The sequence below is a fragment of the Oncorhynchus nerka genome, linkage group LG17, assembly GCF_034236695.1.
Source record: "Oncorhynchus nerka isolate Pitt River linkage group LG17, Oner_Uvic_2.0, whole genome shotgun sequence".
Lineage (NCBI taxonomy): Eukaryota > Metazoa > Chordata > Actinopteri > Salmoniformes > Salmonidae > Oncorhynchus > Oncorhynchus nerka.
Window position 1 is genome coordinate 13,918,376 of NC_088412.1, and position 72,089 is coordinate 13,990,464.

Consider the following 72,089-nt stretch of genomic DNA (forward strand, 5'->3'; position numbering starts at 1 on the left):
TCCACCAGACTATAGACACTATCCTAACATTACCACTCCACCAGACTATTGACACTATCCTAACATTACCACTCCACCAGACTATAGACACTATCCTGACATTACCACTCCACCAGACTATAGACACTATCCTGACATTACCACTCCACCAGACTATAGACACTATCCTGACACTACCACTCCACCAGACTATAGACACTATCCTAACATTACCACTCCACCAGACTATAGACACTATCCTAACATTACCACTCCACCAGACTATAGACACTATCCTGACACTACCACTCCACCAGACTATCAACACTATCCTGACATTACCACTCCACCAGACTATCAACATTATCCTGACATTACCACTCCACCAGACTATCCACACTATCCTAACATTACCACTCCACCAGACTATTGACACTATCCTGACATTACCACTCCACCAGACTATAGACACTATCCTGACATTACCACTCCACCAGACTATCCACACTATCCTAACATTACCACTCCACCAGACCAGCAACACTATCCTGACATTACCACTCCACCAGACTATTGACACTATCCTAACATTACCACTCCACCAGACTATAGACACTATCCTGACATTACCACTCCACCAGACTATTGACACTATCCTGACATTACCACTCCACCAGACTATTGACACTATCCTGACATTACCACTCCACCAGACTATAGACACTATCCTGACATTACCACTCCACCAGACTATCAACATTATCCTGACACTACCACTCCACCAAGACTATAAACACTATCCTAACATTACCACTCCACCAGACTATAGACACTATCCTAACATTACCACTCCACCAGACTATAGACACTATCCTAACATTACCACTCCACCAGACTATAGACACTATCCTGACATTACCACTCCACCAGACTATAGACACTATCCTAACATTACCACTCCACCAGACTATAGACACTATCCTAACATTACCACTCCACCAGACTATAGACACTATCCTGACACTACCACTCCACCAGACTATAGACACTATCCTAACATTACCACTCCACCAGACTATTGACACTATCCTGACATTACCACTCCACCAGACTATAGACACTATCCTGACACTACCACTCCACCAGACTATCAGACACTATCCTGACATTACCACTCCACCAGACTATCAACATTATCCTAACATTACCACTCCACCAGACCAGCAACACTATCCTAACATTACCACTCCACCAGACTATTGACACTATCCTAACATTACCACTCCACCAGACTATAGACACTATCCTGACATTACCACTCCACCAGACTATTGACACTATCCTGACATTACCACTCCACCAGACTATTGACACTATCCTGACATTACCACTCCACCAGACTATAGACACTATCCTGACATTACCACTCCACCAGACTATCAACATTATCCTGACACTACCACTCCACCAGACTATAAACACTATCCTAACATTACCACTCCACCAGACTATAGACACTATCCTAACATTACCACTGCACCAGACTATTGACACTATCCTAACATTACCACTCCACCAGACTATAGACACTATCCTGACATTACCACTCCACCAGACTATAGACACTATCCTGACATTACCACTCCACCAGACTATAGACACTATCCTGACACTACCACTCCACCAGACTATAGACACTATCCTGACACTACCACTCCACCAGACTATAGACACTATCCTAACATTACCACTCCACCAGACTATAGACACTATCCTAACATTACCACTCCACCAGACTATTGACACTATCCTAACATTACCACTCCACCAGACTATAGACACTATCCTGACATTACCACTCCACCAGACTATAGACACTATCCTGACATTACCACTCCACCAGACTATAGACACTATCCTAACATTACCACTCCACCAGACTATTGACACTATCCTAACATTACCACTCCACCAGACTATAGACACTATCCTGACATTACCACTCCACCAGACTATAGACACTATCCTGACATTACCACTCCACCAGACTATAGACACTATCCTGACACTACCACTCCACCAGACTATAGACACTATCCTAACATTACCACTCCACCAGACTATAGACACTATCCTGACACTACCACTCCACCAGACTATAGACACTATCCTGACACTACCACTCCACCAGACTATAGACACTATCCTAACATTACCACTCCACCAGACTATAGACACTATCCTGACACTACCACTCCACCAGACTATAGACACTATCCTAACATTACCACTCCACCAGACTATTGACACTATCCTAACATTACCACTCCACCAGACTATAAACACTATCCTAACATTACCACTCCACCAGACTATAGACACTATCCTGACACTACCACTCCACCAGACTATCAACACTATCCGGACATTACCACTCCACCAGACTATCAACATTATCCTGACATTACCACTCCACCAGACTATCCACACTATCCTAACATTACCACTCCACCAGACTATTGACACTATCCTGACATTACCACTCCACCAGACTATTGCCACTATTTTGACATTACCACTCCACCAGACTATCAACATTATCCTGACATTACCACTCCACCAGACTATCCACACTATCCTAACATTACCACTCCACCAGACTATCAACACTATCCTGACATTACCACTCCACCAGACTATTGACACTATCCTGACACTACCACTCCACCAGACTATCAACACTATCCTGACATTACGACTCCACCAGACTATCAACACTATCCTAACATTACCACTCCACCAGACTATCCACACTATCCTAACATTACCACTCCACCAGACCAGCAACACTATCCTAACATTACCACTCCACCAGACCAGCAACACTATCCTGACATTACCACTCCACCAGACCAGCAACACTATCCTGACATTACCACTCCACCAGACTATTGACACTATCCTGACACTACCACTCCACCAGACTATCAACACTATCCTGACATTACCACTCCACCAGACCAACCACACTATCCTAACATTACCACTCCACCAGACTATAGACACTATCCTGACATTACCACTCCACCAGACTATCCACACTATCCTAACATTACCACTCCACCAGACTATAGACACTATCCTGACATTACCACTCCACCAGACTATCAACATTATCCTGACACTACCACTCCACCAGACTATTGACACTATCCTAACATTACCACTCCACCAGACTATAGACACTATCCTAACATTACCACTCCACCAGACTATAGACACTATCCTAACATTACCACTCCACCAGACTATTGACACTATCCTAACATTACCACTCCACCAGACTATAGACACTATCCTGACATTACCACTCCACCAGACTATAGACACTATCCTGACATTACCACTCCACCAGACTATAGACACTATCCTGACACTACCACTCCACCAGACTATAGACACTATCCTGACACTACCACTCCACCAGACTATAGACACTATCCTAACATTACCACTCCACCAGACTATAGACACTATCCTAACATTACCACTCCACCAGACTATTGACACTATCCTAACATTACCACTCCACCAGACTATAGACACTATCCTGACATTACCACTCCACCAGACTATAGACACTATCCTGACATTACCACTCCACCAGACTATAGACACTATCCTGACACTACCACTCCACCAGACTATAGACACTATCCTAACATTACCACTCCACCAGACTATAGACACTATCCTAACATTACCACTCCACCAGACTATAGACACTATCCTGACACTACCACTCCACCAGACTATCAACACTATCCTGACATTACCACTCCACCAGACTATCAACATTATCCTGACATTACCACTCCACCAGACTATCCACACTATCCTAACATTACCACTCCACCAGACTATTGACACTATCCTGACATTACCACTCCACCAGACTATAGACACTATCCTGACATTACCACTCCACCAGACTATCCACACTATCCTAACATTACCACTCCACCAGACCAGCAACACTATCCTGACATTACCACTCCACCAGACTATTGACACTATCCTAACATTACCACTCCACCAGACTATAGACACTATCCTGACATTACCACTCCACCAGACTATTGACACTATCCTGACATTACCACTCCACCAGACTATTGACACTATCCTGACATTACCACTCCACCAGACTATAGACACTATCCTGACATTACCACTCCACCAGACTATCAACATTATCCTGACACTACCACTCCACAAGACTATAAACACTATCCTAACATTACCACTCCACCAGACTATAGACACTATCCTAACATTACCACTCCACCAGACTATAGACACTATCCTAACATTACCACTCCACCAGACTATAGACACTATCCTGACATTACCACTCCACCAGACTATAGACACTATCCTAACATTACCACTCCACCAGACTATAGACACTATCCTAACATTACCACTCCACCAGACTATAGACACTATCCTGACACTACCACTCCACCAGACTATAGACACTATCCTAACATTACCACTCCACCAGACTATAGACACTATCCTGACATTACCACTCCACCAGACTATAGACACTATCCTGACACTACCACTCCACCAGACTATCAACACTATCCTGACATTACCACTCCACCAGACTATCAACATTATCCTGACATTACCACTCCACCAGACCAGCAACACTATCCTGACATTACCACTCCACCAGACTATTGACACTATCCTAACATTACCACTCCACCAGACTATAGACACTATCCTGACATTACCACTCCACCAGACTATTGACACTATCCTGACATTACCACTCCACCAGACTATTGACACTATCCTGACATTACCACTCCACCAGACTATAGACACTATCCTGACATTACCACTCCACCAGACTATCAACATTATCCTGACACTACCACTCCACAAGACTATAAACACTATCCTAACATTACCACTCCACCAGACTATAGACACTATCCTAACATTACCACTGCACCAGACTATAGACACTATCCTAACATTACCACTCCACCAGACTATAGACACTATCCTGACATTACCACTCCACCAGACTATAGACACTATCCTAACATTACCACTCCACCAGACTATAGACACTATCCTGGCATTACCACTCCACCAGACTATCAACATTATCCTGACATTACCACTCCACCAGACTATCCACACTATCCTAACATTACCACTCCACCAGACTATTGACACTATCCTGACATTACCACTCCACCAGACTATTGCCACTATTTTGACATTACCACTCCACCAGACTATCAACATTATCCTGACATTACCACTCCACCAGACTATCCACACTATCCTAACATTACCACTCCACCAGACTATCAACACTATCCTGACATTACCACTCCACCAGACTATTGACACTATCCTGACACTACCACTCCACCAGACTATCAACACTATCCTAACATTACCACTCCACCAGACTATCCACACTATCCTAACATTACCACTCCACCAGACCAGCAACACTATCCTGACATTACCACTCCACCAGACTATAGACACTATCCTGACATTACCACTCCACCAGACTATAGACACTATCCTAACATTACCACTCCACCAGACTATAGACACTATCCTGACATTACCACTCCACCAGACTATCAACATTATCCTGACATTACCACTCCACCAGACTATTGACACTATCCTGACATTACCACTCCACCAGACTATAGACACTATCCTAACATTACCACTCCACCAGACTATAGACACTATCCTAACATTACCACTCCACCAGACTATAGACACTATCCTAACATTACCACTCCACCAGACTATAGACACTATCCTGACATTACCACTCTACCAGACTATCAACATTATCCTGACACTACCACTCCACAAGACTATAAACACTATCCTAACATTACCACTCCACCAGACTATAGACACTATCCTGACACTACCACTCCACCAGACTATAGACACTATCCTAACATTACCACTCCACCAGACTATAGACACTATCCTGACATTACCACTCCACCAGACTATAGACACTATCCTGACATTACCACTCCACCAGACTATCAACATTATCCTGACATTACCACTCCACCAGACTATCAACATTATCCTGACATTACCACTCCACCAGACTATCAACATTATCCTGTCATTACCACTCCACCAGACTATAGACACTATCCTAACATTACCACTCCACCAGACTATAGACACTATCCTGACATTACCACTCCACCAGACTATTGCCACTATTTTGACATTACCACTCCACCAGACTATCAACATTATCCTGACATTACCACTCCACCAGACTATCCACACTATCCTAACATTACCACTCCACCAGACTATCAACACTATCCTGACATTACCACTCCACCAGACTATTGACACTATCCTGACACTACCACTCCACCAGACTATCAACACTATCCTAACATTACCACTCCACCAGACTATCCACACTATCCTAACATTACCACTCCACCAGACCAGCAACACTATCCTGACATTACCACTCCACCAGACTATAGACACTATCCTGACATTACCACTCCACCAGACTATAGACACTATCCTAACATTACCACTCCACCAGACTATAAACACTATCCTAACATTACCACTCCACCAGACTATAGACACTATCCTGACACTACCACTCCACCAGACTATCAACACTATCCTAACATTACCACTCCAACAGACTATCAACATTATCCTGACACTACCACTCCACCAGACTATCCACACTATCCTAACATTACCAGTCAACCAGACTATCCACACTATCCTGACATTACCACTCCACCAGACTATTGACACTATCCTAACACTACCACTCCACCAGACTATCCACACTATCCTGACACTACCACTCCACCAGACTATCCACACTATCCTAACATTACCAGTCCACCATTACCATGTCTTCACTACTTTTCTACAATGTAGAAAATAGTAAAAATAAAGAAAACCCTTGAATGAGTAGGTGTGTCCATATTTTGACTGGTACTGTATATTTACACACATACATACTGTACATTTACTGTACAGATCTGCAAACATGACACACAATTCACAAAAAACTACAATTGACCCATATTAGGTTTTTCCCAATGACAATTTGAACAGTGTCAATCCACTGGGTCTCACATTGGATCTGAAAGTTAATTAGAACAGTGGAGCATGGAAATGTAGGGATGAGGGAATGGGGGGATGAAGGAATGGAGGGATTGTGTGTGTGTGTGTGTGTGTGTGTGTGTGTGTGTGTGTGTGTGTGTGTGTGTGTGTGTGTGTGTGTGTGTGTGTGTGTGTGTGTGTGTGTGTGTGTGCGTGCGTGCGTGCAAAGTAAAGTTGGGGCGCTAATTCAGATTTGGGTCTGGAGGATGGTTTCTCAGTGGGTACCAGAGTAAAGGGTATGTTTGTTTTTCAAGACACAGTGATATATGGCCATTATGTCTTTAACAATTTGATGGCTCCTCCAGTTATGCTAGTGGACAGAACCCAGACAACAGATTTGGCTCCTCCAGCTATGAACCCACACTGTTAGCCGTTTTTGTAATTTTATCAGTAACTTACCCTTTTAATTAACAGTACCATACTTTATAAACTGAATACATTAGATAACTGTAGAATGCACAGTAAAATATCGTACATTTGTTTTACAGTACACTATAAGACCCTTCTGAAATTGCAACAGTAAAACACTGTAGAATGTACAGTAAAATACCATAAACGTGTTTTACAGTATTAATTACGGTGCATCGTGAAAAAATGTTGTTGGCGGGGAAAGAGTCTCTGGCTCATTAACATAATTTAGGGCATGACATGCAAAAGGCTATATTTGTTGTACCCCAACAGAATATGGTAATATACTATGTTTTAGGAATTCTACAAACTTTGTTCTGAAACTCTACAGTAAATTACTGGTAAATTGCTGCTAGTAATTTACTGTAATTCAGAATACAGTACCATACCACATTTTTTTGTTTGGAGTGTCCAAAACATTTTGAACACTAGTGGGTGCATGGTTTTGTTGTTTTTCACTCAATTACATATTTCGAGGTACGTCTTGTAAGGGCTATATTTGTTGCAGCCGTTAGTGAAATTCCTGAACCAATTGAAGTAATATGTGGTAGTGGTCCCATGATAATTTCATTTCTAAACTTGACGGAGCAGAACGGCAGCATGTTGCCAACCTTTGATGGTTGAGTGGCCATGTCCTGTAGTCACTGTCAGTTTAGATATAAAGTGCCAAAAATCAGTTGGCATGCTGTAAGATACATTTAAATATTCACTTTTAGAAATTGCTGATTTCATTTTCAATACAATTCAACAATAAAGTACTGTATTACTGTTTTGGTATATTTTTACTGCAGCATATTGTAAATTACGTTAAATTGTAGGGAAATATCTTGTGAGGAGGAAGAATTGCTGGTTCATTGGGGAGGCAGGTAGCCCAGTGGTTAGAGCATTGGGCCAGTAACCAAAAGGTTGCTGGATTGAATCCCCAAGGTCAAATCTGTTGTTCTACTCCTGAACAAGGCAGTTAACCCACTGTTCCCCAGTAGTCTGTCATTGGAAATAATCATTTGTTCTTAACTGACTTGCCTAGTTAAATAAAGGTTCAATTAACATATTTTAAGCTGTGCTTTGTAAGGGTCTATATTTGTTGCACCCGTTAGTGAGATTCCTGAACCAATTGAACTAATATGTGGTAGTGGCTTTCTAACAGTTAAACGTATATAAGCACAAGGTCTGAGTTGTAGCGGGTCTTAAACTTTTAATGGTTGAATATTTGCCCATGTTTAATTTATACGTTTTTCCGTGTAATCACAGCCAGTTTGGGGGGCGTTTGTTTAGGCCTCTAGAAGTGCAAGTGATATAAAACACCTAGCATTCATTAATGTGCTCTACTATGCAAATGAATGCAGCTAACCTGCTGTAGAATACTAAAGAAATAATTGTCTTACAGTTTAATAGTCACTTTTACTGTATTGTACTGAGCTTCATTGCTCTGGCATCATGTTACCATGAATTTCTCAGTATTGTATTGGCACTATCCAGGGATATATCATAAGATATCTTGTTTTAATTACAATCATTTTGAAGACCTTAACTACATCAATATTTTCAGTAATGGTTACAGAAATGTTTTACTTGCCATGACTGTGATGTGTTTTTAAAATTCAATCTTGTTTGAATGCCCTTGACTGTAAGATGTGAAGATACTAAGGGCTCCTGAGTGGCGCAGTAGTCTAAGGCACTGCATCTCGCACAATTGGCCCAGCGTCGTTAGGGTTTGGTCAGGATAGGCTGTCGTTGTAAATAAGACTGACTTACCTAGTTACATTTAATTCATTTTTTTAAGGAGCTCTTCTTTTTAAGGAGAAGAACTGAATGGCCAAAAGGTAAATGTAAAACTTTTAAACTTGCAAAGAACACTGGGTAAAATGTCGCTGCATGAGTAATTCCAGTAATATACTGTAAATTAGATTACAGTAAAATGTTCCCCGTTAAATTGTTTAAAGTAGTTGCACTGTAAAAAAATTACCTTAATTTACTCGCCAATTTCTGCCAGTAAGTTCATGTAGTTTATACAGGAAATGTTTTACAGTACAAACAGCGGGTTTGACTCCTCCAGCAATGCTAGTGGATAGTATCCAGACAACAGGGGGCAAACCTCAGGGCCAGTCTCCATCTATCAGCCTGCTCAGTTTGATAGCCTGTAGCAAAAGCCCACCGGCTCCATGACACCACAAACACTCTGCAAACCATGCACTCTAGCAATCAATAGGGTCCTAAATGAAACAACATCTGGTTTGAATGGATTGCTTAATGGAAAAATAGCAGCTATCTATTTCTGGTCCAGAGTTTTTTTGTGTGCAATATCTTGGCTCTGTCTCATCTGTAGTTTATGGTATAAATTATCCTAGTTCTTTTCCCCTGCAGATTGATTGCGACAGAAATTGGAAAAATCCTCTCGATCGAGTTCGAATCTGACAACCACGCAGAGAATATTCTGTGGAAGAAGATGACACAATTTCTCTAACTTGTCCAGCACGCTCAGAGCAGAACACCAGCATCACAGCGGTGAGTTAACACTACTTAGACATTTTCTATTTTGCAAAATATTTTTTTGTAAAGCAAAGATTTGCACTTTCCTCTTCTTCTATGAGACGTGTTGACGGTGAAGTCTGATTAGTTTAGCCAGTCTTTTCTGTTGCTATCAGTCAACTTTCTTGCCATGTGGCACCAAGCAGTGGTTGGCCCATTGAGGAGGTGGGGGAACAAAGAAAATAGGACATTAGCTCGACTTCCTTGGACTGTCTCTCCATTATCAATCAAATGTTCTGTGGTGTTTACGATTGCTGTGAGGGTTGAGGGGTCGGAAGTCCATGCAAACTAGAGTCAAGCTAGAGTCCTAAAGTACTGTGTCTGCTTTCGCTCTTTAGATTGAAATAATCTCACCAGACTGTTCCAGTATGTTCTTTGTGTTCTGTGGAGAGAGGTCAAGAGGTTAAGGCAATTAGCTATGGATTGGGTCATCCATTTAATAGACAACTGCTATGGGGAGATTGGGACCTTTATGATAAGAGAGAAGCAGCTTCCTGCATACATCTGAGATGGAGCCAGCATGTCTCTAGTAGTCTTTTTTTTAAACATTGCTATGACAGGACACAGGCAACTAACTTTCTGTGAGCAACAGCCCATATAGCTCTATTCTGAAGTGTTGTCATGATGTGACATTACACAGGGGGAGACTATTATTATTATATGATAATGGGAGTATAAGCAAACAATTTTCTTGAATCTTTGAAGTAACTAAGGGCTCCATTCAATCGGTATCGCTGAACCGTTACAGTTATTGCGCGATAGACATTTAAAGAAAATATCCGATTGAACTGACATAGGCAGCGTTTACAGTGAATGCAGTCTCCGCCTACGTGGAAATGTTACCTTTATATTTCAATCACAATGTAGTACTGAACTTCCGTGACACTGATTGCATAGAGCCCTAAGATTATGTTAACAGCCAAGTATGTATACGAAATGGATAACTTGTAGGCAATTTCATTATATAAAGGACATTTCATTTTACAGTGCACACCAGCCTGTATCTCAGTTGCACCGCATTCAGAAGTCCAATAGATGGAGCTATATTGTGATATATTTTTTAAGCTGGATCACTCGATCCACATTTAAAAGTCTCAAAATGAAATTCATATGACAAGAAAGCATCAAAGAGAGAACAAATAATATATATCATACTCAATATAAGGTCATTTCTGTAAAAAAAAGAATATATATATTTTTACATCTCTCATTGTAAGGTGTTCCACTTATACAATAAATTATTGAAATGTATTGGCTTTTACAGGTCAATAACCCATAAAACATACATTTGATTGCTTTGAATGTGTGTATGCATTTTGTTTCGTACACAGCTAATTCTACAGTGTTAACTCAACAATGACCATGTTAAATGTAACACTGTTCCAGTGTCTATACGGGTCCACACTTTTTAGTGTTACAATTACACAATGCTTAGTGTAAAGTGTTATTTGTGTATTTCCCAGAATGCCTTGCTTTTCGAGTGAATTGTAGCGTTACCACCCATGATTGTATTTGTTATACTCTTTCAAAAGCAATAATTGATAACCTTTCAGACAATTTGTTTAACATTTAAGTGTGGCTTCTGTCCCTTTAGAGACAGAAGAATTCTGTAAAGAATATTGGGTATTGTTTCCCTGTGTTGTTTTTTAATGGTAGGCTAGATGTTTTCTCTCTACTAAATGTATTGGTAAGTCATTGTATTTAACAGACTTCAAATTACTTTTCTTCGAGGCGAGTGGTCTGCATGCAGGAGGCTGCACACAGGTATCTTGAGATCATTTCATTGACAGTTCAACCAGAAGTTGCCGCCACTACAGACAAGTTAAATGCCTGTTCAGTGGCGCTTCAAAACTATATCCAGAGAAGGCTTCATGGCGGCTTTTTAAAAGCTGTACCCTTTCAGACAAACAAACATGCTGTAGCCGAGGTGCTTCAATGTGCCACATTCCATATGTCTGAAAGGGGAGTTAGTGACAGAGACATGGTTGTTGCATTCATCCGTTTTCAAGCCTCTGGCCATCACCAAGTGAGATCCTAAGCAAATATGTTATCATAAAATTTTAATTATTCCACACAATACTACCAGTATTCCATAAGCCCTTATTTTAAGGCCCCAGTTTTACCCTAATATAGTGGCATGAAACTCATGGTTTACAGGCCACATCAGGCCTGTAAGTCACATTATGCTGGCTTGAAAAGTGATGTGTGATTCTTATTGGAATCCAGCCAGAGTGGGGATATCAAACATTTATAATTTTTATTCACCCACAACCTGCATTCAGAATGAATGCTAGGTTTTGAAGAGTAAGACAGGAGAATATCTAAACCATTTAAACTGGAACAACAACCAACCAATTTCGGTACCCGGGTGCAATAAGTCCAATTAAAAGATTTGATTAGGTTAGACACATTTATGTTATTTATAGTTGAGGAGCATACGATTAATGAATCAATCATGCAAAAACAGAGATTCTAAACATCCTAAAAATCAACAAGCAATAGAGCATGCTGGGAAACACTGGTTAGTACCACTGGTTAGTAGCACCAAGACTGGGGTTATTTTACACCACTGTGTTAATTTAATATTACTATTAAATATATATTAAATATGAATACATTTTCACTTACAGAGTTCATTTAACACCTGAGTCAACCTAAGAAATGTTACACTGAAAAATCCTACACTGTCCAATTTGCTGTGTATCTAAAGAGAGCAACAGAAGGACAGGGTGAGAACCAGTCAAAACACAAAAGCATCAGAGAGACTTTTATACTTGGGCAATGTATGAGTGCTTGTGAGAGAGTGTCTTCCGAGGAAACGTGCGGAGAGGGGGAGCAGGAGAGTGGGTGCACCTGCTGAAGAGCTCCTCTGTCTGAATCAGATAGTCACCCACTGGGGTGGGAGGCAGAGAAGAGGAAGGAGAGGAGATACATCTGTGGTGTTGAGGAGAGGGGGGGAAGAGTACCGAACAGGAGAGAAGGGGAGAGGGGCTAACAGGAGAGGAGGGGAGAGGACCTAACAGGACAGAGCCGGACAGGAGAGAACATGAGAGGGGAGGAACGCAGGAAAAGAGAGACACAGTACAGCTGCACTTTCCGAGGAAAGCGTAGAAACCGGGAGAGCAGCCTCCTGCTCTGCTCAAAGCCCTCCCGCTAATTCTCCCATTTAACACTCAACACAAACCACACAATACTGCCATAATCACTGCTGCTTCACTGGAGCTGGTAATCAGATGTAAATAAGGCACATTGATAATGAGCCGCCAGAGGAGGAAATTCCTCTAATTGCTGTAGTAGCTAGCTCTCTAGAAACAGACTTCACTGAGAGACATGAGAGGAGTGGGAGCCGGGAGGCGAGCATCGTCCTCCACGACCGCCTGCATCTGAAAGGCACTGGGCAAGAGAAGGGGGAGAAAGTCCAGATAGCAGAGTGGTGGTACGATGTGAAATGTTTGGGAGCTTGTTTATACATATATAGAATAGTTGATAGGAATGAATCATGTAAGTTTCACCGAGGATTGAGCCTTTGAACAAACATTCGTTTTCATATGAACAGTTATTCTGCAAACAGAATTAAAAATGAGTATGCATTTTAAAGAGATGGAATTTGTAAACCACATTTAATATTACATATTTTCATGAATATTGATGATATAAATAAATATCCTATCAAGAGCTAATATATGAAAGAAATACTAATATAATACAACTATTTATTCTGTACTATGCCATTTTTCTAAGCAAAACTTGAGTTTCTGGGGAAAGTAAAAAACAAACAAAAAACAAGGTTATTCTGAAAAGACAAGAATGCATGCTACAACAAAACTATGTCACAATATATCCCAGAAATCCAGATACCAGTTTTCAGTGAATAGGGCCAAATGCCTTTATGAGTGATGAGCAAAGTGTCCATTTTGCAACCACAACTAAAAAAACGATGGAACAGAGCAGAATGAGATACTCTTCCATCCAAATAAGCGTGTGCGGCTGAGGAAGTAGTGAAGGAGGCTGTAGGAGGGGAGAAGAGACCTCTATCATGACTGTAAACAACGGCCTAGGTTACTGCATTTATTGTACGTTCCTAACAGACCTCACTAAATTATGTCGACAACTGTGTATAATAACACCACAACTGTATGTCTCCTTGCATAAATAGGTATAACAGTGTTTAAATTAAATATTTTTTGGGGCCAATTGAAAGGAGACATAAAAATTCATCAGAACGGTACAATGCTTACACAGCATTTCGCAGGTGCATTTTTTTTTCAAGTACCGTCTGTGAAAATAAGACCTTTGTTGATTGATAGAGCTGTCGCAAGAAGGAAAAACAAGCGATTGTAAATAGCATGTAACCTCTCCAGATGATATGGTGTGCTGTCTGGTGTCATAAACAACTTGTGTTGCTGTAAACGCATGCAGGCCTGGAGAATGCATCTACAGGTTGGTGAACTACTGCATTAACAAGTACTTCTCCCCCTGATAGAATAAAATACCGGGCCAGACGTTTTCCTCTTCTAGTCTTGGACTTTATTTAAGTCATTTTCACTGTGAGACTACTGGTTGATTAATGGCCCACATGGCCTGGGTGTTATACAAGTAACTTGAAACATGGAAATATTTCCAATATACCTGTATAATTTGTTTTTTGAAAATGTCAGAATCCAGTCAGAGGTGGAAATTCTTGAAGGCACAATAAAGTAAGTAAGTAAGTAAGTAAGCTTACTATATACAGTAAATATTATTAAAAAATGTTCCAATACCATAGTTACATGTGCAGGAATACTGGAGTGATGGAGGTAGTATAGGGGTATATGTATAGGGGTAAGGTGACAGGGATACTGGAGTGATGGAGGTAGTATAGGGGTATATGTATAGGGGTAAGGTGACAGGGATTCTGGAGTGATGGAGGTAGTATAGGGGTATATGTATAGGGGTAAGGTGACAGGGATACTGGAGTGATGGAGGTAGTATAGGGGTATATGTATAGGGGTAAGGTGACAGGGATACTGGAGTGATGGAGGTAGTATAGGGGTATATGTATAGGGGTAAGGTGACAGGGATACTGGAGTGATGGAGGTAGTATAGGGTTATATGTATAGGGGTAAGGTGACAGGGATTCTGGAGTGATGGAGGTAGTATAGGGGTATATGTATAGGGGTAAGGTGACAGGGATACTGGAGTGATGGAGGTAGTATAGGGGTATATGTATAGGGGTAAGGTGACAGGGATACTGGAGTGATGGAGGTAGTATAGGGGTATATGTATAGGGGTAAGGTGACAGGGATACTGGAGTGATGGAGGTAGTATAGGGGTATATGTATAGGGGTAAGGTGACAGGGATTCTGGAGTGATGGAGGTAGTATAGGGGTATATGTATAGGGGTAAGGTGACAGGGATTCTGGAGTGATGGAGGTAGTATAGGGGTATATGTATAGGGGTAAGGTGACAGGGATACTGGAGTGATGGAGGTAGTATAGGGGTATATGTATAGGGGTAAGGTGACAGGGATACTGGAGTGATGGAGGTAGTATAGGGGTATATGTATAGGGGTAAGGTGACAGGGATTCTGGAGTGATGGAGGTAGTATAGGGGTATATGTATAGGGGTAAGGTGACAGGGATACTGGAGTGATGGAGGTAGTATAGGGGTATATGTATAGGGGTAAGGTGACAGGGATACTGGAGTGATGGAGGTAGTATAGGGGTATATGTATAGGGGTAAGGTGACTAGTGTGTGTGTGTGTGTGTGTGTGTGTGTGTGTGTGTGTGTGTGTGTGTGTGTGTGTGTGTGTGTGTGTGTGTGTGTGTGTGTGTGTGTGTGTGTGTGTGTGTGTGTGTGTGTGTGTGTGTGTGTGTGTGTGTGTGTGTGTGTGTGTGCATAGGGACAGTGCAAAGATTGAAATAAAAGGTCAATAAAGTAACAAGATGGATTCAGATAGCTAACAAAAGAGCTACACGGACTATTTATCAGTTGTATTGCTTTGGGATAGAAGCTGTTCAAGAGCCTGTTGATGTAAGACTTGATGCATCGGTATGTCTTGCCATGTGGCAGCAGAGAAAATAGTCAATGGCTTGGGTGGTTGGAGTCTGAAGATTTTCGAGGCCTTCTTTTCACATCACCTGATATAGAGGTCCTGAATAGGGAGCTCAGCCCCAGTGATGTACTGGGCTGTCCGCACAGCCCTCTGTAGGATCCAGTTGCATAGGGAGGTGGTGTTCAGACCCATAGTCCTAAGTTTGGTGACGAGCTTGGAGGGGACAACGGTGTTGAGCGCTGAGCTGTTGTCAATGAACAGCATTCTCACATCTCTTATCTAGGTGGGTGAGGGCAGTGTAGAGAGCAATTGAGATTGCGACGTCTATGGATCTGTTGGGGTAGTATGCAAACTGGAGTGGGTCTAGGTTGGCTGGGATGGAGGAGTTAATGTGTGCCATAACCAGGCTCTCAATGCATTTCATGATTACAGAAGTGAGTGCTACGGTGTGGTAGTCATTGTGGCATGAAGCCTTAGAGTTATTAGGAGCAGGAATGATTGTGGTTATCTTAAAACATGTAGGGATTACAGACTGGGACAAGGAGAGGTAGACAATTACTGTGAATCTTTTTTTATTTGACCTTTATTTAACAAGGCAATGCAGTTAAGAACAAATTCTTATTTACCTATTTACCTGCCAGCTGTTCTGCGCAAGCTCTGAGAACGCACCCTAGAACACTGCAGCCTTGTGGGTATTGACCTAGTTAAAGACCCTTCTCACATCTGCCTCGGAGAGCGAGATCAACCAGTCCTCTAGGCAGGTGACGGCCCTCACACCCTGCTCAATGTTGTTGTTTTCAAAGCGTGCATAAAATGCATTGAGTTAGTCTGGTAGAGAGGCCTCGCTGGGCAGATCACGGCTGGGTGTTCCATTATAATCCGTAATGGACTGTAGCCCCTATCACATGCAGCAGGCGTCGGTGCCTGAGTAATAAGATTCCACCCTATTCCTTATAAACGTGTATATTTACTGCAGACCATCTGTAGTACTTTATAACATACAGTATATTATACCTCCCTTCATCTAGGGGTTCTCTGCATTTTCTCCAATGGAGACATAGTCTATTTTGTTTTTGAAAGTGTATTTGGAAGTTATTCAATTATGAAAAAGACGATAAATACCTACTAAACAGCTAATTAAACACAGCATGCATTATAGCACGAGATCAATTTGAATGTGCTGATACTATTTGAATGTGATACTGATACTTTCAGTGCCTGCAATACGCAACAGTTATTTTGTCATTTTTTTGTCCACATAGTTCCAAGCTGCTGAAAGAGTTCCCTAGCATCGAAACCCTGGCAGATGAAATGGAAACGTAGAAAAGACACCTCTCTCTGATCGGCTCGACGGCCGTGCTTTGTCACAACGACCTCCTGACTGAAAACATCATCTATGACTACAAAGAGGGTGGATGATGGGTCTTAGTGTCTGGAATTTGAGCTGCAAGGCTGACATAAAAAGGGTTCCAAGCGAGTTCATGTGATCATTTAAAAAAGCGTCGCAGTATGAAGAATAAGTGGATTCATTACTACTGAACCGATTGGTTATAGCGTTTGTTCTGCCATTCTGATGCAATATACCATCAGTGTCAGTAAGAATACAAGATTGCCATGTTTTAGTCTCAATAACTTGGATGTCCCTTTGATTGAACTTATTTCAATGAAATGGTCCAATTGTAAGACATGTTCCATTTGAACACTTTGACGAAATGTGGTTCACAAAACGGTCACATCTTTCCTTTCTTTTGCTATGGATAATACATCTATACCCTATTATCTTAATCCTCTTGTCATTTCATTATGTCATTATGTCATTATGTAATTTCATTATGCCCTTATGTGCAGACGTACGGCCTTGGTCATTGTTCTGATTCATGTATGGAACACCATTATAATGAATACATTATTAATGTTTCTCTCAAGCTTTTCAGGGACTTTGAATATGATATCTGAACAAATCATACATATCAGAACATAATATAGTGGAAAATTGTTTCATTGTATCTTTATTTAAAAACATTTTTTTATTGTATCCTATTGAGGAATTGTAGCGTTGACTATTAAAGCTTTCAGAGCACACTATCAATTATAGCGGCATACAGATAACTGCCAAAATAAAGGAAACACCAACATAAAGTGTCTTAATAGGCAGTTGAGCCCTTATTCCACTCCAGTCATTACCATGTGCCCAATTAACGTGCCACCAAACTCCTGTGACACACACACTCACACACACACAATTCTCCTTTTGAAACTCCTCTTTCGAAGTCACTGAGATTATTATAATTATTTAACCTTTATTTAAGTAGGCAAATCAGTTAAGAACAAATTCACATTTACGGCCTGCACTGGCCAAATCCGGACGACGCTAGACTAATTATGCGCTGCCCTACAGGACTCTCAATCACGGCCGGTTGTGATACAGCCTGGAACAGAACCAGGGTGTCTGGCACTGAGACGCAGTGTCTTAGACCGCTGCACCACTCGGGAGCTTCAAGATCTCTTCTTCTAGCCATGGTAGCCAAAATATTGGGCAACTGGGCATTTTTGTACATGCATGATGGGCATGATGGGGATGTTAATTGCTTAATTAACTCAGGCACTTGCTTTCAATATACTTTGTATCCCTCATTTACTCAAGTGTTTCCTTTATTTTGGCAGTTACCTCTACATAGGGTACAGTACTGGGTTTCAAATGTTTGAAAAAATCATTAAAATACTTTGAGGCTTTGCTTGTTTGCCTAGTGGGTGGTGTTTGCAGTTTTGGGACTTTTCTATTTGTTTATTAAGCCAGGCATGCTCAAACAGGCCAAATATTTAACTATATTTGTCAAGTAATTGCAACCTAGGTCTGATAGAGTGATAATTATATTGCTGAGGTGCTACAGAACAGTTTACTAATGTGTACGTGTCATTGCAATTAGCTGTATGAACCGTACGTTGCTCTCTTCTCCTTTAGGCACGGTGAGATTCATTGACTATGAGTATGCTGATGATAACTAACAGGCCTTCGACATAGGCCACCACTTCAATGAGTTTGCAGGTGCGTTCCTTCAGTTTACAGTTAATTTCTGAGGTGAATCTCACAAAAGGGGAATCAGAGCGAATATGTTTTTTTCAAATATTTCATTTTGCCTTCAACGTTGAACTAAGCAAGCACATTAAAGGGACATTACACCTTCGAATAAACATCTGTCAGATGTGAAGTTGTCTAAGTAGTCTACCTGTAAAGTAGTCAATGTCAAGATGAAACCATTTCCCACATTGGTCGTGTAGATCCAGCTATTTGCCTCCACTCCAAATGAATGTAAAAGATACGCTGACAAACTTTCCTTTAAAGTTTCCCTTTACACAGTTTACGCAAAGATTTACAATGTGATCTTTTAAACAGTTAGGCCCACTAGTCCTCCCTCCCCTTCTCCATCTCTCTCTTTTTATCTCAAATGCACACACACTCTCTCTCACACACATACTCTAAACACATACTCACATACTCTAAAACACACACACACATTAAGTCTGGGAATTGCCAGGGACCTCATGATACGTTACAGATCTCCAGACTGGTACAAGGGTTTCTGACCCATGTTGTTGCTGTATCATCCAGCCTGATTGGTTTGACAGGTTCTCATTAAATGTGTCTGTGTGTTTCATACGTCCCCAAGGTGTGAAAGGCATTGACTACAGCCTATATCCCAGCCCTGAACTGCAGAGGGACTGGTTGACTGCTTACCTGGAGAGCTACAAGCACAGTGTGGGGCTAGGAGCCACAGTTACAGGATGAGAGGTTCAGGAGCTGCAAGTTCTCACTGGTGAGAGACACTGGCGCAGCACCCATTAACCTGGCCTACGCCATTGGTATTTCACCACAGCACCCATTAACCTGGCCTACGACATTGATATTTCCCCACAGCACCCATTAACCTGGCCTACGACATTGATATTTCCCCACAGCACCCATTAACCTGGCCTACGACATTGATATTTAACCACAGCACCCATTAACCTGGCCTACGACATTGATATTTCACCACAGCACCCATTAACCTGGCCTACGACATTGATATTTCACCACAGCACCCATTAACCTGGCCTACGACATTGATATTTCACCACAGCACCCATTAACCTGGCCTACGACATTGATATTTCACCACAGCACCCATTAACCTGGCCTACGACATTGATATTTCACCACAGCACCCATTAACCTGGCCTACGACATTGATATTTCACCACAGCACCCATTAACCTGGTCTACGACATTGATATTTCACCACAGCACCCATTAACCTGGCCTACGACATTGATATTTCACCACAGCACCCATTAACCTGGCCTACGACATTGATATTTCACCACAGCACCCATTAACCTGGCCTACGACATTGATATTTCACCACAGCACCCATTAACCTGGCCTACGACATTGAAATTTCACCACAGCACCCATTAACCTGGCCTACGGCATAAATATTTCACCACAGTCTAAGTAAATACTGTATGTAAGTTAATACTATACTTTCTGATTCACTTTCTGATTCAATTTTATTTATCTGTGTGAAATTTACAGGATATAAATTCATTGGCTGATCTCCATTTTAATGTGGGTGTTTGTCGATAAAGAGACCAAAAGTAGTTTTGTGCAGGGGTGCCTGCCTTTCACTATAGTAATGAGCACTGGCAAGATTCAATATTTCAATTCACATCAAACAATGTCCTTTTACGGGTCCATATTTCCAGAAAGCGAAGTCCCATCCACTCTGTATGATCCACTTACCGCTGCATTTTGACATACTCTATTGGAGTTGATTTGAAACCACTGCAAGAAAAATGACAGACAGCAGCCAAGATGTGTTTTTTAACAACCACAATTTTCGGTCTTTGGTGGCTCAAGTGCTGCTGGACTAAACTAATGGTGCTTTCATAAGTGGACACAATACGCAGGATTGTTTTAGTAATTTGTGGGGGTAAGTGTCGATGTCTCTCAAAATAGCCCAGAAATGGTGAGTAAGCCTTTTCTTTTTAAAATAACTCTGCTTCAGCCAAAACGTGGAAGGGAAGAAAAAAAACATGCCTGGAAATGAATAAGAGCAGCGATAACATATTGTTGATTGAAATCAGATTTCTGTGACAAACCAAGAACTCTGGCTTGATGAAGTGGGAGAAGTCCCTCATTGACAATGAATGGGTAAGTCAAGTTTCCTGTCCAAGTTAAGTCTGGCATAGAGATGGTGGATATGCTTGTTTATCAAAACAATCACGAAAGAAAAGTTTGGCTTAGCTGGTTTTCATTTAAAACTGATTATGAGATATGACTGGAACTTTCTCAATATCCCTCCCATACTCTGGTTTTTAGTCATGTGACCGGATCTTTGTGGTTTGCCAGTGTCTTTAGACTACCATTTCAGTTAATGGGAGGACCTAGGTCTACTGAAAGGAAACACACTTTGTCCAACTGATATCAATGCCCTATTGAACTGCAGGGTCTGTTGTGATATTTCCCAGGGTCCTTAGATAGACAAATAGTCTTCACTGTGGCATCACTAACAAGTAGCTCTCTGCCAATGTTCTGGAGCGGGGAGCTTCTCCACTGCTCCTCTCCCTATCTTTAAGCTGAGACAGAGTAAGCCAAGGCACACTGGGCTCTTTACGGCTCCTCTTGGCCCCCTCTGGGACCCCCTCCCCCATCCCCCAAGTACTGAGGGGCCAAAGACTGTGACTCTGTGATGTCACCCCCCTATCTTGTTGTAGTATGATTCCTCTTTGGGCTTTTCTGAATGGCACCCTGTCACTGGCCATCTCTGCTTAGCGTTAGGCTAATGGCATCTTAATGGAGGGGAGTTATTAAACACAGTAGAAGAACTGCACTCAATCTCCATCTAGAACTGGGGAGAGACATTACAGTTGAAAATGTGCCAGGGAAAAATGGAGAGGAGAAACCACACACTGCTCCAATATTTCATTCCGCCCTTTATTTGATTATCAAATAAAAATGTGATTATATCACTCGGCCACAACACAGAGGTCCGCCTGGAAGTCGTTGGGATATTATTAGTGGTCCCACCGTGGATAATTACTATTAGGGTGGATGACAACAGAAATGTATGGAGGCGTGGAGTGCCGTTGACCTAAGGGAGCAATTCCATTAGTACGGGAACAATTCAATATGAGCATTACACATTTCCCCTTTTTCTTAAGAAGAAAAACACAGGGAAATCGAAACATTTTACTTGTGGATTATGGGTACCAAAAATCTTGTCATAAAAAATTGGCCATAAATAACATCATAACACAATACAACTCTCACATGTAAGTTAATTTTCTAGTTTAAAGATGTCAAAATGTATGAAATATGTACAAAACGTATAGCACTTTCTTACCAAGACTCTAGGTAATGTTACTAAACATATCGTGAGAATATATTTTTTAAATGTGTTACACAGTTATTATTTTAGTTCATTCTCCATTTCAACTCTTGCTTCAAATTCTTCCCGGAGCCGCAATGGACAGTATTTTCTGTCAGCCTTGGTGGCATTTGTCGTTGATGTCTCATTGAAAACAATGGTATACGTTTTTGTCCTGCCTTCATGAGTCGCCCGAGACGCTGCATAAGAAAGGTCCTTATACTGCATAAGAAAGGTAGGATCTTCATTTGAGAATTCTTTCATTTACTGAGAACTGCAGATGAGCTTTGTGATTTACATAAATTCACTGAAAACCCACTCTAACACAGTTATATCACAGTTCTAAAACAAAGGTCATGTGGTTTGGTAAGAAGAATGCCCCTCTCCCCACAGGTGTGATTACTACCTAGAGCAAGTACTTGGGAGTATGGCTAGATGGTACACTGTCCTTCTCTCAGCACATATCAAAGCTGCAGGCTAAAGTTAAATCTAGACTTGGTTTCCTCTATCGTAATTGCTCCTCTTTCACCCCAGCTGCCAAACTAACCCTGATTCAGATGACCATCCTACCCATGCTAGATTACAGAGACATAATCTATAGATCGGCAGGTAAGGGTGCTCTCGAGTGGCTAGATGTACTTTACCATTCGGCAATCAGATTTGCCACCAATTCTCCTTATAGGACACATTACTGCACTATATTCCTCTGTAAACGGGTCATCTCTGTATACCCGTCGCAAGACCCACTGGTTGATTCTTATTTATAAAACCCTCTTAGGCATCACTACCCCCTATCTGAGATACCTACTGCAGATCTCATCCTCCACATAAACCACCCGTTCTGCCAGTCGCATTCTGTTAAAGGTCCCCAAAGCACACACATCCCTGGGTCGCTCATCTTTTCAGTTCGCTGCAGCAAGCAACTGGAACAAGCTGCAACAAACACTCAAACTGGACTGTTTTATCTCAATTTCTTAATTCAAAGACTCAATCATGGTCACTCTTACTGACAGTTGTGGCTGCTTTGTGTGATGTATTGTTGTCTCTACCTTCTTACCCTTTGTGCTGTTGTCTGTGCCCAATAATGTTTGTACCCTGTTTTGTGTTGCTACCATGTTGGGCTGCTGCCATGTTGTGTTGCTACCATGTTGTTGTCATGTTGTGTTGCTACCATGCTGTGTTATCATGTGCTGCTGCCATGCTATGTTGTTGTCTTAGGTCTCTCATTATGTAGTGTTGTGTTGTCTCTCGTGTCGTGATGTGTGTTTTGTCCTATATTTTTTATATATTTTAATCCCAGCCACTGTCCATGCATGAGGTCTTTTTCCTTTTGGTAGACCGTCATTGTAAATAAGAATTTGTTCATAACGGACTTGCCTAGTTAAATAAAAGTTCAATAAAAATAAATAAATAAACATTGAGAGGATTGCACTTTTCATGTAGCCTACTTTTGTCCAGCCTAACCACCGATCAAGCAACATTATGGACTAAATGTTTAAATCCTGTTGCTGTAGGATAATTTTTCTACGACAATATTGGTAAAGTTAAGATCCAACATCAGTCTATTTCAGTCATGTAGCACACAATATTGCACCATGAAAGGTACATCCTCAAAGCCACAGCAGTGTGGAACAAAGGCTTCTGGGAACATACAGGACAGGACAATATAACCAGAGAGGAATTGTAATGGTTTTCTGGGGTCTGAAACACCAGCTCTTTGCAGGCTACAGTGTCTCGATACGACCACTTAGTGGGCACTTCAATCTCACTGAACTTTAAAGGGATACTCCCCCAGACTCAGATGAACTCATAGATACCATTTGTATGTCTCTGCATCCAGTATGATGGAAGTTAGAGGTACTTTTGCGAGCCAATGCTAACTACTGTTAGCAACTACATGCTATCTGATACCGTAAACATCCAGTCATTGTGCTAAAGCTAGTTAGAAATTATGCTAACGCTAGCGTAGTTGTGGCAGGTAGCCTAGCATTTAAGAGCATTGGACCAGTAACTGAAAGGTTGCTGGTTCAAATCCCCGAGCTGACTAAGTGAAAATCAGTCAATGTGCCCTTAAGCAAGGCACTTAACCCTAAATGCTCCTATAAGTCCCTCTGGATAAGTGTCTGCTAAATGAGAAAAATGTAAATGTCTAGTTAGCTACTTCCTTCAAACTGCACGCAGAGACACCCACGAGTTGATCTGCGTTGGGGAAATAGATTAAGGGCTCCATTGTCAAAATCCAGAAGTATCCCTATGAGAAAGACAGGATTCTGAATTATATTTAACAATAATAAATATTTTTTAAATGTAGCGACAGGGTTAAGCATTAGATTTATACAGAAGAGGACATCAAGTACATGTCAAGATGAGAACAACCCTGAACAAGGCATGACCCTCCTCCTTCTCACAAACCTATTCGCAGGTCTCCAATTTCTTCTGGGGTCTCTGGGCAATCCTGCAGGCCAGATACTCGTCCATTGACTTCAACTTTGAAAGGTGAGTGACCAGGTATCTCTTGAGTCTAGACTGTGGGACATCGGTCTTACAGTAATTGTATTACTTCTAAATGCTGATACAAAGTAAAAACCTACAATTGTTTACTTAGCTTTACTATGAATAGCCTTTCCTCACCTCAGACCTCTGCTGCTCCGTACTCACACAATCTCCCCACCTCCCCATACTCACACAACCTCCCCACCTCCCCATACTCACACAACCTCCCCGTCACCCCATACTCACATAACCTCCCCACACTCACACAACCTCCCCACCTCCCCATACTCACACAACCTCCCCACCGCTCCATACTCACACAACCTCCCCGTCACCCCATACTCACATAACCTCCCCACCTCCCCATACTCACACAACCTCCCCACCTCCCCATACTCACACAACCTCCCCGTCACCCCATACTCACATAACCTCCCCACCTCCCCATACTCACACAACCTCCCCATACTCACACAACCTCCCCGTCACCCCATACTCACACAACCTCCCCACCTCCCCATACTCACACAACCTCCCCATACTCACACAACCTCCCCACCTTCCCATACTCACATAACCTCCCCACCTCCCCATACTCACACAACCTCCCCACCTCCCCATACTCACACAACCTCCCCACCTCCCCATACTCACATAACCTCCCCACCTCCCCATACTCACACAACCTCCCCATACTCACACAACCTCCCCGTCACCCCATACTCACACAACCTCCCCACCTCCCCATACTCACACAACCTCCCCACCGCTCCATACTCACACAACCTCCCGTCACCCCATACTCACACAACCTCCCCACCTCCCCATACTCACACAACCTCCCCACCTCCCCATACTCACACAACCTCCCCACCTCCCCATACTCACACAACCTCCCCACCGCTCTATACTCACACAACCTCCCCACCGCTCTATACTCACACAACCTCCCCACCTCCCCATACTCACACAACCTCCCCACCTCCCCATACTCACACAACCTCCCCACCGCCCATACTCACACAACCTCCCCACCTCCCCATACTCACACAACCTCCCCACCTCCCCATACTCACACAACCTCCCCACCTCCCCATACTCACACAACCTCCCCGCCTCCACATACTCACACAACCTCCCATCTCCCCATACTCACACAACCTCCCCACCTCCCCATACTCACACAACCTCCCTGCCTCCCCATTCTCACACATTCTCCCCACCTCCCCATACTCACACAACCTCCCTGCCTCCCCATTCTCACACATTCTCCCCACCTCCCCATACTCACAAAACCTCCCCACCTCCCCATACTCACACAACCTGCCCATCACCCCATCACCCCATTCTCACACAACCTCCCCACCTCCTCATACTCACACAACCTTTATGAGGAATGAGAAAACACATAGCACAATGGATGAACTTCAATGGAATCACCTAGTAACACATTAGAATCAGTAACAAACATTTTGTCATTTCAGGGGGACAAAAATGTATTATGAACAGCATAGTCCTCTGAGCAGAAAGTGTTCCTTTCCTGCTCCTCTCGTTCTTCCTCCTCTCTGCTACCATGCCCCATTGCGCCCCCACAGCAGCAGCAGCAGCAGCAGTCTCAACTGTGCTGACGCTAATCACTATTGACACACATAACCCCTGTCACGTTCTGACCATAGTTCTGTTATTTTATCTTTGTTTTAGTATGATCAGGGCGTGAGTTGGGTGGGCAGTCTATGTTGGATTTTCTATGTTTATTTTTGAGTTCGGCCTAGTATGGTTCTCAATCAGAAGCAGCTGTCAATTGTTGTCCCCTGATTGAGAATCATACTTAGGTAGCCTGGTTTTCAGCTTTGGGTTGTGGGTGTTAGTCTTTAGTGTCAGTGTTTGTCGCCACACGGGACTGTTTCGTTCATTTCACGTTTATTGTTTTGTATTTCGTATTGTTCAGTTTATGTTTTAAAATAAACATTATGGACACTTACCACGCTGCGTTTTGGTCCTCACCTTCTTCCACCGACGACAACCCTTACAACCCTCCCCTCTGTGTGGCTTCTTCTCTGCCCTCTCTGTGGACCAGTGACAGGTGTCCCACCTCTTGTCTATCAGAACCTTGGAAGAAATGTGATCCATCAGGAGCAGATGGAACAGTAGTGTTCCAGTCACATTGGTTCTCCCTGTCTGTCTCTCATCCCCGGTTGGGCCACATGTGGCTGTTAGCCTGTCTAGCCCCACCAAGCCCCATGCACAAGTTGTCCAAAGTGCATTGCGAGGGTCAGGTTACATCCCTATACCCCAAATCTAAGTTGAACCTTAATGAGGTGGAGAATGGCGAGTTTGCACCAGCTGCTTGTGTGGGTAAAGTCTCCCTCTAGAGCTTCCAGTAGAGAGCATATGTCCTAGACTGGGAGGAGAGTCCTCGCGATTAAGGTTTGTTGGGGTGTTTCTCTCTATGCCTGTTTCCTCGCTGCATTATCTCTTTGAGACAAATCTCTGCTGACTACTCAATGAATGACAGGCGACTGCTAGGCTTCCCGCTTAACCAAAGACAGATGTGCATGTGACAATAGGGAGCCGCAAGGGGAATGCATGCACCCCACCCTCCCTGCCTCCCACTCTACACTCTTAGAAAAACGGGTTTTGAAAGGATTTGTTGGCTGTCCCCATTGGAAAAGCCTATTTTGTTCCAGGTAGAACCCATTTTGGTTCCAGATAGAACTCTTTTCAGTTCCATGGAGAACGATCTGTGGAAATGCTTCTACATGGAATGCAATAGAGTTCTACTTAGAACCCCCAAAAAGTTTTTCAAAGGGTTATTCTGTGGGGACAGCCGTAGAACCCTTTTAGGTTCTATATAGCACCTTTTTTAAGTGAGTAGGAGGCCCATTGTTTGAGTGGGAGGCCCACTGTTTGATTAGGAGGCCCACTGTTTGAGTGGGAGGCCCACTGTTCGAGTGGGAGGCCCACTGTTCGAGTGGGAGGCCCACTGTTCGAGTGGGAGGCCCACTGTTTGAGTGGGAGGCCCACTGTTCCAGTAGAAGGCCCACTGTTTGGAATGGGTCAAGTGAAGAAAAGCACATTGTGAAATGGTATACCTGCTTTTGAATGTGTGTATTTGTCCCCCCTTTTTCTACAGTAAATAGGAAAATGTTTATTACTACATTTGATCGTAAAACATACATTTTTATGGCATCCTATTGGAGAAGTTAAATGTCGGTTTTCTTAACTCCACTTCATGTGGTCATGTCCTACATTAGGCCAACATGATATAACCATAGAAAAACTGCAAATTACAACAACTGGTTCGATGGAAACAAACTTAATTAAATATCCATAATCCTTAATTAAATAAATAGTTCTCAACAAGATCTGTTTTCTGTTTAACCAAGTTACTCCCAGATGACTGATGATGGACTCTAAAACAGGTCTTTCAGATAAATAACCTTTTCTAAAATTGAACAGTGGACAATTTTAATCATCCTCTCTATGATGTCATTGCCAATTTGAGGCACAAACTAACAATTTTAACAGAATGACAAATTAATCCAAACAAATACAACAAAATAACCACACATATAGATGGGCTGAGTGTGGAATGCTAAGTCGTGGAACTGGAAAATGACTTTATGTTAAAACTTTATGTTATACCTGTTGTATACAAAATGAGTATTTTCGCCATGGTAAGATGGCTGTCAGTTAGGGCAACTAACAGTACATAAAGTGAGATTCACATTATGTACTGAGCTGGCACGGAAGAGTTAACGATCATCTCCTTTATGTCTCCATTTTCCGTTCTTTTTTTAAAACTTCACTGTTTCAAAGATGAGCCAAGGGCAAGAGCATCAGATTTATTGAAGTGTTGAACAACTTGGTTCAAACAAATACAAAACCACTTTTCTTGCGGTTAACTTTTCAAACATGTCGAGGCTTCTGTGTTACTTTGAAAGAAAGTACTTTGTTGAGATGATGAAAATCAAAGCTGACTTAATCATGTCATGAAAGGCAACTACCTAAATCAATGCCATTTTGGGACAACTTCTGTGAAGATACAACATACTGTAACAAAGTAAATCAGTTCGTCCAAAGTAAGAGGGAAACATGTCCCATGGAATAAAGAAAATGGGTAATCTATTGATTAGAACATTTTATCTCAATTGGTTTTCCTAATTGATTATTTGATTGTCAATATTTGGAGATGTTTTGTTACTGTTTTTCTATTTCACTAATTTGTTAAAATCAATGAAATATTTTTTTACAATGTCAAGCCATCTGTTTCACTTGGTTCATCTCTTTCTCTCTCCTCTTTCATTAATGCCATACAACCGGATCCTACCTGACCTATCACTTCTCCTTTTTGTTATTAACCCCCCCATTAAAATGATTTTTCTCAGCCGCCCTCTTCCCCTTGATAGGAAAGGCGTTGTAGAATGAGGAACATTTGAAGTGCTTTCACTGAATCACTTCATTTCCATGCCTGAAATTACCTACTTTTATCCAGCGTTTCTGAAAGAACTTTGTCATAATGGTTATCAAATGAATAATGCCTTTCCTCCCCTGAAAGCAAGCGCTATGACAACACAACACATTTGTGTTGATGAATAGGTCTCTACGCAGTTCATGAGTGTATAAAAGCCAGAAAATGCAATACAAGACTCCGACTGATCCTAAATCATCTCAGTTCCAAATGCTTTTGACAGAACAGATATCGTGGCAATGTAACAGTTTAAGGAAGTATAATTTGTATTCATTGTTTTACTCATCTGCATGTAAATCCATGATTGAAACATTCATAGCAGTGCAGGTGAAAATGTTTGGTTTGAATGGTGTTTTATGGCAGACAGATTGTAGCCCTTAATTTAATTTGAATGTGGATTTAACTGTACTTTACTATAGTAAACTGTTGACAATAAACAAAGAAATGTATGTTTCCGTCAATGTCAAACCACCAGTGTTCATGCAGGTGTGTTCATGAGGAGACTTAGGCAGGGATTAAAGGTGCGTTATAAAACAGCCCACTATAAAATACTTTTGAAGGCAATTTACACTTAAACTGACATTTACAACATTTAATGTGACTGACAAGAACTTCTGGTCATTAGATCAGCAATTACTGACCACAAATTCTACTTCACTGACCTGGACCCTTGGTTTGGAATACACGAAGCCGCCCCATTCATCCCGGATGCTCTGCTAAAAAGACATGTTGAAAATCAAATCAAATCCAATTGTATTAGTCACATACGCTGAATACAACAGATGTAGACCTTACAGTGAAATGCTTACTTATGAGCCCCTAAACCAGTGTTTAAAAAATATGAATAAGAATAAGAAATAAAAGTAACAAGTAATTCAAGAGCAGCAATAAAATAACAATAGTGAGACTATATACAGGGGGGTACCGATACAGAGTCAATTTGCTGGGGCATATTACCTATTAGTTGAGGCCGAGCAGCTGGCATACCAGGTAGTGATGCAACTAGTCAGGATGCTCTCGATGGTGCAGCTGTAGAACCTTTTGAGGATCTGAGGACCCATGACAAATCCTTTCAGTCTCCTGAGGGGGAATAGGTTTTGTTGTGCCCTCTTCACGACTGTCTTGGTGTGCTTGGACCATGTTCGTTTGTTGGTGATGTGGACACCAAGGAATTGAAGCTCTCAACCTGCTCTACTACAGCCCCGTCGATAAGAATGGGGGCGTGCTCGGTCCTCTTTTCCTGTAGTCCACAAACATGTCCTTTGTCTTGATCACGTTGAGGGAGAGGTTGATGTCCTGGCACCACACGGAGAGGTAGGAGAGCTGGCGTTCTAGTCAGACTCCATGGGAGCGCCAACCACCCACCACTTCCGAGTATATTACTTGCTAATGTAAAGTTTCTAGACAATAAGGTAGACAAGCTCATGGCAAGGATCTATTCTCCTTCCAGAGCACACGAGAGATTGTAACATAATTTATTTTACAGAAACATGGCTCTCCCCGGCTACACCTTCTCCTGCCAGAAGAAAGAACTCTCTGTAAACAGCAAAGGTTGAGGGATATGTTTAATAATTAATAACTCATGGTGTCAAGGACCATGTCACTTCCACCGTTCCCAACGCCCTAGAGCAGTGGTCTCCGACAGGAGCTAGCAGCCCATCTAGGACCATGTCACTTCCACCGTTCCCAACGCCCTAGAGCAGGGGTCTCCGACAGGAGCTAGCAGCCCATCTAGGACCATGTCACGTCCACCGTTCCCAACGCCCTAGAGCAGGGGTCTCCGACAGGAGCTAACAGCCCATCAAGGACCATGTCACTTCCACCTTTCCCAACGCCCTAGAGCAGGGGTCTCCGACAGGAACTAGCAGCCCATCTAGGACCATGTCACGTCCACCGTTCCCAACGCCCTAGAGCAGGGGTCTCCGACAGGAGCTAACAGCCCATCTAGGACCATGTCACTTCCACCTTTCCCAACGCCCTAGAGCAGGGGTCTCCGACAGGAGCTAGCAGCCCATCAAGGACCATGTCACTTCCACCGTTCCCAACGCCCTAGAGCAGGGGTCTCCGACAGGAGCTAGCAGCCCATCAAGGACCATGTCACTTCCACCTTTCCCAACGCCCTAGAGCAGGGGTCTCCGACAGGAGCTAGCAGCCCATCAAGGACCATGTCACTTCCACCGTTCCAACGCCCTAGAGCAGGGGTCTCCGACAGGAGCTAGCAGCCCATCAAGGACCATGTCACTTCCACCTTTCCCAACGCCCTAGAGCAGGGGTCTCCGACAGGAACTAGCAGCCCATCAAGGACCATGTCACTTCCACCGTTCCCAACGCCCTGAGCAATGGCTCAGAATAAATTACCATTGTTTTGCTATGAAATTGTAATATTGAGAGTAAAACAAATGAAAAAATTCTAAAACCAGGTTTAAAAGTCTCTCTAATGCTAGAAAAGGTTGAAGACCCTTGCCCTTGACCCACTACAATTTGCATACTGCCCCAACAGATCCATGGACCATGCAATCACCGTCACACTGCTCACTGCCCTATCCCACCTGGACAGGTGGAGGAATACCTATGTGAGAATGCTGTTCATCGACTACAGCTCTGCTTTCAACACCATGTTGCCCTCCAATCGTGTCACTAAGCTCATGGTCCTGGGTCTGAACTCTTCCCTATGCAACTGGGTCCTAGACTTCCTGACGGGCCGACCCCAGGTGGTGAGGGTAGGCAACAACACCTCCGTCACTCTGATTCTCAACACAGGGGCCCCCTACGCACAACTCCAACTCAATTAATGAGTTTGCTGACAACATTGATAGGCTTGATTACCAACAACGACGAGACAGCCTACATGGAGGAGGGTAGAGTCCTGGAATAGTGGTGACTGGAAAATAACCTCCTACTCGTTGTAAAAAAAAGGAAAGGAGCTGATCGTGGGCAACAGGAGGCAGAAGACGGTCAATGTATTATTGACGGAGCTGAGGTGGAGAGGGTCAACAGCTTCAAGTTCCACAACACTGAGGACCTGAAATGGTCCCACTACACCGACACCATGGTGAAGAAGGCGCAACAGTGACTCTACAACTTTAGGAGGCTGAAGAAATTTGTCATGGCCCCTCAGACCATTACAAACTTCTACAGATGCACCATTGAGAGCCTTCTGACGGGCCGCATCACCACCTGGTATGGCAACTGCACCACTCTCAACCTCATGGCTCTCCAGAGGGTGGTGCAGTCAGCCCATCACATCACTGGGGGCACGCTGCCTACCTTACAGGACATTTACAGCACTCAGTGTCAAAGGAAGGCCAAGAAGATCATCAAGGACCTCAGTCACCTGAGCCAATGTCTGTTCACTCTGCTACCTTTTAGCACAGGAACATCAAACCCGTGACAGAGAGACTGAAAAATAGGACATCAGACTGTTGAACAGCCATCACTAGCTGGCTTCTTTCCCTGTACTCTGCCCTGCACTTTGAGACAAATGCCCAGAGTCATTGAATGCTGGTCACCTTATATTCTGTTTATATACTGTTGTTTACTCACTGTGTATGTACATACTGTGTTCTCCACATAGCTCATTCTAACATACAGTACCTACTACTGTACATACCATTTTCGTTCCAAATTGAATACTGTCTAAACACACCACATATTTATGTTCTGGATTCTGACACATGTTCACTGTAATGTTTCTACTCTTGACTGTTGATTGGATCTGTTGTGTAATTTCCTGATTTCTTGTTTAGATTTGTTTATTTATTTCTGTATTTGTATTGTATTTGTATTGTATTTGTACTGTATTTGTTTGTATTTGTATATGTATTGTTTTGTATTTGTACTACATTTGTATTGTATTGTATTTGTACTGTATTTGTATTATATTGTATTGTATTTGTATTGTGTTTGTACTGTATTTGTATTTGTATTGTATTGTATTTGTATTGTATTTGCGAGACATTCTGCTGCACGGTTGCAGCTAGAAATATAAGTGTTTCATTGCACATCTGTGTATGTGACCAATAAACTTTGATTTGAATGTGATATCCATGAACATCGAAGGTAAATGCATATAAAAACATGCATTGTTGGATATTGCATTGTTGGACATGCATTGTTGGATATTCGCACTGCATACTTCATGGTCTTTCATCACCTACAGTGGGGCAAAAAAGTATTTAGTCAGCCACCAATTGTGCAAGTTCTCTCACTTAAAAAGATGAGAGAGGCCTGTAATTTTCATCATAGGTACACTTCAACTATGACGGACAAAATTTGAAAAAAAATCCAGAAAATCACATTGTATGATTTTTAATTAATTAATTTGTAAATTATGGTGGAAAATAAGTATTTGGTCACCTACAAACAAGCAACATTTCTGGCTCTCACAGACCTGTAACTTCTTCTTTAAGAGGCTCCTCTGTCCACTCGTTACCTGTATTAATGGCACCTGTTTTAAATTGTTATCAGTATAAAAGACACCTGTCCACAACCTCAAACAGTCACACTCCAAACTCCGCTATGGCCAAGTCCAAAGAGCTGTCAAAGGACACCAGAAACTAAATTGTAGACCTGCACCAGGCTGGGAAGACTGAATCTGCAATAGGTAAGCAGCTTGGTTTGAAGAAATCAACTGTGGGAGCAATTATTAGGAAATTGAAGACATACAAGACCACTGATAATCTCCCTCGATCTGGGGCTCCACGCAAGAGCTCACCCCGTGGGGTCAAAATGATCACAAGAACGGTGAGCAAAAATCCCAGAACCACACGGGGGGACCTACTGAATGACCTGCAGAGAGCTGGGACCAAAGTAACAAAACCTACCATCAGTAACACACTACGCCGCCAGGGACTCAAATCCTGCAGTGCTAGACGTGTCCACGTGCTTAAACCAGTACATGTCCAGGCCCATCTGAAGTTTGCTAGAGAGCATTTGGATGATCCAGAAGAAGATTGGGAGAATGTCATATGGTCAGATGAAACCAAAATATAACTTTTTGGTAAAAACTCAACTCGTTGTGTTTGGAGGACAAAGAATGCTGAGTTGCATCCAAAGAACACCATACCTACTGTGAAGCATGGGGGTGGAAACATGCTTTGGGGCTGTTTTTCTGCAAAGGGACCAGGACGATTGATCCGTGTAAAGGAAAGAATGAATGAGGCCATGTATCGTGAGATTTTGAGTGAAAACCTCCTTCCATCAGCAAAGGCATTGAAGATGAAACATGGCTGGGTCTTTCAGGATGACAATGATCCCAAAACACCGCCCGGGCAACGAAGGAGTGGCTTCGTAAGAAGCATTTCAAGGTCCTGGAGTGGCCTAGCCAGTCTCCAGATCTCAACCCCATAGAAAATCTTTGGAGGGAGTTGAAAGTCCGTGTTGCCAAGCAACAGCCCCAAAACATCACTGCTCTAGAGGAGATATGCATGGAGCAATGGGCCAAAATACCAGCAACAGTGTGTGAAAACCTTGTGAAGACTTACAGAAAATGTTTGACCTCTGTCATTGCCAACAAAGGGTATATAGTATAAAGTATTGAGATAAACTTTTGTCATTGACCACATACTTATTTTCCACCATAATTTGCAAATAAATTCATTAAAAATCCTACAATGTGATTTCCTGGATTTTTTTCTCTAATTTTGTCTGTCATAGTTGAAGTGTACCTATGATGAAAATTACAGGCCTCTCTCATCTTTCTAAGTGCGAGAACATGCACAATTTGTGGCTGACTAAATTATTTTTTGGCCCACTGTATACATATAAGTACGAAAAAAACTAAAATTTAATATTTGCATACAGTGCTGTGAAAAAGTATTTGCCCCCTTCCTGATTTCTTATTTTTTCACACATTTTTCACACTTAAATGTTTCAGATCAAACAAATTTAAATATTACACGAAGACAACCCAAGTTTTTAAGTGATGATTTTATTTTTTAAGGGGAAATCCATCTACGGACTTAACATTCTCTCCTGCAACCCGCCTCACCCAATGTGGTATGATCTGCTATTTTTTATACTTTAGATTTGGAACCCCCATCAGAAGCTAGCCAGCAAACTAGCTACTAGCTAGTAGTCTGTTAGCTATTTCTAGCGGTCATCACCATTAACTCGGATATCAGCCAGCCTCAGCCCGGTCAATTCCTGCCAGTTTGCACAGCGCGATATCGACCCAGAGCATGACGGACTGCTTTTTCTCTACCACATCTCCGGATTCCTACCGCAAGCTCTGAACCTTTACACCGGATCATCACAGCTAGCTAGTTGCTATCCGAGTGGCTACTCCTGGCTAACGTCTCTGTCCCGAAGCAAGCACCAGTTAGCCTGGAGCTAGCCTCGAGCTAGGCCCTTCTCCCGGCTAGCCTCCAACACTCTACTCAGCAAACTGGATGTAGTCTAGCATAGTGCCATCCATTTTATCACCAAAGCCCCATATACTACCCAACACTGCGACCTGTATGCTCTCATTGGCTGGCCCTCACTACATATTTTCGTTGCCATAGCCACTGGCTCCATGTCATCTATAAGTCTTTGCTAGGTAAAGCCCCACCTTATCTCAGCTCACTGGTCACCATAGCGGCACTCACCAGTAGCAAGCGCTCCAGCAGGTATATTTCACTGGTCATCCCTAAAGCTAATTCTTCCTTTGGCTGCATTTCCTTCTAGTTCTTTGCTGCCAATGACTGGAACGAATTGCAAAAATCACTGAAGCTGGAGACTTATATCTCCCTCTCTAACTTTAAGCATCAGCTGTCAGTGCATCTTACCGATCACTGTACCTGTACACAGCCAATCTGTAAATAGCACACCCGACTACCTCATCCCCATATTATTACTTACCCTCTTGCTGTTTTGCACCCCAGTATCTCTACTTACACATCATCATCTGCACATCTATCACTCCACTGTTAATGATAAATTGTAATTATTTAACCTCTATGGCCTATTTATTGCCTCACCTCCCTACTATTCCAAATTTGCACACACTGTACATAGATTTTTCTATTGTGTTATTGACTGTACATTTCTGTTGTTTTTGTCTCACTGCTTTGCTTTATCTTGGCCAGGTCGCAGTTGTAAATGAGAACTAGTTCTCAACTGGCCTACCTGGTTAAATAAAGGTGGGAAAAAAAATCTAATAAAAAATAGGCACCAAGTAATACTTCAAAAAATATGGAAAATAAATTAACTTTTTGTCCTGAATACAAAATAATTATGTTTGTGGAAAATCCAACTGAAAACATCACTGAATACCACTGTTCATATTTTCTAGCATGGTGATGGTATGCATGTCATCGGCAAGAACTGGGGAGTTTTTTAGGATAAAAATAAACGGAACAGAGCAAAGCACAGGCAGAGTTCAAGAGGAAATCCTTGTTCAGTCTGCTTTACAAAAGACACTGGGAGAAATCCACCTTTCAGCAGGACAATAACATAAACCACAAGGCCAAACACAGTAAACATGGCAGTTATATTGAAGTGGCCTAGTTACAGTTTGACTTAAATCGGCTTGAAAATCTATGGCAAGACCTGAAAAATGGCTGTCTAGCAATGATCCACAACCAACTTGACAGAGCTTGAAGAATTTTGAAAAGAATAATGGGCAAATATTGTACAATCCAGGTTAGCAAAGCTCTTAGAAACTTACCCAGAAAGACTTACAGCTGTAATCACTGTCAAAGGTGATTCTAACATGTATTGACTCAGGGTGTTGAATACTTATCTAATCAAAATCAAATCAAAGTTTATTTGTCACGTGCGCCGAATACAACAGGTGTAGTAGACCTTACAGTGAAATGCTTACTTACAGGCTCTAACCAACAGTGCGGAGGAAAAAAGTGTGTGTGTGTGTGTGTGTGTGTGTGTAGGTAAGTAAAGAAATAAAACAACAGTAAAAAGACATTTGAAAAAGACTAGCAGGGCTATATACAGATACCTGTTAGTTTGGCTTATTGAGGTAGTATGTACATGTAGGTATCGTTAAAGTGACTATGCATATATGATGAACAGAGAGTAGCAGAAGCGTAAAAAGAGGGTTTGGCGGGTGGTGGGACACAATGCAGATAGCCCAGTTAGCCAATGTCGGGCCAATTGAGGTAGTATGTACATGACTGTATAGTTAAAGTGACTATGCATACAAGATAAACAGAAAGTAGCAGCAGTGTAAAAGAGGGGTTGGGGGGGCAGACATTGCAAATAGTCCGGGTAACCATTTGGTTACCTGTTCAGGAGTCTTATGGCTTGGGGGTAAAAAAAACTGTTGAGAAGCCTTTTTGCATATTAATATATTAGTGTTTTATTTTCCCTTAAAAAACAAACATATTTTGAGTATATTGTTGACAAAAAATCACAATGAAATCCATTTGAATCCCACTTTGTAACACACCAAAATGTGGAAAAAGTTGAGGGATGTGAATACTTCTGAAGGCACTGCACATACACTACCGTTCAACAGTTTGGGGTCACTTAGAAATGTCCTTGTTTTTGAAAGAAGAGCAATTTTTTTTGTCAGTTAAAATTACATCAAAAATAGAGAAATACAGTGTAGACATTGTTAATGTTGTAAATTACTATTATAGCTGGAAACGGCTGATTCTTAATGGAATATCTACATAGGCGCACAGAGGCCCATTGTCAGCAACCATCACTCCTGTGTTCCAATGTCACGTTGTGTTAGCTGATCCAAGTTTATCGTTTTAAAAGGCTAATTGATCATTAGAAAACCCTTTTGCGATGATGTTAGCACAGCTATAAACGGTTGTCATGAGTTTGAAGGTAGGCCTTGAAATACATCCACAGATACACCTCCAATTGACTCAAATTATGTCAATTAGCCTATCAGAAGCTTCTAAAGCCATGACATCATTTTCTGGAATTTTCCAAGCTGTTTAAAGGCACAGTCAACTTAGTGTATGTAAACTTCTGACCCACTGGAATAGTGATACAGTGAATTATAAGTGAAATAATCTGTCTGTAAACAATTGTTGGAAAAATTACTTGTGTCATGCACAAAGTAGATGTCCTAACCGACTTGCCAAAACTATAGTTTGTTAACAAGAAATTTGTGGAGTGGTTGAAAAACAAGTTTTAATGACTCCAACCTAACTGTATGTAAACTTACTACTTCAACTGTATATGAAAGACCAATCCAAACTCATCTCTCAGGATGTCCAGCCCACTCATTATCTCAGCCAATCATGGCTAGTGGGAAGGTTGCTGACTTTGTCTGTGGGTTAAACCAACAAGGCTCATAATTTAACTATGTTATTCGCATTTACAGGTGGCATACAAGTGTCACGAATATTACCGAAGGTGACTCCCCTTCTTGTTCGGTTGGCGCTCGGCGGTCGTCGTCGCCGGTCTACTAGCTATCGCTGATCCGTTGTTCTGTGTTCGTTTAGTTCTGTCTAATTGGTATCACCTGTTTCTTGTTTGGTTGTTAGGATAGGGTTATATATAGTCTGTTCAGCCCGCTTCTGTTTCGTGCGGGCTTGTTCTCCTGTTTCTTTGTTTGAGTGTATTTTGTTTGCATTTGGGTTTCACGCTGTCTGTTTATATTTCTGTTCATTTGTGTTTCCACTTTTGTACATGTTATGTTTCCAGGACATTAAAGCGTGTTGTTTTTCCCACATCGTTTGCTCTCTGCGCCTGACTCCACACCTCTTCACTCATTTACACGTCACAACAAGTTTGTTATTAAGGCACATGTAAGTTTACGAGTCCAGAAAGCATTTCTGCATTTTAATAAAGAAATACAATTACGTTAAAATGCCACTCCTGTGAAGTTGTGACCTGCAACAAATGCCTAGTTTCCTGAAGCGGGTCACATAGTTGTTTGGAGATAAACTCATTTGGCAAAATGAGATGGCGACCCCAGGATGCTGGCCTTCAAGGCAGAATTCCTCTGTCCAGTGTCTGTGTTCTTTTGCCCATCTTAATATTTTATTTTTATTGGCCAGTCTGATATATAGAAAAATCTTTGCAACTCTGCCTAGAAGGCCAGCATCCCGGAGTCACCTCTTCACTGTTGACGTTGAGGTTGGTGTTTTGCTATTTAATGAAACTGTACTTCTGGCCCTTCCTTGGACACTGTGCTATCTAACCTCCAAACGAGCTTCAACGCCATACAACACTCCTTCCGTGGCCTCCAACTGCTCTTAAACGCTAGTAAAACCAAATGCATGCTTTTCAACCGTTCGCTGCCTGCACCCGCACACCCGACTAGCATCACCACCCTGGATGGTTCCGACCTAGAATATGTGGACATCTATAAGTACCTAGGTGTCTGGCTAGACTGTAAACTCTCCTTCCAGACTCATATCAAACATCTCCAATCCAAAATCAAATCTAGAGTCGGCTTTCTATTCCACAGCAAAGCCTCCTTCACTCACGCCGCCAAACTTACCCTAGTAAAACTGACTATCCTACCGATCCCTGACTTCGGCGATGTCAACTACAAAATAGCTTCCAATACTCTACTCAGCAAACTGGATGCAGTTTACCACAGTGCCATCCGTTTTGTTACTAAAGCACCTTATACCACCCACCACTGCGACCTGTATGCTCTAGTCAGCTGGCCCTCGCTATGTATTCGTCGCCAGACCCACTGGCTCCAGGTCATGCTAGGTAAAGCTCCGCCTTATCTCAGTTCACTGGTCACGATGGCAACACCCACCCGTAGCACGCGCTCCAGCAGGTGTATCTCACTGATCATCCCTAAAGCCAACACCCCATTTGGCCGCCTTTCCCTCCAGTTCTCTGCTGCTTGTGACTGGAACGAATTGCAAAAATCTCTGAAGTTGGAGACTTTTATCTCCCTCACCAACTTTAAACATCTCCTATCTGAGCAGCTAACCGATCGCTGCAGCTGTACATAGTCCATCGGTAAATAGCCCATCCAATTTACCTACCTCATCCCCATACTGTTTCTATTTATTTACTTGTCTGCTCTTTTGCACACCAATATCTCTACCTGCACATGACCATCTGATCATGTATCATTCCAGTGTTAATCTGCTAAATTGTAACTATTCGCCTACCTCCTCATGCCTTTTGCACACAATGTATATAGACTATTTTTATTTTACTTTCATTTATTTTTTTCTTTCTACTGTGTTATTGACTTGTTAATTGTTTACTCCATGTGTAACTCTGTGTTGTTGTCTGTTCACACTGCTTTGCTTTATCTTGGCCAGGTCGCAGTTGTAAATGAGAACTTGTTCTCAACTAGCCTACCTGGTTAATTAAAGGTGAAATAAAAATCAAAAATCAAATAAAAGCTGCCAGTTGAGGACTTGTGAGGCGTCTGTTTCTCAAACTAGACACTTTAATGTACTTGATGTTATTTTAAATGGACAAAAAGTTTGCTTTTCTTTCAAAAACAAGGACATTTCTAAGTGTCCCCAAACTTTTGAACGATAGTGTAAGTGTTTCAATGACATTATCAGTGTGAATCATGTGATTTTAACCAGTTATGAGTAGATATTGCCTAATAATTATCTACTCATTGGTTGATATCATTGGGAACACTTGTCTTCCTCTATCTTTTTTACTACAACACTTGAAATGACATGTGAAATGCACCATTTTCACATAATGTTGATGTTGGAGTGGTTCTGGAGATGATATATATGAAGTTCAACATTTTAGAAAGGTCCCTTTAATGAAAACTACAACTCCCTTGAACCCATCGTCCAACATACTTATTGACTTGATTTCTCTCGTGAATTATTTGATGCCTCTCTAGAGAAATGGCGTGTTGGGCTCACCAAAAAAAATATGAACTATTGTATATTGTATACTCCCCAAAATATAATTGCTTAGTGAAAGAGATATTGTTTAACAAGTAATCATTTATTTTCCCCCCTCCTGTTTTCAATACCTTTTAATAACTCACCTTGCAAGGATAATGACACTGAGCCTTTTTCTCAAATGTTTTATGAGTTGTAGAAGGGAGGGATCATAAAGGGATCTTAGACCATTCCTAAAATTAACAATTTCTTTGTGGATTTTGACATGTGCTTGGGGTTATTGTCTTGCTGGAATATCTACTTCCGGCCAAATTTCAGCCTCCTGGCAGAGACAACCAGGTTTTTGGCTTAAATGTCCCTGTACTTGGTAAAGTTCATGATGCCGTTGATCTTAACAAGGGCCCCAGGACCAGTAGATGCAAAATAGCCCCATAACATCAACGATCCACCATCATATTTTACAGTAGGTGTGGGGTTATTTTCTGCTCATGCATTCTCATGCAAAAATGTTTTGGTTAATTTCTGTGTCTTTATCTTTTAGTAAAAGAGATGCAAATACAAAAGCTATTGTAAAATGGTTATTGATGTATGGGCTGTTATTCTTTGGACATATGACAATGCATTCTTTTGCAACTTTAGAAATACAGCTACACACAATTCCATTGATCAAGGCTACGATAATGTGTTTGAGTCACACAATCTGACAAGCTTTCAAAGGAACATTGTTGAATATAGGATATTTAATTAATGGACTAAGCATGTGAAAGCAACCAAGGACTTCGATTCAAGAAAATAAAAATTGGCCTTTTGTCCATTGACCATTTTCCTTTGAATGTTTCATTTTTCAATTGAATGAATGTAAGTACAGAATTCTATACAGTGTTTTGGAGACATTGAAATATGGGCATCACCAAAGCCTGTCTTACAAAGGCAATGTTTTAACATTTTATTTTATTTGTGTAACTTGCATTTAGTGTTTTAGGATGTCCAAGGTTGACACTTGGTATTTTAATTACTAGTTTTCCTGAACTGAACTTTTTAAAAATGTACATTGCTACTTTAAAACTTTACAGGGCGATTCCATGCCAGCGTGAGTGGAAAATATTTTGGGTATCTCAAATTGTTCTGGCAATCTTCACTTAGATACGCAATTGGGAGTAAGGATGTTTGACATGCTTTTTAATTTTGTATCAAAAAACATATATTTTTAAATCATGACGAAAGTGGCAATTTTATTTAATGTTTAGACATGTACATGCCCCCTTTAAGACCTTATGATCCATGAACTGTACATGATAGACAACTTTTTGGTGTCATTATAGTCAGTTCGTAGACATTTGTGCCCTAAAACTTTGTGCCCTTAACTAAAAAAATGATCTGCAATGAAAACACCTTATTTTGTAAATGTTTTCATTTTCTGCAGCAACGGGAAAAAAACTGAAAATGTTATCTCACTTTTGCATATAAACCAAAAAACAACTTACTTGATATTTCGATTTTTACAAGTGGGTGGGTTTAAATGTGTAACGCCTGTGATTGACCAAACACTTATTGACCCTACAAAATAGAAGTTCACCCTTTTCACTTCATTGTATTCATCTACTATCTATTAAGTCATCTATTAATAGCTAGGGATTTATCTATTAATGTAAAGATAAAGTGATATTTCTCAATTCTATTTTATACTTAAGATGATGACAATGTTTATTGACCTATTAATGAACTGATGTTACTGTGAATGGTTAGGTAACTGATATATGCTATCTCCCTAGATAACCATTGGTAATCTGAGCATCGTAGACTATATCATTACTGAATCATTTCAGATTGAGGGGTGCTATAACTCTGCTTGAATTGCTATTCTGTCTTGAGGGCATGAACTCAGGAAAGGAGGAGAGTGGAGGTGTCAGAGAATTACATCATTTAACAGAGGGACAATGAAGAGGAAGTGAGCAGGGTTTCAGATTAAGAGCCAAAGGTCTGAGGCTACAGAGACGACCCACAAATAACTGGCCAGGCCACCACACATACACCTGCAGTACACTCCTCTCCCCACCACGCACTCACTCACACACCTAACATTTTGGGAAGATCTAGGGATGTATTCAAAAAGTGTCTCAGAGTAGCATTGCTGATCTAGGATTACTGATCAGGGCCCCCTTGCCCATGTAATTAGCACCAAGGCTATTAGAAGGTAAGCTGGAGCTCTCACCATGTCACCACCCATCAATCCCTCTCAGGTTAGGGGCTGTGTCTGGACAGGGCCTGGGTAACACGGCTACTCACTCACTCACTCACTCACTCACTCACTCACTCACTCACTCACTCACTCCCTCACCCACTCACTCGGGCACTGTCTAAAAATGTTACTAGCGGTCAAATCCTTGCTTCCTCTGTCCTTGTTTCCTTCATTCCTCACCTCCCTCTCTAAGCATATTAGGGGAGAGGATTGAAGGTTGGAGGAAACAAAGACATATGAAGCAAGGATTTGACAGCTAGTGGGTGGGTGGACAAAATGCAATACAACCATAAAGAAAGCATAGTGATACAAATGTATTTATTAAATTGGCCTTTTCCTATAATGATATCGGCTCAATTAGGGGACTCAATTAGGGGACCCATTCTGACTTCTGAACAGTGCTGAATCTGCTAATTACGTGGACAAGGGGGACCTGATCAGTAATCCTAGATCAGCAATGATACTCTGAGACACCTTGTGAATACAGGCCTGGATCTTCCCTACATTTGAGTACTTGGCAGGCAGGGGAAGCAGGCGGGGAGAGGAGTGAACTGCAGGAGTGTGTGTGGTGGCCTGGACAGTCATTTGTGAGTTGTCTCTGTAGCCTCAGGCCTGATGTCATTCTCTGACCCCTCAACTCTCCTCCTTACCTGAGCTCATGCCCTCGACAGAGAGAATAGCAACACCAGCAGAGCTACATCACCTCTCATTTTGAAATGACACCTCTTCAGAAATGATGCTCTGACAACCAATGGTTATCTAGGGAGATAGCATATATCAGTTACCTAACCATTTACAGTAACAGCAGTTAATGAATAGGTCAATAAACACTATCATTTATGTGACTATCTTATAATATTAAATCTAAAATAGAAATGGAGAAATATCACTTCATCGTGGCATTGTTGGATAAGTTAATAGATAGTAGATAAATACAATGAAGGGTGATCTCCTTTTAACTTCATTGTTAACCAACACAAATTTTCAGTTTTGGGTTCTTCACATTGCAGATTTTTCCATTTGAACTGGAAAACAATTGGCAAAAATGTGAACGGACAATCCTCCTTATAGTCTAACATATGGAGTATGTCTCCCTTCTGAAATACACATGGTCACATACAACATTAATAATATTAAAACTACTATTTTTGATTGTGTTCATTTTAAGACATATTGTTTGGAACTATATACTCTACTACAAGTACATAACAATTCCAGAGAGGGCTCTGTTAATTCAAATTCTGAAGTACTAATCAATTTTAGGAACATCACCAATGGGGAGAGGATATACAGACAAGCCTGGTGCTCAAATTGATGACGCGCACCTGAGAGTTGAGTGGAGATTAATGGATTTGGTTCAGTCAGTCGTCCTGCCAAGCTCTTCCCAGCTTGCTAGTTTATGCTGGCTAGCTGGCAACAACAGCAGCATGGTGCTAGTTAATGTGATGTTTATTTTGATGGGCGAGGGAGAAGTAACTTCTAGTAGGCCTTCTGGATGTCACCATGACATGTCAATTAGCTAGCATAACAACAAGATGTTGCGGATAAGCAGTGCAACAGTGTTGAATCGAGGTGTTTGCTAGCTTCTTAGCTCGGGCAACATGTCTCCCAGCGTGACCCAAGATGGTTGGGTGAAGAGGCTAGTGTTTCCCACTGGGGAGCGCAGTTGTTTCTCATTGGGGAGCGCAGTTGTTTCTCATTGGGGAGCGCAGTTGTTTCTCATTGGGGAGCGCAGTTGTTTCTCATTGGGGAGCGGTATCACAAGTCGCCAGTGGTGTTAAAGTGGCCAATTTGTTCCATCCAACTTGATTTTACTTGGAGTAGGATAATAGCCTACAGGAGAAATAACTTGTAATATTGGTATTTGGTTAGTAACCATCTGCATGTCACCGTGATCAGGCATAGGCAAAAAAATAAAGATGCAAAATATCATAAAGATCAATGTATCAAAAATAAAATACTTGTATTTTTTCATGTATTTCATTAGCCGGCCCGAAAAACATGTACAAAACATTAGGAACATCTTCCTAATATTGAGTTGCACCCCCTTTTGCCCTCAGTACAGCCTCAATTCAGCAAGGTATGGACTCTACAAGTTGTCAAAAACATTCCACAGGAATTCTGGCCCATGTTAACTCCAATACTTTGCACAGTTGTGTCAAGTTCGTTGGATGTCCTTTGGGTGGTGGACCATTCTTGATACACACGGAAAACTGTTCAGCGTGAAAAACCTAGCAGCGTTGCAGTTCTTGATATACTCAAACCGGTGAGCCTGGCACCTAATACCATACCCTGTTCGAAGGCACATACATCTTTTGTCTTGCTCATTCACCCTCTACATGGCACACACACACAGTCCATGTCTCAAGACTTCATGTCTCAAATCCTTCATTAACCTGTCTTCTCCCCTTCATTACACTGATTGAAGAGCTTTTAACAGGTGACATCAATAAGGGATCATAGCTTTATGTCTATGTCATGAAAGAGCAGGTGTTCCTAATGTTTTGTACACTCAGTGTATAAAAAGCATTTTCAAACATCCTTCCTCTTACTGAAGTTTCTATGTGAGAATTGCCAGAACAATCTGAGACAGGCCTACCAAAAAGGTTTCCGCTCCCGCTGGCGTGGAATCGTCTTACAGTGGCCTTATTGTAGGCCTTTCTATTGTAGGCCTTTCAGTTATTGTAGGCCTTTCAGTGGCCTTATTGTAGGCCTTTCAGTTATTGTAGGCCTTTCAGTGGCCTTATTGTAGGCCTTTCTATCAAAGCTGATGATAATTGCTAGTGTTACGCCATGGGGACACTAGATCTACAGATGCAGTTTGTTTTGGCACACAGCACAGCATGTCACACTCACCTGTGTCAAGATCTAGGAGAGGAAGGCAGACACAAAATAATCTTATACCTGTGGCATTTGTAATTGAATGAAGTAAAACATTGATCCCTGCAGGTGAGTGGGGCAGGCTGTGCTGTGAAAAAAAAGACTGCATTTGTATTTGGACCTACTTGGACTGAATTGATGAACTGATAGTTGTTTATTGTACTTCACCTTCTAGCAAAGACATCTAATGAGACAACATTGGCTTGCGTGTTAGCATGACCAAACCGTCTACTATAATAACCTCCCTCGTCAGATACCACTACCTTTGATGTTTCTTCGGGAAGAGAGAGCCTCCCTGAGATGCTTGGACAGCCTGCCTTTGTAATAATGATCTATGTTTCTTTTGATCTGAAGCAAACATTTCAGAGAAAAACATATATTATTTTGTACTGTACATTTAAAATGATTTTTTGAAATTGTGCCTTGAGGGTCTATCTTCAGGAGAGTCTTTCATAAGAAGATCACCCAAGAGCAGAGCATGTGATTATGGCACAGTTCCTCTGTAACCATAGAAGAAGAAAGGTCAATTCAAAGTCTGTGTAATTAACGTCAGTTTATTAGTATATCAGTCTTTCTCTTTGGCATAAGAACCAGTGTTAGACAAGAGTAGAACTCGTCGGCCTTTTTAGATGTTTGATTCATTTGAAGATAGTGGATTTGTACTCAAGTGGTGTATTAGAAATCTCTCAGCATATTTCCAAGTGAGGCACCAGGTAAATGCACAAACATTATTTCTCCACTTGGTGGGTTGAACATGCTGACCTGTGTCAAACCAGTAGACAACAACAACAAAAATTCCAAGTCCATTTTTCTGTAGTTCTAGCACTAACCATTATTGGCAGCTTGACTTTTGACACCTGCTCTTTGCCAAACTTGGTTATGTTTGTATTTACAGGTTCCTGTCTCTGTTTAACAAATACAATTGTATAAATCAATCAATTGGTCTCAAAAAACATCAGAATTGGGCTGCCTGTCTAAACATAGCCATTACATATTGTATAAAGGTGCATCAACAATTGCAGAAAATTACAACTCCTTGGGCCCTTGTGTCAAATTATTAACCATTTTGCTTAACACTTTATGACTATTGCCATACAGTAAAGTGAGACATACGAAAGAAAGTCATACATGCAGGATTTATTCTCAAGTGGGGGCAGATAAGACTCTGGAAATGTCATTCTCGGTCATGTTCATTAGGGAAAACAAAGGAAAACATTTTAAAAATTGAAGATTTGATTTAAAAAAGTACATTACCGTGGCTTGGGAAAATAATGTCACGTCAAAAGGAGGAAAATAATCCGTATGAAAAACATTTGTCAACATTTGTCATCATGTCACCAGATTGACTTTAGATGCCGTATAATATATATATATATATTTTTTTTAACCTTTATTTAACCAGGTAGGCTAGTTGAGAACAAGTTCTCATTTGCAACTGCGACCTGGCCAAGATAAAGCATAGCAGTGTGAACAGACAACACAGAGTTACACATGGAGTAAACAATTAACAAGTCAATAACACAGTAGGAAAAAAAAAAGAAGGGGAGTCTATATACATTGTGTGCAAAAGGCATGAGGAGGTAGGCGAATAATTAAAATTTTGCAGATTAACACTGGAGTGATAAATGATCAGATGGTCATGTACAGGTAGAGATATTGGTGTGCAAAAGAGCAGAAAAGTAAATAAATAAAAACAGTATGGGGATGAGGTAGGTAAAAATGGGTGGACTATTTGCCGATAGACTATGTACAGCTGCAGCGATCGGTTAGCTGCTCAGATAGCAGATGTTTGAAGTTGGTGAGGGAGATAAAAGTCTCTAACTTCAGCAATTTTTGCAATTCGTTCCAGTCACAGGCAGCAGAGAACTGGAACGAAAGGCGGCCAAATGAGGTGTTGGCTTTAGGGATGATCAGTGAGATACACCTGCTGGAGCGCGTGCTACGGATGGGTGTTGCCATCGTGACCAGTGAACTGAGATAAGGCGGAGCTTTACCTAGCATGGACTTAGCTAGCTAAGATTCAGGTGAGACCAACAGATTTTAGCTAGCTAACATTAGCATTGGCAGGTATTTTTGACAAATTGTGCCAATGATAATGATAGCAAAGTTGTTTCCTGCTAAATGTTTGCTTACTTTAGCAATGTCATCGTATTTCCAGGCCACTATATTATAATTTAGTTGAAACTGTAATTACCCACTGGGCACACAGTGGTTGAATCAAAGTTGTTTCCACCTCATTTCAATGAAATTACGTTGAACCAACTTGGAATAGACGTAGAATTGACATCTGTGCCAGTCGGTAGCCTCAGTTCAGAATGACTGGGCTTATCACGACTTTTGGCCACCACTATAGCAGGGTTGGATGGAGAAAGTTCCTAACAATGGCATGATGCGACCGAGTGACAGAGGTGCAACCTATGAATTGGTCTATTTACTTCTGTTTGGTGCCTAATGAACACAACCCAGCTCTGTCCCACTCAAACTTGTCTAGAACTCTCCCCTAACTGTGTAGTCAGTACATGGGATTCAATTGTAGAGGCAGAGCAATGCATTCATGTTAATGATCTGCAGCCCAGACATCCAGGACTTTGTGCTAACATTAACTTTACTAAGGCAATCCAAAGACTAAACTTACGTTCTACGTAATCATTCCTAGTATTTGGAACACTCCGGGAAAGCACACACAGACACACACACACACTACTGTTAAAAAGTTTGGGATCACTTAGAAAAGTCAACAACAAAAATGACTGGTGTTTTGCAGGTACTATTTAATGAAGCTGCCAGTTGAGGACTCTGTTTCTCAAACTAAACACTCTAATGTACTTGTCCTCTTGCTCAGTTGTGCACCGGGGCCTCCCACTCCTCTTTCTATTCTGGTTAGAGCCAGTTTGCGCTGTTCTGTGAAGGGAGTAGTACACAGCGTTGTACGAGATCTTCAGTTTCCTATGTAGATATTCCATAGACAATTTGCTGTTTCCAGCTACGATAGTCATTTACAACATTAACAATGTCTAGACTGCATTTCTGATCAATTTGATGTTATTTTACTGGAAAAAAATGTGCTTTTCTTTCAAAAACAAGGATATTTCTAAGTGACCCCAAACTTATGAGCGATAGTGTATATATATATACATACAAATGATCCTTTTCTATTGATCTGGCATACAGCAAACTGTTTATCCTATTACAAACTGTATATCCTATTACAACATAGAAAAGGAAGGGGAAATGTCAATTATTATGACTTATTTAATGAGATTAAGATGGCGACGGCACAAGTATGATTCAAGCAGGCTCGTCTCCTGGGAGCCACACACACAGACACACTCACGCAGAGCAGTGTGACAAACTTCCCAGCGCCCCTCTTAATGTGACGCTACAGTCAATTTGGGAATTGCAATAAGATTTATTGTGTGGCTGCATATGGCAAATTTTTCCGTCTCCCGCTGGATGTCTGGGACTCTTATGTAGCAAGCACCGGCGCCACGCGTACACACCACAGCGTAGTGAGAATATGTGGCGGTCCCATGCACGCGCGCACGCACATACATGCAGGCAGGCAGGCAGGCAGGCAGGCAGACACACACACACACACACACACACCAGGGTCGGGCTCAATTCTGAATTTTGGAATTGACTCCCATTCAACTCATACATTGAAATTAAAATTGAATTGGCCACACCCCACAGGATGTAGAATTTGAATTTGCATTTGAGTGACAGGAATTAGAATTAAATTCAGTGCAATTCAAATAAATTCCACTCAGAACATGAGATTTGAATTGAATCTGACAGATCACACTTCCAGACACCAAAGAATATATCACTTTTCTCGGGGAATAATGTTCGTAATACTCTTTTACCCTTAGTGCTAAAATACCCAATTATATTTCCAACAAACATTTAATCTGTTTGGCTTCTTTTTGAAGGCCTCAGGGTCAATGAAGGTTAAACTAATGCATTATGGGAGAAGTAGTATTTTCTCCATATGTGACTCGTTTCAGGAAATTTGGTGTGTCGCACATCACTACTTCAAAGGAGGCATTTAAATATAACTTTTATTTTTTTTAATCAAAATGCATTTTTTTGGCAGAAATGCCTTCTGAAACATGTGAACTTTCATGTGCATTAATAACATAAATACAAATAAAATTGTTAAATTACGAGCTTAGTTGGTTTAGCCACTGAAAAAGGCAGGAACCTTCCCACTAGCCATGATTAGCTGAGACAAATGGATGGGCTGGACATGTTAGGAGATGAGTTTAGATTGGTCTGCCATGTAGCATGCTTCTGTTTATAACAGGAGCTGCTCAGTATGTGTTGATCGTCCTTTCTACCGCGCTGTTTTTGACAGATATAATGTTAGCCATTGAGAACTACAAATGTTTCGCTACTTTATCAACAACATTGATATGCTGTTTACCAGACGCTATCGAAAGATCCGTTGGGAAAAGTGATGGGCTACTTTCTGCACACACCATGGTCAGTATGAACCGGAGTGACTTGACACAACTCTGGCCCCCAAAAAATGTAGTTACAAACGAAACGGAGTTAAAGGTTATAGTCTGCCGTGAAGTGTTCAGCCATGAATACAGGAAAGAGTCTAGGTACGTGTTCGTGGCTCACTAGCTAACGTTACGTGTATAATCTGTGTAGTAATATTATTCAAATCAAAACTTCATTTGCATTGCTAGTTATAGCCTAATGTTAGCTACATGTAGCTAATATTGAACCTAGTTGTTAGCTTTAGCCACCTGCAGATTCATACTACAGCTATGACAATGTTTGTATTGGTAGTAGTATGAGTTGGGATTATGTGGGTTTATTGTTTAGCTAGCTAGCTATATGTCTCAAGAAAAGACTCCACTTCACCAGATGATTACAATACCCATCAAGTTAGCCAGGTGTGTCTGGGGGTGATTACAACCATCTATTGTATTTAATGAACATGTGTACATCTCTAGACAATAGTGACTCACCCACTTAGCTAGATGTGACTGGGGGGTGGTTATAGGATAGTGTCCACTTAGCTAGATGTGACTGGGGGGTGGTTATAGGATAGTGTCCACTTAGCTAGATGTGACTGGGGGTGGTTATAGGATAGTGTCCACTTAGCTAGATGTGACTGGGGGTGGTTATAGGATAGTGTCCACTTAGCTAGATGTGACTGAGGGGTGGTTATAGGATAGTGTCCACTTAGCTAGATGTGGCTGGGGGTGGTTATAGCATAGTGTCCACTTAGCTAGATGTGGCTGGGGGTGGTTATAGCATAGTGTCCACTTAGCTAGATGTGACTGGGGGTGGTTATAGGATAGTGTCCACTTAGCTAGATGTGGCTGGGGGTGGTTATAGCATAGTGTCCACTTAGCTAGATGTGACTGGGGGTGGTTATAGGATAGTGTCCACTTAGCTAGATGTGGCTGGGGGTGGTTATAGGATAGTGTCCACTTAGCTAGATGTGACTGGGGGTGGTTATAGCATAGTGTCCACTTAGCTAGATGTGGCTGGGGGTGGTTATAGGATAGTGTCCACTTAGCTAGATGTGACTGGGGGGTGGTTATAGCATAGTGTCCACTTAGCTAGATGTGACTGGGGGTGGTTATAGGATAGTGTCCACTTAGCTAGATGTGCCTGGGGGTGGTTATAGGATAGTGTCCACTTAGCTAGATGTGACTGGGGGGTGGTTATAGGATAGTTTCCACTTAGCTAGATGTGACTGGGGGTGGTTATAGGATAGTGTCCACTTAGCTAGATGTGACTGGGGGTGGTTATAGCATAGTGTCCACTTAGCTAGATGTGCCTGGGGGTGGTTATAGGATAGTGTCCACTTAGCTAGATGTGACTGGGGGTGGTTATAGGATAGTTTCCACTTAGCTAGATGTGACTGGGGGTGGTTATAGGATAGTGTCCACTTAGCTAGATGTGACTGGGGGTGGTTATAGCATAGTGTCCACTTAGCTAGATGTGACTGGGGTGGTTATAGTATAGTGTCCACTTAGCTAGATGTGACTGGGGGTGGTTATAGCATAGTGTCCACTTAGCTAGATGTGCCTGGGGGTGGTTATAGGATAGTGTCCACTTAGCTAGATGTGACTGGGGGTGGTTATAGGATAGTTTCCACTTAGCTAGATGTGACTGGGGGGTGGTTATAGGATAGTGTCCACTTAGCTAGATGTGACTGGGGGGTGGTTATAGCATAGTGTCCACTTAGCTAGATGTGACTGGGGGGTGGTTATAGTATAGTGTCCACTTAGCTAGATGTGACTGGGGGTGGTTATAGCATAGTGTCCACTTAGCTAGATGTGACTGGGGGGTGGTTATAGCATAGTGTCCACTTAGCTAGATGTGACTGGGGGGTGGTTATAGCATAGTGTCCACTTAGCTAGATGTGATTGGGGGGTGGTTATAGGATATAACCATTTCACTGTACTGTTTACAACTTCTGTATCCTGTGCATGTGACAAATACACTTAGATGTGATATAGTGAGTGTTTACCAGAGATGGTAATGCGAACAACAACATGACCTGCACCAAGTCAGATTAGGATACGTGGCTAGAAATGTTTTATATTTACCTGGAGTTTTTCCTTGTTGTAGTCTACTCATTTTGCCACTTTTAGTCTTGAAATCTTTGGTTGTTTACTAAACTATGGCCTCACATGTGAATCCTTAAAGAGGTGGGTGGGGTTAAGGTTTAAGAGGGTGTGAATGATGCGGAATAGGTGTAGACAAAAAAAATAACTCTCCAGTAGGTGTACCAAAATATTCAAGCACCTTTTTCTCAAAAGTTTATCAACTTTCAAAGCAGAATTACTTTCACATTGTTCCTCAACTGCACAATATGTACATTCGTTTAGACTACACCTAATATATCCTGAACTAAAATATAAACGCAACATGTAAACTATTGAGCGGAAATAAAATGTTCCATATGCACAAAAAGCTTATTTTTGTTATATTTTGTGCACAAATTTGTTTTCATCGATGTTAGTGACTATTTCTCCTTCGCCAAGATAATCCATCCACCTGAGAGGTGTGGCATATCAAGAAGCTGATTAAACAGCATGATCATTACCCAGGTGCACCTTGTACTGGGGACAATTAAAGGCCACTCTAAAATGTGCAGTTTTGTCATACAACATAATGCCACAGATGTCTCAAGTTTTGAGGGAGCGTGGACAGCTGATGCAACTGTGGGTTTGCCCAACCAAAGAATTCTGCAAAAACTATCAGAAACCCTCTCAGGGAAGCTCATCTGCGTGCTCGTCATCCTCACCAGGGTCTTGCAGTTCAGTGTCGTAACCGACTTCAGTGGGCAAATGCTCACCTTTGATGGCCACTGGCATGCTGGAGAAGTGTGCTCTTCACGGATACATCCTGGTTTCAACTGTACTGGGCAGACGGCAGACAGCATGTATGGCATCGTGAGGGCGAACAGTTTGCTGTTGTCAATGTTGTGAACAGAGTGCTCCATGGTGGCGGTGGAGCAGGCTATAAGCTATGAACAACGAACACAATTGCATTTTATAGATGGCCATTTGAATGCACAGAGATACCGTGATACCTTGACGAGAACCAGTCTGCCATCTGCCCAGTACAGTTGAAACCAGGATGTATCAGTGAAGAGCACACTTCTCCAGCGTGCCAGTGGCCATCGACGGTGAGCATTTCCCCACTGAAGTTGGTTGGCCTATGGTTCTTTTTAGTGCATTCATATTTTTGTTCAGTTTAGAAATTAGAGGGATGTGAATTTCACTTTATAATTGGCCAGGCCGTCGTTGTAAATAAGAATTTGTTCGTAATTGACTCACCTGGATAAATTAAGGTTAAATTAAAAAAATATAATCCGAATTGTAATTCTGTATCCTGTTTAGTACTTCAATTCAAATTAAAGCATTGAATTGGAATTGATGAGACACACACACACACACACACACACACACACACACACACACACACACACACACACACACACACACACACACACACACACACACACACACACACACACGGGATAAGTCATTATGAAGGAAAAGAACAATAGGCCATGTTGAAATCGGTTCCCAAAATTATACGAACAGAAAGGGTAATTACCAAATATTATTGGACGGCGGGTGACATGGATGGGAGATGGTATACAATTGGAATGTATTATATACTTCTGTAGGATCACCATCGAAAAACAAACAGTTTTGAAAGCAGCTCCTCCATGAAAACCCCAATTTAACCATTAATATATTGTGTTTGAGTCAATACTATTTCTGAGAAACCACCTTTTAATCAACAAATGTCGAACATTTCCTCTGATCTCAATTTATAAACACTGCACTCTTTTCTTTCTCATCACACCATATTGAAAAGTGAATATGCTTTATATGGCATGTTCCTTCTTAGTAAAATGTATGCATGGACTCAGTTGCTGCAACTACCTTCCTACTGTATGTGTGTGTGTGTGTGTGTGTGTGTGTGTGTGTGTGTGTGTGTGTGTGTGTGTGTGTGTGTGTGTGTGTGTGTGTGTGTGTACTTGTTTAGATCAGCTTGGTATTAGTCTCTTGTTGAAGATACTGCTTAAGTATTATAATCTCTAATAAACAAGTAAAAACTTATAACAAAAAGTACATGCTGTCTTCTGTCCACTGATAAACACCTAATACAAGTCAATGATTCGATTCTGAATTTGTAAGGAAATCTCAGTCTTTATTTTTTTCTGATTGTCTGTCTCACCAAGTTGTACTGACACTTTTAGAGCCAACACCGGCTAATAAATACAATGAAATGTTAAAATGCACAATTGAATTTCAAATACAATACTTAACACAAAATGTGTGGGGCCAGGAAAAATTACGTCTGCTTCTGTAGGTTGAAACTGACCGGTGGTCTGAGTGACCTTTGAATTTGTGTCAAAGGTCAGAGCACTTCAGGCAGCACTGAAGCTAAAACAACTATTTCTGCATAAATAATACAAATGTTACTAAACTGGAAATGTACTCAAATCTGGCATCCACACAGGTGAAGTTTTGTTTGTCAGAATTCTGTCATTGTTGTTTTCTAACAACAACTTCACATTAGACAGTACTGAAAAAATACCACTCATATCCAGTGCCTGTGATGCTTATAAAACTTGAAACAATGTCTTTGCATGAGGTGAACAGTACAGCTCTCCTTTTCTCTGTATTGCAAGCAAAATCAAACTTCAGTCGTAACAAAAATGTTATTTTCTACCAACCTACAAAATATAATTCGACATGGTCGTAAAGAGATACAAATCACATACAAATCAACCAGAAAACAGAGTAACCTAAACCCGCCTAAAATAGAGGTTGTAAAAGTATACATATTTTCAAAGTAGAGATGGGCATGTGAAAATAGGACTTATGGGTATATTTTAATTTACCTGAAATATCTATTTCAAAATATTCTTGCACTACTTTTTTGAAATGCTAAGAGCTAATATTGACCAATATTGATGTTTTTGTTTTCTTTGCCAATATACCAATTTTACAAAAACAAAACATTGGTTTGTATTTTGAAAACCATCTCTGGCTACATAATTGTAAACTGATCAATTCACATAAACAAATCTGACCTTCTGAATCTAGGTACAATAGAGTAAATAAAACCTACATTTAAAAAAAACTAAATATATGGTGGCCCTACCATATAGATGACTGTCGGGGCCGCTCCTCTGCATTTTCCTGTATGACAAATAGAACTTGAAGAGTTCAACTTTAAGACTTATTGTGCCTATTATGATGTCCTGTGTCTTTATCAACATTTGCAGAGTCTATACAACATGTTTTATTCACAACCTCTATAGTCAAACAAAAGAGATTTCAAACCTAAAAGCCACTCCAGCTGAACGTCAGTGTACTGTAACAGTTGACCAAAATAACGAATTTGATCGTTTTTGGCCCCTTTGCATTATGGATGAATTAAAGGGGAAGTTCAGGATTGTACAAATCGGTGTTAGATTATTCCTCACCCTGAAAGTATTCTATGGGCCAGGAGAAACTGTAACCCATTGTTTTTTGGTTTTCTCTAAACAGCCAATACAAAATTAGGCTAGATTCAAATCAGGTTAAGTGTTAACCAGCGATAGGCAACACCCGCATAGCTGATGTTTTGTTGGTGTTGGAGCTGTCAAATCAGTGAGCAGCTGCTCTTGATCATTGTCACGAAGTCACACCCATCCCACTCGCGTTAGAAGTTCAGAACGAGAAAGTGCAGGCTATATACTGTAGAAATAATGGCGCTCAAACTGAAAATCATTCAGTGAAAAGATGTGGATTTCTATCAGCCTAATTGAGGTGTAAATTACATCTCACATTCCAGTGTTCCAACTTGTAAACAAAGCTGCATGGGATTTTTCTTAATGCGACTCCGTGCAGCCAATGGCAATGTCTGCTTTAGGTATATAATGCAAAGACCTTCTTGTGGATTTGACAGCGCTAACGCAGTTCCACCTCCGACACCACCACCAAAACGTCCGCACTGCAGATGTCAGCTAAAGCGGCAGTTTCTCCTAATAGGGACACCTCAGCAATGAAAACGGACTGTATAAGACTTATTGCAGCATCAGCATTAAGACTAGAATATTTCTGAGTGATGTGAATGTAGGTTTGGCACATTTGAAGAAAAACTGTACAATATCTCAGAAAATAATAATTATAATAATAGGTATTTTCTCCTCTGTTTCATTGTCAGTCTGAAAATGTCTACCACTTACTCGTATGAAATCAAAACACATTCACAAGCTGGCACAGCATACCTGAGCAAGGATATAAACCCCATCATGAACAGTAATGTAACATATTGTAAGCATTTGTGGAGAAAGGTTTAGATGTATTGTACTCATAAGAAATAATAAGGTAAGATGAAAGCTAATGATTTATATTCACTTTCAAATGTTAAAGTCCTGACAGTCCAAGGTTTTACAGGCAGTAAGTAACCTGTCAGGAAAGTTTCCATGGAAATCCAGAAACCCACAATCAAAGGAAACATCATAAAAACATAATCACACTTAAAATAAACATTTAACACCGATAGCTGTTGAAGACCAATTTCTGATGTCTCAGTCAAGTCCATGGACTCTCCTGTAAAAAACCACACGCAGAAATGTGTCAGTTATCTCTTTGTTCGAACATTCTCTTCTCATCGCCCTGACTCTTACTTGCTCTTGTCTGTGTTGGATTGTCTTGTTCACTGTCTAGAGGTTGTCTCAGCCCAATCACTTGGTACGGGATTGTTCAGAAAAAGTGTTCTTGTCCAAAATGGTAGTTTGAGAAACATGGGCAGACTGCAAGATCTTCAAATGCTCAGTGTATGTCACAACCTGTCCAGATTCAATCAGAGAATGCTCAGTGTATGTCATGTCCTGTCCAGAGTTAATTAGAGCGTGCTCAGTGTATGTCACATCCTGTCCAGAGGCAATCAGAGAATTCTCAGTGTATGTCACGTCCTGTCCAGAGTCAATCAGAGAATGCTCAGTGTATGTCACATCCTGCCCAGAGTCAATCAGAGAATGCTCATTGTATGTCACATCCTGTCCAGAGTCAATCAGAGAATGCCACATCCTGTCCAGAGGCAATCAGAGAATTCTCAGTGTATGTCACGTCCTGTCCAGAGTAAATCTGAGCATGCTCAGTCCGTGATGCATCAAATCCCGGACAAACTGTTCCACCCCCTTGTACTGTTGAAAAGTTGTTCTGAGCAAAACTCAGTCTCTGTCATATTGTCCTGCTTAATTTTTTTTCTAAAAGTTCAGAAGTTCTTCTGAGCAGGTTTAGTTGGCACTGACAGGCTCCCGTGTCTCGTGGTCGCTGCTGTAGTCCGATTTATCCTCAAAGTCTTCGTACATGTCTATCTCGTGCTCCCCGTTGACTGGGTGGTCACCGGTCACCATGGCAACCGGCTCTGGCTTGACCACGCCGAACGTGCTCTGGATGACAGGAATTGCGGGCTCGGGGCTGGCCGATGCACTGGAGCAGTCTGATGTTAGGTGCGGTGAAGGCGTGGCTGTCGCCATGGTGATGGCGCCCGGGTAGAGGCCTCCAGCGCTGTTGCTGATGGGGATCTGAGGCTGTGGCCTGAGGTAGAGAAGAAGAAAGAAAGAAAGAAAGAAAGAAAGAAAGAAAGAAAGAAAGAAAGAAAGAAAGAAAGAAAGAAAGAAAGAAAAAGAGAGAATGAAGAGAGAGAGAGGGAGGGATAAGGAAGGAAAGAGAGAGAGAGAAAAGAGTGAGGGGGAGATAGAGTGAGAGGAGAGCGACAGAGATAAAGAGATTGAGTGAAAGAAAGAGGGAGAGAGAGATAGGAGGAGAGTGAGCAGAGAGTGAGAGACAGAGAAAGAAAGAGAGTGAGAGGTAGAGGTAGCGAGGGAATGAGAAAAAGAGAGAGCGACAGAGAGGGTGTATTAGAAAAACAGATTCATTCTTTACCAGACTGATTTTGAACGGTGCATTAATTCTTCAGCTATTTAAAACAAGTTGAACAGTAGCTCACTCTCTTCTTTTGGACAAGCCTTAACACAGAGCTACTGCCAGCACACAGAAATCCTGTGAACGTCAGCTAAATAACCTTTCCATAAATGGATGGAATGAAGGTAAACGCATATCACTCAATCAAGCCCTCTGGCTCCTCAAATGAAGCACATAAACCAAGAAAATTGCTGTCAGTTTCCTCACCTAACAGTTCCTCCTCCCCCTTCGAGAAAACAATTACAGCAGAGAACAGACTTAAACTACTTAAAAACAACCCGGTTTCCATTATACGGCGAGCCTGGTTGAAATTGGTTATACCTCAACTTATAGCCAAGTTATTTGATTTAGTCATGAGTGAAACGCCAGCCGCTACAGCAAATCAGGCTTTGCGTTCGCTTGACCACACAGAGTAAATGACAGAGTCAAGCCTGTGACATATACCTGTACCGCCACTCTCCCCAGTTACCACATTTGGCTCCTTGGAAGATTTGGGAATGTATGTTTTTTGTTTCAAATTGGTTTATGGGAACGAAGCCATAAGGTTCCCTGTCCGGTAAAATTGAACGTTTTTAAACGTTCTGAGAACAGAAGGGAACATTTTGCCCGTTCTGGGACTGTTTATTTTTAGGTTGCAGTGAGGTTGTGAGAACATTTTACTCTGGTTCCTTAAAAGTTTTCATGTGAGGTTTTATTAACGCTCTGAGAACGGAAATTGTAAGTTATGAAAACCTACATTTTATACTTTTTTTTTGTATCCTTAACCCTTTACACAAATATGAAATGCACATGTATGAGCATGGTAGGAATTGAAAGGGAACCATTTGGAGATTATGGAAAAATTATTAGACCAAAGTTGACCGTATACAAGACTGAATCCAAACATTACACAGTTGATTTTATGTGTATTTTACATTTACTGTACTTTTCACTGCATTTGTTGACAACGACATCTGAAAATAACCTGGACACATTCAGTAACATGATAAGGAAATAGAATGTGGGGTTGGTGCAACATGAGACAAAACAAATTGCCCAAGTGGCCACAAACCTCTCCAAAGTGTGCACAGTTCCTATGTCATTTCAATGCACTTTAATGACTCAAAGAAGAGTTATCAACTATAATGTGCTTTTTTGAGCTCTCCTAGCTGTGCCATTGAGGAACTAGAGCAAGCAAGTACTGTTGTTGTTTACGTAATCCAAAAACAGACCATTTTAAATCACTAATCTGGGTCAGTTGGGCATCAATTGAAAGCTTGTTATATTGTTCTATTGTCAACATCTTACGGTATTAGGCTTTCACAAGGGAATTCAGACAAACGGATCATCATTTTGGTGCACATAGAAAGGAGTGCATTCAGGTGCGTGTTCCGTGGGGAATCGTCTTCACAATAGACAAACATAGGCTCATTCTCTTCAGGACAACCCAGGGTATGACACCATGTCATCTTGTACATTAAACATAGTGATCATAAACTTTGACACTATATGACTTTTATGATATGGAAATGTGAAGTGCACATTTGGACTCACGGGTGTTTGGTTTCCTTGTATGACATCAAATTAGTATTTATTTTAACCCTCAATGTCTCATCTTTCAAAATACATTGAGTCCTCTTAATTTACAGCATTTCCCTCACTCAGACAACAAAAGTTGTCCAAATAGCGGGAGGGATGGGGGTAACTTCTTCTCGCGAGTGGTGCTCAAGTTCAGAATGGCTGTCAGTCAAAACCCATACAGCAATGTGAAGTGCAGAGCCTGAGCTCTGACATCATTTATAGCATGTTACTGTACAGCCACTGCATTCCAATTTAGGCACTTATCAATGACAAAATCTACCATTTTCAACCCACGCATACAGTGCATTCGGAAAGTATTCAGACCCCTTCCCTTTTTGCACATTTTGTTACTTTCAATCTACACACTTACTCATCAATATACACAAAATACCCCATAATGACAAAGTGAAAGCACTTTTCAGACCCTTTGCTATGAGACTCTAAATTGAGCTCAGGTGCATCCTGTTTAAATTGAGCATCCTTGAGATGTTTCCTCAACTTGATTGGAGTCCACCTGTGGTAAATTCAATTGTTTGGACATGATCTGGAAAGGCACACACACCTGTCTATATCAGGGCCCACAGTTAACAGTGCATGTCAGAGCAAAAACCAAGCCATGAGGTCAAAGGAATTGTCTGTAGAGGTCCGAGACACAGATCTGGTGGAAGGGTACAAAAAAATGTCTGCAGCATCGAAGGCCCCCAAGAACACAGTGGCCTCAATCATTCTTAAATGTAAGAAGTTTGGAACCACCAAAACTCTTCCTAGAGCTGGCCAAACTGAGCAATTGGGGGAGAAAGGCCTTGGTCAGGGAGGTGAACAAGAACCCGATGGTCACTCTGACAGCACTCCAGAGCTCCTCTGTGGAGATGGGAGAACCTGCCAGAAGGACAACCATCTCTGCAGCACTCCACCAATCAGGCCTTTATGGTAGAGTGGCCAGACAGAAGCCACTCCTCAGTAAACGCACATGACAGCCTGCTTGGAGTTTGCCAAAAGACACCTAAAGGCTTCTCAGACTATGAGAAACAAGATTCTCTGGTCTGATAAAACCAAGACTGAACTCTTTGGCCTGAATGCCAAGCGCCATGCCTGGAGGAAAGCTGGCACCATCCCTACGGTGAAGCATGGTGGTGGCATCATCATGCTGTGTGGATGTTTTTCAGCGGCAGGGACTGGGAGACTAGTCAGGATCGAGGGAAAGATGAATGGAGCAAAGTACAGAGAGATCCTTGATGAAAACCTGCTCCAGAGCACTCAGGACCTCAGACTGGGGCGAAGGTTCACTTTCCAAATGGACATCGAGCCTAAGCACACAGCCAAGACAATGCAGGAGTGGCTTTGGGACAAGTCTCTGAATGTCCTTGAGTGGCCCAGCCAGAGCCTGGACTTGAACCCGATCAAACATCTCTGGAGAGACCTGAAAATAGCTGTGCAGCCCCATCCAACCTGACAGAGCTTGAGAGGATCTTCAGAGAAGAATGGGAGAACCTCCCCAAATACAGGTCTGCCAAGCTTGTAGCGTCATACCCAAGCAGACTCGAGGCTGTAATCGCTGCCAAAGGTATTTAAACAAAGTTCTGAGTAAAGGGTCTGAATACTTATGTAAATGTGATACTTCCGTTTTTTAATTTATTTTTTATATTGCTTTGTCATTATGGGGTATTGTGTGTGGATTGATGAAGAAAAAAAATATTTAATACATTTTAAAATAAGGCTGTAACTAGGATTGCAAAATGAACTTTCAATAAATTCCCTGGTTTCCCATAATCCTGGTTGGAGGATCCCGGAATCAGGAGGGAATAAGTAGAAAATCTGGAACCCTCCAACCAGGATTTCTGGAAAAGTTCCCAGAATTTTGCAACCCTAGCTGTAACGTAACAAAATGTGGAAAAAGTCAAGGGGTCGGAATACATTCTGAATGCACTGTAGGTACGTACGGGTGTACAGGGCTACAACAGGGCTACAACAGGGCTACAACTTTCACTTAATGTTTCAATAGGACTTTTAATAACACTGCTAGCTTATTCTGGGTTAACTATTTGGAACGCCAACCACAGATAGGAAACATGGAAATTCATTTCCTTGGGCATTAATCATGCCAACACATTTTTATTTTATTGGGACATGGTATCAGTGAGATTCAAACCTATGATCTTCTGTTCTCTATCCAGTGAATAAGTCCACTGCGCCACCAGGATGAACCTAGCATGCCATGTTTTTTTATGAAAATAATGTTCATTTATTTGTATTTTTTTAAACCTTAATTTAACATTTTAGTCTATTCAAAAATACACATTTTAAAAGAAACAAGCACTCATTAAGATCAGTGTTACTGGGCCACACACATGAACACACTTAACAAGATAGAGGATAGAGACAGTTTTGTTGATGCTGAGAAATAATATTTTAAATAACATTCTCTTCATGTTCTGAGAATGGATTTTAGAACTTATGATGTTAATGTGTACAATTCTATTTTATTTACATTCCCAGAATATTGCCAAGAACTGACATAAAAGAGAATCATACCTTCTCTGAACGTTCTGAGAACATCGCTTAAGTCACAACATTTGAGAACTTAAAAATATGCCATTAAAAAGATTCACATAGGAACTGTTCTGTGGAAGTACTGAAATTCACAAAAAATAACATTGTTTCTTAACGTTCTCAGAACAATTTGAGAACATGACTTTAGATGGAAACCTGTAGGAAACGTTAACCTGAAGTACTGAAATTCCCACAGAAGAACGTTGTTTTTTTAATGTTTTTGGAACAATTTGAGAACATGACTTTAGATGGAAACCTGAAGGAAAGGTTATCCTGAAGTACTGAAATTCTCACAGAAGAACATTGTTTCTTAACATTCTCCAAATTATTTGAAAACATTCCCAATGTCAAACAAGTTGGAGAACGTTCCTAGAACATTACAAAAATTGAAATGAAATATAACCATGCTTGACCTTTTAAGAAACGTTCTGTTAAAGTAATGGAATACCAAAAAAGTATGTATTTTTTCTAAAGTTCCATGCACCATTCCCAGAAAGATGTGGGGAGGTTGTATGCAAAATAATCATAGGACGACCACGCTCTCACCAAGCGCTAAGAAATATGGTTCTCAGAACATTGTGTGCTAGCTGGGTCTCTCTCTCCCTCTCTCTCTCAAACATCTGCTTACGTTTTATATCCTGGTAGTGTAATGTCTGTGTCCAATTTCTACCGCCCGCAAGCGCCCGCCATTGTCCTAATTTAATAAATGACAACTATTAAAAATCGTTCCAATTCAAAGCTGTGCCCCTGGTAAATCCATTGAAACGAGGCCCGCCGTGATGACTTAAAACACATCCATGCCTGTTTCCTATTAAGACCAAGCCACTAGTTTTGTCTGAGTCCAAAATGGCACCCTTTTCCCTATATAACGCACTACTTTTAATCAGGGTCCCGGTCAAAACTAGTGCACTATTTAGGGAATAGGGTGCAATTTGTGACACTATCCTTGTTCTCAGCGTTGCCTACAGTTTGACAGAAGAGGATGAGAAAAGCATAATGATAAGAGACCTCATTATCGCTAAACTAGTAGTTTGGATAACAAATTCAGCTCACAGCTCAGCACTATTGCTTGAGGGACATGGTCAGAGTCAGTCCTCGGTACAGTGGGAATTAGCCAAACAAAGAACAACTTCCCTTAACAAAATTATTAGGACCAGTTATAGGGAGTTTTTCCTAGCCACCGTGCTTCTACACCTGCATTGCTTGCTGTTTGGCGTTTTAGGCTGGGTTTCTGTACAGCACTTTGAGATATCAGCTGATGTACGAAGGGCTATATAAATACATTTGATTTGACCAGTTGACTCAAGTGTACCATCTGAACATGTGAGCATGAAAAAATATTAAAGGGATTGTTGATCCCAGGATCACTGTTTACTTATCACTTTAAACTTAGTATTAAAGGGGAAGGTGCAGTTGCTACATCCACTTTTGGACTTGTAAATGAACTATGTGTACCCAATGATTCTTGACTAATATAACTTCTAAATTCCTCATGAGCTTAGTTCAACTGTCTGTCATACCCCATCAGAACCCAGAATATAAGCTTGTTTAACTCCAACGTTTGTAAACAAAGTAAATGTCAACAAAACACTATACAGCCTCAGAATATGGTTAAAACTATACTTTTGATATCATGGATGGTCAGTCCTAACTCTGTCTATGAATTTGAGAATGGTTACACATTTTGTCCAGCTCATCCGTCAGCTTTTTATCTAAAACAGGGGTGAGGAGAACATTTAGTTATAGTTTGAACTGCTGATTGCTGCTTTAAAGGCTAATTACACTCCAAACAGTTTTCTGACTTCAAAATAAGTCTAATGTCAAGATGAATTCACATACCACTCCATCGGTTATGTTTTTACATCTATATTCAAATGATTGAACAATATCTCTTTGTTATAGAAATGGTGCTTATCTTTTTCCATTTTAGATTGTGGCGTAGAGCTGAATCTACACAACAGATGACCTGGGACATGGATTTATGTCAACAGAAGACCATTTTGAGGTTTGAAAACATCTGACACAATTGAATTATGGAGTGTAATGTCCCTTTAAGTACACTATCAGTTAGCCTAAAGAGTTTGTCCCAGTAGTTGAGTTGGGGTGTCTCTCTCTTCTTACCCCACACTGAAGAACTGCCTCATCTCCTGTCGCCGCGAGCGCATCATCTGCTTGTACTCCCCGATGCGCAGCTTCTTCCCGTCGATGATGCAGGTCCTCTTGGGCCGGGGCTTGTACTTGTAGTTGGGGTACTTCTCCAGATGGTTCTTACTGAGACGGGCCTGTTCCTCATAGTATGGCTGCTTCTCCTGGTTGCTCATGGACTTCCAGCGAGAGCCTGGACATGGATAACGGGACACACGCACCAAGAGTCAGGGTTGAAACACAAACTACAGCGTAAGGACGAACGCACACACAAACAAACAAACACATGTTCACACACACTCAACGACAGCATGAGGGTATTGGTGTTCGAAGAGTGTATTGGAGTCAGTTTGTCCAGTATGGTCCTGTAAATATTTTTTCACCGTTTAGTGGATTACAATGTTCTGTAAATTGATTGTTTATGTTCTAATAATGGGGTTAAATTAGCCATTGAACAGTATGTGTCAGTACTTCCACTGCACTGAATCTATACTGTCTTACTTCAATCATAGCAGGACATCTCTTCAGGTAGGAGCCTCTAATAAGAGAAACTACTCGTTAGAAAAAACAGTCTTAGGATTGGCAGGGGATCTCTGATACATTGTGTTCTCAACATGTCTCTCCTATAAGCACCCAGCTGACAGAACAAGTGGACAGGTCCGTTACCGCAGGAATGGAGCACATCTGCTTTCTGACAACCCATTATACACACCGCAGATAGGACACACACAGAGAGGAATCTAGGACTGCGTCCCAAATCGCACCCTATTTCCTAGTTAGTGCACTACTTTTGACCAGGGTCCACAGGGCTCTAGTCGAAAGTAGTGCTCTATATAGGGATTGGGGTGCCATTTGGGATGCATCTAGGAATCTGTTTACCAACGTTTATCGAAACTCCCTTATTTTTTTTACTAAGGAAACAGGAAACAGTGAGGACACTCCTTTTTTTCATCATGTCCCTCGTCTCCAGCTGTGTTATTGTCTGGGCACCACACACTCCATCCTCTCCTGATCGCCTCTCAGGTCTAGCGTTTCCCTGGTGTCACCACAAGCAAACCGCTAGCTAGGTAAATATCCGGAATGTTCTGTCTGATAGGTGAACTCTGACCCTACATTTTTTACCCCAACTTCGAGTGATGAGGTTTGAGCTATCCAATTCTTTAGAATGATAACTTCAGTGATATTGAACAATGGTCTATGGATGAGAAAAGTGCAAAGATTGTATATCTTTAATTCAGCGTTCAGTTTGCATCTAAAATATTTTAGCAAACAAAGTCACTTAATACCATTTGCTCAAAGCTAAACATTTTAGCCTAGTGGAACACCAATTCACGACAGAAAACTATTTTCTCTCTAAGTATATACAAAGCTGTAGCTAAAGGCCTAAAGACCAGGCACATAGTCCCCCTTCTAAAAAACAGCTCCTACACGTTGCCAAGCAACATTCCAAGTTCATTCATGCAGTCTATGAACTATGAGAGCTGTCTCCCAAATAGCACCATATTCCCTATATAGGAATATGGGCCCTGGTAAAAAGTTGGGCAATGTATACTGTTTGAAATAGGGTGCCATTTGGGATGTAGATCGGACTTAAGTCTCAAGACAGTGGAGCCCTTCAGCCATTCTGTGTACAGCAAAGTTTAGTGCTCTGTGAATAGCTATCTGTGTTAGTTAGCTAGCTAGTATCAACACAAGAAGCACTTTTCACTGCATACATCCATCACCCCAGTTGGGGTCTCAGTGGAGTGTATGTGTGTGTGAGAAAGAGAGTTCAATGTGAATACTGTATTTTGTAAGGGAAATATATAATTTTTTCCAATATAGTGTTTGAATTATTAAATTAGATTGAATAAAATAAGGTCAGATAAATTGATTGATTCATCGATCGATTGGTAGTTGAGTGATGTACAATATTTTGAATATATTATTCAATGTTTAGGTGGAGGTGAGGGGGTAGTAGTAACGCTCTGATTCTGTCTCATAAGCACACAGTGTGCACAGTTACCTCTATAAAAGAGCATGCCTGCAAAGTATCTATTTAATGGACCACCATGTTTTGTATTTAAGAGGCCACCAACAATTTCCTCAAGGCGAGACAACAGTTCCTATTGGACAAATTCAGCTAGGACCCTCCCCATTTCTTTCCGTTTGCTTCTGTTTAAGAAACATTTTGCAACAGAATTGGCGTAATGAATATGCCCCAGTGGGCAGCCAGTATAAAATGCCCTCTTGCACCAGAAGCATAGTGCAGATGCCAGCCTATAGAATAGAAGTTAGAGGGAGTTCCCCCCCCTTTTGAGGAACTCCCCCGTGGTGTTGTGCTCCATCCTGTCAACACCAAAATGAATTTAAGAAGATCATGAGTGGGGCTTTTATTGCTCAATCTAATTCATGCTGATTATAAAAATTAAAACAGATATTCTCAAACTCGCAAACTTTTGATTGACTTAAACAGCTGCTTAAACAAAGCAAGAGCATAATTTATTTTTCAACTCAAAGCAATGAGACCCAATCAGTCCTCCACGACAACAAAATAATAAACAACATAGTAGGCTAATTAGTCCTTCGTTTTTGGGATATGCTTAGCCCAGAAGACGGTGTGAGTCCTCAGACTTGGAGGGAAGTAAAGGTCATTCCGCCACCCAAGAATAGCAGAGCACACTTTAATGGTTCAAGCAGCTGATCAATCAACCTAGTGCTTAGCAAACTGTAGAAGTGCTTTGCAAACTTATTTTTTTTGTGTGTTTGATAAAATATAAAGTTATTTTACAACAAAAAATGTAAAACAGACTTACAGCATGCTTATAGAGAAGTGCACTCAACATGCTCGGCACTGACACAAATGACAGATTACAGGATGAAAGAAATTGATAGTAAGAAGATTGGGAGCTGTTCTGTTAGAATTCAGCGCAGCTTTTGATGTCATTTATCATAACCTTTTGCTGAAAAAACATAAGTGTCATGGATTTGCATCCTCTGCCTTATTATGGATTGAGAGTTACCTATCTAATAGAACACTGAGGGTTTTCATTAATGGAAGACTCTCTCATGCAAATTCAGTTGAGTGTGGTGTACCGCAGGGCAGCTGACTAGGGCCATTATTGTTTTCTATTTTTACAAATGACCTCCACTGACCTTAAATAAAGCCTGTGTGTCTATGTACGCTGACGACTCAACAGTATACACGTTGGCGGCAACAATAAGATAACTAACGGGACACCCTTAACATAGAGCTCCAGTCAGTTTTAGAATGGGTAACTAGCCATAGGCTGGTGGTAAATATCTCAAAAACAAAAAGCATCATTTTTGGGACAAACCACTCGCTCAATGCTAAACCTCGTTTAGATCTATTATTGAATAATGTGGCTATTGAGCAAGTTGAGCAAACTAAACTGCTGGGTGTAACCCTAGATTGCAAGCTGCCATATTCAAAACATAGACTCGATGGTTGCTAAAATGGGAAGAGGTCTGTCCATGATAGGGTGTTGTTCTGCCTTCTTGACATCTCAGCCGACCAGACAGGTCCTACAGGCCCTAGTTTTGTCACAGCTAGACTACTGCCCAGCTGTGGTCATGTACGGCAATGAAGCACATAGGTAAATTGATGTTGATCCAGAACACCAGGAGCACATATTGCACTTAGATGTATAAGGAAGGAAAGTATCAGTAACATGCATGTCAGTCTCTCCTGGCTCAAAGTTGAGGAGAGATTGACTGCATCACTATTAGTCTTTGTGAGAGGTGTTGATGGTACCGAACTGTCTGTTCAGTTGGCACACAGTTCGGACACTCATCGGTACAACACAAGGCATGCAACCAGAGGTCTCTTCACAGTCCCCAGGTCCAGAACAGATCCTGGAAAACACACATTAAATAGAGCCATGACTACATGGAACTCTTCCATCCTAGGTAATACACAGCAATAAACAGCTTCTACCCCAAGCCATAAGACTCCTGAACAGCTAATCAAACGGCTACCCAGACTATTTGCATTGCCCCCCCACGCTGCTGCTACTCTGTTATTATCCATGCATAGCCACTTTAATAACTCTACCTACATGTACATAATTATCTCAATTACCTCGACACCTGTGCACCCGCACATTGACTCTGTATACCCCCTGTATATAGCCACACTATTGTTATTTAATTCTGCTCCTTAATTATTTGTTATTCTTATCTCTTACTTTTTTGGTATTTTCTTAAAACTGAATTGTTGATTAAGGGCTTGTAAGTAAGCATGTCACTGTAAGGTAACATATGATTTGATTAAAAAAACAGATAAAATAACACCTTACTGCACAAAGGGGACTGTGAAGAGACTCAGACATTTTATATATATTGTATTGTAATTTGCACTGTACTATGTATTACACCTAGATATTGCGTGTACTGATATGTAGGCTGTGTGTGACACAATTTAAATGTATGTAGATCGGTCCTTGACTAATAATGTTCTGTACTATGTATGATGTCATGTTTCATGTGGACCCCAGAAGAGTAGCTGCAGCTTTTGTAGCGGCTAATGGGGATCCGAATAAACATCAATACTAAATACCAAACCATTTGACTAATCTATTTTTCCATATTTCCAGGTCCTATTCTTGAAGATAAATGGGTACTAAATAATTGGAATGACTGGAAATCTGACAGATTGTTTTTTTTAAATGGAAAGATATTGTCACGATCGTCGTAAGGAGCGGACCAAAATGCAGCGTGGTACGTGTTCATGATGATTTTTTAATTAAAGAAAGCACTGAATACAAACTATACAAAACAATAAACGAATAACGACCGTGAAGCTATAATGAGAACTGTGCTGACACAAGCAACTAACATAGACAATCACTCACAATGACAAAGCAGGCTACCTAAATATGGCTCCCAATCAGAGACAATGACTAACACCTGCCTCTGATTGAGAACCATATCTGGCCAAACACAGAAACAGACAAACTAGACATCCAACATAGAATTTCCACTCAGATCAGACCGTGACCAAACAAAACATAGAAACATACAAAGCAAACTATGGTCAGGGTGTGACAGATATAGCCTAATCATGGCTTAATCATATTATTATATGAAGTAGAAATGGGTTAGAACATACATACAGAACCATACAGAACCAACACAAAGTACGCTCTCGTTGGCTGGCCCTCACTTCATACTCATCGCCAAACCCACTGGTTCCAGGTCATGCACAAGTCTCTGCTAGGTAAAGCCCCGCCTTATCTCAGCTCACTGGTCACCATAGCAGCACCCACCCGTAGCACGCGCTCCAGCAGGTAAATCTGTAAACAGCCCATCCATCTACCTACCTCATCCCCATAATGTATTTATTTATTTATCTTGCTTCTTTGTACACCAGTATCTCTACTTGCACATTCATCTTCTGCACATCTACCATTCCAGTGTTTAATTGCTATATTGTAATTACTTCGCCACCATGGCCTATTTATTGCCTTAACTCCCTTATCTTACCTCATTTGCACTCACTGTATATAGCCTTTTTGTTTTCTTTTGTTCTACTGTATTATTGACTGTATGTTTGTTTATTCCATGTGTAACTCTGTGTTGATGTATGTGTCAAATTGCTATGCTTTATCTTGGCCAGGTCGCAGTTGCAAATGAGAACTGGTTCTCAACTAGCCTACCTGGTTAAATAAAGGTGAAATAAAAAATAAATAAATAAATAGAAACAAGGCCACAGTGTATGGGGGCCATCTTTAAAAATATATATTTGTATATTGTTAGGTGTTTTATACACTTTATTAAAGGGATACTTCATTATTTTGGCAATGAGGCCCTTTATGTAGTTCTCCAGAGTCAGATTAACATGTTGATACCATTTTTATGTCTCTGAGTGCAGTTTGAAAGAAGTTGCTAACTAGCACTACCACAATTGCTAACTAGCATGCTAGCAGATACCCATAGACTTCCAGTCATTTTGCTAATGCTAGTTAGCATTGGCTCATGAAAGTACCTTTATATTCCTTCATACTGGAAACAGAGACATAAAATTGATATCCACCAGTTCATCTGACTCTGGGGAAGTAGATAAAGGGCCTCATTGCTAAAATGCCGAAGTATCCCTTAAAGACCGCTAGGAAATTAGAGGGTGGGACAGGCAAGTGGGAGATACTGGTGTACCTCATTTGCACTCACTGTATATAGCATTTTTGTTTTCTTTTGTTCTACTGTATTATTGACTGTATGTTTGTTTATTCCATGTGTAACTCTCCCCCCCCCCCCTTAAAAGATTTAGATGCACTATTGTAAAGTGGCTGTTCCACTGGATGTCATGAAAGCAAGGTGAAAGCACCAATTTGTAAGTCGCTCTGGATAAGAGCGTCTGCTAAATGACTTAAATGTAAATGTAAATGTGAGAAAGCGTGAGAGGGATGGACGCATGGATTGAAACCTGGTCTCCAGTGGGGAGTTTTATTTGTAACATGCCAGGGAGTTTTACCACTACATCACGGCTCTGAACAAAAGAGGTCATCTTACCCAGGATCTTGCTGATGTTGGAGTTATGCATGTCGGGGAAGGTCTGCAGGATCTTCCTCCTCTCGTCCTTGGCCCACACCATGAAGGCATTCATGGGCCTCTTGATGTGGGGCTCGGCACTGTTCCTGCCCCTGGCCTCCCTGAAGACCCGTGCTTCCGTAGTGCTGGCACCACCTGTGGGATGGGAGGGACATTGCGTTACTTACTCAATCATTCACTCGTTTGTGCAAAAAAAGCCACAAAATGTCACAAGTACATGTTCTGCACTGTATGTCCAAGAGCTGGGACGACGCTCCGATTATCAGCCAGATAAGATCTCCATTTATTCTCCCGTGTTTACAGCTCTGATTTCAAGCTATAGCGTGATGAATGCTTCCCAATCCACCGTAGCCTGTAAACACTGGAGGTTTATGGAA

General features: G+C 41.4%; 1 protein-coding gene and 1 pseudogene across 4 annotated transcripts in view; one reads left to right on the plus strand and one right to left on the minus strand.

Moving 5' to 3' along the window:
* The first annotated feature begins 9,438 nt into the window (after nt 1–9,438).
* On the plus strand, nt 9,439–27,464 carry LOC115144778 (ethanolamine kinase 1-like; annotated as a pseudogene).
* A 27,647-nt stretch (nt 27,465–55,111) lies between these two features.
* The window catches only part of LOC115144716 (transcription factor SOX-6-like), a 258,270-nt gene continuing 241,292 nt past the window's right edge, over nt 55,112–72,089 (minus strand). For all 4 annotated transcript variants that reach the window (XM_065002988.1, XM_065002987.1, XM_065002985.1 and 1 more), the window contains 3 exons: nt 71,674–71,847; nt 65,140–65,356; nt 55,112–58,521 (listed from right to left, as the gene is read on the minus strand). In XM_065002988.1, the coding sequence (XP_064859060.1) occupies nt 58,218–58,521; nt 65,140–65,356; nt 71,674–71,847 (695 nt within the window). In that variant the 3' untranslated portion in view covers nt 55,112–58,217. The remainder of the gene's footprint in view (nt 58,522–65,139; nt 65,357–71,673; nt 71,848–72,089) is intronic.